Source organism: Lutra lutra, chromosome 2 (assembly GCF_902655055.1).
Source record: "Lutra lutra chromosome 2, mLutLut1.2, whole genome shotgun sequence".
NCBI lineage: Eukaryota > Metazoa > Chordata > Mammalia > Carnivora > Mustelidae > Lutra > Lutra lutra.
This window is the reverse complement of record NC_062279.1, coordinates 68,237,822-68,309,910: the sequence shown is the minus strand read 5'-3', so window position 1 is coordinate 68,309,910 and position 72,089 is coordinate 68,237,822. Positions and strand designations below refer to the sequence as shown.

The window sequence follows — 72,089 nt, the reverse complement described above, 5'->3', positions numbered from 1 at the left end:
GAAAAAAGAAATTTCAGCCCCCGAGTTCCACTCCTTTTCTTCCACTCAAGACAGCATTTATGAAGTGAGTGACAGTGGTACATGTAAACTTGCTTTAATTTATAGAAAAAACTAATCCCCTAAACTTCAGTTTATATAGAGGCACGACCTATAGCGGCTACTGAACGAACTAGTACTGCAGCTAAGAACCACTGGCTAAGAGGACCTTCTTAATTTGATGAAAGACATTAAGAGTCATAGAGAACACAATCCTATTTTTCTCCAGGTCCTCTTCTGTGATTTGAAATGGAACAGAATGCTGTCGGGGGGCAGAAGTCTAACGATGGGTATCAGTCAGGATTCTGAGTTGCAAGCAACAGAAACAGATTCTGGACACTTTGAGCAGAGAAGGAACATACTAAAGCTGTAACGTTTAACTCAGGGCTGCCAAAGCTCTGTAAGGCATGCATGCTCAGCATGGATGTCCCCAGTCATGCTGCAGAGCTGAACTCCAGGTGCTGTGGCCCCTCCCACCCACACCACCAGCACCCACACTGCCAACCCAGCAGCTCCATGGTTTTGCAAACCCTTTTGCACACCCTCCATCTTTTTGCAAACTCTTTTGCAAACCCTACATGCTGGAGGGCATGCCTCATGGTCCCTGAACCTATGAGGGAGCCCCTGGATGACTAGCCAAGTGGAAGGCCTGGGTTGGAATCCCAGAAAGGGTTTTGGAGTTGATATATTAGGAAGGAAATCAGTAGGTTATCTTCATTCTGACATTTTGCTAGGCTGTGGGCAGGGCCATCCTGGGTCTTGTTCACATATCTATTCCCAGGCCCTAGCATATTACCTGGCATGTAGAAAGGGCTCAATAAGCCTTTGTTGAAATGAATTAAAATTGAATTTCAAATTTAGAGGCACCCTTTCCAAGGGCCGACTGCCAGTCACTACTGCAAATTAGTTCTAGTAAATCAAAGTAAATTAGGAAGGCAATCAAAAATAGACTCTCCAAGCCCAGCAGTTGTGCCCACTTAACTACTATAGAATTTCCCTTAAACCTATGGGATAGTGGTTTGTTTATTTGTTTTTACACTCTCTGACAGCTTTCCTTTTTCTGGGAATAACTGTGTTTGCCTGTGTCTGTCCATCCATGTCACCATATTGACTAAAGGTGGCTTTGCTATCAAGAAATGGAACTATCATCAACCTTTATCTGGAGGCCAGAGTATTTCCAGGGCATTTGCTCCTGTTTTGTGAGAATCCTCTCTTGTTGGGGGAGGAAAGAAAGAAGGGTCTTTTCCTATAGGCAAAAAAATATTTTCAAAGGCTTATTTGCAGTGCCTGGACCATTACATGGTTCTCACATCCAGATATTTTGCCCTGTTCCTTTCTCCCTGGTCCTTTGCAGAATTCCCAAGCATGAGACTGCAAAGGAGAAAGCACTGTAGAAGATCATTCATCAAGCAGATTCAAGGCGATGGTCACTGGTAACCCACGATGATGCAATTAGTGTTGGAGCTGTGCTGTAAGATAAATATGGATTACTTCTCAAAGCATACATGCCAAAAAAAGTTTTAATTGATTCTGGATGAATCACAAGTTTTTATGCCCTGGATTCAGAAAAATGCCTCTAAAGTTGAAAGGTCTAAAATCTCATTGGGTTTTTGAAACATTGAAAAGTGCTTAAAAATCATCATGAACTAGATTCCATCTCTTTTAACTTCAGTGGTACTAAAGTATTAACATGCTCATGCTCTGACATAAAGAGTTATTTTCTTGGGGTAGGAAGGTGATTTTTTTTGGTGTGCGTGTGTGTGTGTGTGTGTGTGTGTGTGTATGTTTCTCCATATGTATTCTCTCCCTCGTTGGTGCAGAAATTATTTTTTAAAAAATGGTTTGCATTGTTCAGTTTTGAAAAATGAGACATCATGATCACAATTTTGCTTAAAAGAAGTATATGTGAAATGAAAATTATCTCTGAATGAGATAGTTATTATTGAATCTTTTTCCTTTTCCTTTTCTGTAGTTTCCAACTTTTCAATAATGAGCATGTATTGCTTTCATGATCAGAAAAAAAAAAACATATAACAAACATTTTTTTTTCTCTATTAAGACCATACTTGAATTCTTAAAATTCCCCTTCTGCAAAATCATGTACCAAAAATAACAGCTTATGGGGAAAATAGGATTGTGATAGATCACTTAAACCTATGGAAGTTTGAAGCCAGAATATTAATAAAAATCATAGTAATTCCAATAAAAATAGTGACATAAACAAATATACAGACATATGAAACCTGAAGCTCATACTTCCTCTTTTGAAATATATGTCTTGGAGGGTGTTCATTTCTTTTTTTTAAATTTTTTTATTTTTAAAGGTTTTTGTTTATTTATTTGACAGTCAGATCACAAGTAGGCAGAGAGGCAGGCAGAGAGAGAGAGGAGGCAGCAGCTCCCTGCTGAGCACAGAGCCCAATGCAGGGCTCAATCCCAGGACCCTGAGATCATGATCTGAGCCAAAGGCAGAGGCTTTAACCCACTGAGCCACCCAAATGCCCCAAGAGGGTGTTCATTTCTGATAGAGAATATTTCACGATTATTAAAACTTGGATTTGGGGTATAGTCTTCTTCATTAATTCATTGTCTTAACATAGAACATAATATCTTTGCAGCTTCTTTGTTTTCACTCTCAGTTTACCCAGAACAACTTAAGATAGTGGAAACATAGGGTCCTGGAAGCCACTAAACCATACAATACATGCACTACAGAAAAATCAAGACTATACATTTTTAGGGTTTTTTTTCCTGAAGTTTGGCAAACATTTGCAAACTTTTAATTTGCTTTGGAATTTTATGTATTTATTTATTTAATTGTGAGATAGAGTATGAGCAGGGGATGGAGCAGAGAGGGAGAGACGGAATCTCCAGCAGACTTCACACTGAGTGTGGAGCCCAACTTGGGGGTCAATCTCACAACCCTGAGATTATGACCTGAGCTGAAACCAGGAGTCAGACACTTAACCAACTGAGCCATCCAGGTGCCCCTGTAAGCCTTAATTCTAAATCTGAGAAGGCTTATCTCAGATTGCTTCAAAGTGTTAATATCCTGGTAGAAATTACATAAGAACCAGCATGACTTCTGCATTGTACCGACCTCATCCCTTACTTGCTGATCATTTATGAGCTAATGTATATTAGAGAAATATGTCACAGAGCAGACTGTATCAAAAAATGTTAGGTCCAGTAAATAGGGTACCTAGACTGTAGATAGCTGGAAAGAGAAACAAGAAGAAAAATCTGGATAGATTATTTTCTTGAACCATGGACAGCTGAGGTTGCAGAACAACCAAGAAGCCTAACATCTATGGAAAGATGGGCTATTTCTTTTTTTTTTTTTTTTAAGATTTTATTTATTTATTTGACAGACAGAGATCACAAGTAGGCAGAGAGAGAGAGAGAGAGAGAGAGAGAGAGAGAGAAGCAGGCTCTCTGCTGAGCAGGGAGCCCGATGTGGGGCTCGATCCCAGGACCCTGAGATCATGACCTGAGCCGAAGGCAGAGGCTTTAACCCACTGAGCCACCCAGGCGCCCCAAGATGGGCTATTTCTAAAAAAGAAGAGCATGAACAGGGAGTCACTTATGGCACAGCATGAGAGAAAGAGATGTTACATGCTGTACTCATGGGTAAGAAGAGTAGCTGAAATTTTTGTGAATTGTCAAAAATGAGGTGGACTGGTGTGAGAGCATAGAACCCAGGGAGCCACAAACATGAGACACTGCATCCACTTCTAAGATCTTCTCCTTGAAATTTTCTGGGTGTTCACAAGGAAGGCTGTGGGCAGGGTGGGAGACCTGAGAGAGCAGTCCTGGGGGAAGGAGCTACTGTCACCACAGGAGAGGTTCAAAGTTTGGCTGCCATAGGAAGGAGGGCTAGGATCACTGAGAAAGTCCTAAATTGAGACTCAGAACATAAAGCTGGGCTAAAACTGAGAGGGTACCAAAACAACAAAGACACCACCCCACTCACACCATGCACCCTCAGAGTAGGAAACCTGAAGTTACAAGCAACAGCTGTCTCCTGTTGGATGAAAAGGAAGAACAATGCAATAGACCCTCTTTGAGGCCCAGGCACATAAGGAAGGCTGAAACATGAGGTGCACAACACCTAAAGGATAAGGGAAAGTTCTCAACCTTATCACTATTTACATTTTGGGCCATGTAATTCTTCATTGTGAGGAGTCGTTCTGTGCATTGCAGGATGTTTAGTAACATTCCTGGCCTCCATCTTCTAAATTCCAGTATGATCCCCCTCAATCAAGTTGTGACAATCAGAAACATCTCGAGACATTGGTGTATGTCCTCTGGGGGCAAAATCACCTCTGGCTGAAAATCACTGCATTAGAGAAATTTGAAGCTAGTAGTGCACTAAAGGTGGCCATAAGAATAAAACTCAAATCCACCTTACCTTCTCACTGGACTGACTCAACTTCAACACTAAATCCTAGCAGAAGAAAAGGTCTGCCCATTTCCAGACATAAATAATATTTACCTCAGTCTCTACTCCTCTACACCTGATGTCTAGCATTAAACAAAAAATTGTGAGACCAAAAATTAAGGAAAAGAACTTCATTGTCACCAGAATCAAACTCAGAGATGAGCTGGCTGTTGTTACTACCAGGCAGAAAATAACTATGATTAATATGTAAAAGCTCTAGTGTTGGGCGCCTGGGTGGCTCATTCAGTTAAGTGTTTGACTTTCAGCTCAGGTCATGATCTCAGGGTCATGAGATCAAGACCAATGTGTTAAGTGTGGAACCTGATTAAGATTCTCTCTCTCCCTTTCCCTCTGCTCCTCCAATCCTGCTTGCACTCATTCTCTCTCTTCCTAAAATAATAATAATAATAATAATAAATAGAAGCTCTGGTGAGCTAATGGACAACATGCATGAACAGACGGAGAACCTGAGCAGTGGATGGAAACTATATAAGAATCAAATGAAAATGCCAAAAGTAAAAAAAAAACAAGGTAACAGAGATAAAGAATTCCTTTGAGAGCTCAAAAATAGAACTGACACGGCTGAGGATCAGTGAACTTGAAAACAGGTCAATAGAAATTTCCCAAACTGAAACACCAAAAAGAAAAATAAAGAGAGAAACAGAATAGAATTGTGGGGCAATATAAAATGGTGTGATGTAACTGTAATTGAAATTCAAAAGGGTAACAAAGAGAATAGAGCAGAAAAGAAAGAAAGAAACAAACAAAAAACCTGAAGAGATAATGGCAGAGTTTTTCAAAATAAAACAAAACAAAACAAAAATGACTAAAAAACCCAAACCAAACCAAAACAAAAAACACAAAAAACCAGCATCAGCTGACCGATCTAAGCAAGTCAGAGTACCCTAAGCAGGAGAAAGAAAAGAAGGAGAGGGTAGAGGAAGAGGAGTAGGAAGAAAAGGAGGAGGAGAAAATAATATACCTGATATATCATATGCAAACTCCTGAAAAACAAAGATAAAGAAAAAGATAAGAATTACAACTGATTCCTATTTCAAAACTACACAATTTAGAAGAAAATAGCATTAAAATTTTTATTTTTAAATTTTATTTATTTTTTAAAAGATTTTATTCATTTACTTCACAGGGAGAGAGAGATAGCAAGGGAAAGCGCAACCAGGGGGAGCAGCAGGCAGAAGGAGAGGAGAAGCAGGCTCCCACTGAGCAAGGAGCCCAATTCGGGGCTTGATCCCAGGACCCCGGGATCAGGACTTGAGCCAAACTCAGACGCTTAACTGTCTGAGCCACCCAGGTGCCCCAGAATTAAAACTTTTAATTAAAAATTAAAGTAATAGAATTAAACACTTAAAAACCAGGTCAACTCAGAATTCTATACCTAGTAAGATGACCTTTCAAAATGAAGATGAAATAGATCCTTATTTAGAAAAACAAAAGCTGAATTTATTACCTTACCTAAACCTTAAGAAACTATAAAAAGAAGACCAAACCTAAGATTAGCAGAAAAATAGAGGAAATAATAAAGGTAGGAGCAGAAAACAATAATATTGAAAACAGAAAAACAAGCAATGGAACAAAAAGTGGGGAAGATCAATGAAGTTGATAAGCCTCCACTCAGATAGACCAAAAAAAAATTTCAAATGCCAACATAAAGAATGAGAAAAGAAACATCACTACAAATCAGACTGACATTAAAAGGCTGGTAATGGAATATTATGAAAAACTTTATGTCTGTAAATTTAACAACTGGGATTAAAGGGCAATTTTCTTAAAATGCATATTCAAGAACCCATAGATAACCTGAATCATCCTACATCTTATTAAGGAAATTTAATGTATAGTAAAACAAAAACATAAACCAAAAAAAGAAAATAAAAACAAAAAGAACAACCAACTTGAGCCTAAAATGTTTTACTGCAAAATTGTACCAGATTATTTGGAAAAAAATAATACCAATATTACACAATTTTTTTTCAAAAAAAAAGATATTCATATCATTAATCATTATGGAAATGCAAATTAAAACCATAGTGAGATACAACTATATATCTATTAGAATGACTAAAATAAAATAAAATAAAACCTGAAAACAATAAGAAATGATATGGATATGGAACAAAAGGAAGTCTCATATATTGTTGGTGGGAATAAAATGGTACAGCTATTTTGGAAAGACTGGTGGTTTCTTCTAAAGTTAAACACCCACTTACCAGATGAGCCAACAATCTCACTCTTAGGTATTTACCAGAGAGAAATGAAAACTCCATGGTTACCAAAAAAATTACATATGAATGCTTATAGCAACTTTATCAATAATCACAAAAAAACGGAAACAATCCAAATGTCCTTCAACTGGTTAATGGATAAATGAATTGCTGGTACATCCATTCTCGGAATTGTTCTCATCCATATAAAAGAACAGGCTACAGATAGAGGCAGCGACACATATATTTCTGAATTGAATCATGTTAAGTGAAAGCAGTCCAATTATAAGGCTACGTACCATATGATTCCAACTCTAGAACATTCTGGAAAAGGCAAAACCATGAGGACAGAATCCAGATCAGTGGTTGCCAAGGAGCCGGGGCTGAGCAATCAGGATTGACGGCAATGGGGTCTGAGGAAAATGCTTTATATCTTGATTGTGACAAGAGTTACAGGACTATTTGTGCTGGTTAAAACTGATATGACAATACATTAGAAAGAGTAACTTCACCGCTTATAAATTATACCCCAATAAAATGTAAATCTGTTTCTTTCTTTTTTTTTAAAGATTTCATCCATTTATTTGACAGAGACCACAAGTAGGCAGAGAGGCAGACAGAGAGTTGGGCAGGGAGCAGGCTCCTTACTGGGCAGAACCCGATGTGGGGCTCAATCCCTGGACCGTGAGATCATGACCTGAGCCGAAGGCAGAAACTTAACCCACTGAGCCACACAAGACACCCCCTAAAATGTAAATCTGAAAAAAACTAAAATGTGCATAATAAACAGTGAAAAACCAAACTCTTCCCCCAGTGCCTCAGGTGATCTGACCTCTCCATCTGTTGAAGGGCAGAGGCTGTCTTCTGGGTGGGAAAAGATTTGGGATCCCCAGGGCTCAGGATCAGACAGTCTCTCTACAAAGCAGACACGGGATAGGCCTTTGGGGTGGGGGGCAGGCAGTTTTCTAGGCTCGGACTCTGCTTCCCCCACCAATGCCTTCAGACCAATGCCCAATGGGAGCAGAGCTCCCTGTGCACCTGTTTCTGCAGGTATCCCTGATACAGGGTCTCTGAGTGGCCTTCTAATGCACACAAGAGACACCAGTGGTGAAACGTCACTGGTCTCCACACTGGGGAGTCCAGTTCCGTTTGCCCCCATCATCGTTCCTCAAGGCAGAGGCTTTGTGCCTCTGAAAGGGTCGTGGAGCCACCAGGGGCAGGTTTCGGTGACAGCTTAAACTGTTTCTGCAGCCTGTGCTTTCAGGGACCCAGGCCAGGAGTTAAGACTCCTGTTGTTAACAGTCACTTTATCCTCTCCGCCCCCTCGGTGGAACCAGGCAGGAAGGCAGGCAGAGCGGCGGGTCAACAGATGTCCTCTGGCTGCTGAGCAGAGGCCCAGCAGGGGGGACTCGGGCCATGGAAAAGGCCCCCACTGCCCAGAACTCTGGGGTGAAGCCTCCTCCTGCTTCCTCTGCATTTTCTGAACTCTTACTCCCAGCTTCCTTGGGGTGAAGCCTTCCTTGGGGTGAAGCCTCCTCCTGCTTCCTCTGCATTTTCTGAACTCTTACTCTTGCACTCATTCCATGTAACTGCCAGGTAACTCGCTAGAACTGAAAATGGAACCTTCCATTTGAAGGCCTATACTTTGAGCAATTGCCTGTCTGCTCTGCCGAGGTTCTAGGCAGCGAGCAAGGAGGAGAGAGAGACAGGATGGAGCAGTCCCAAATTATAAGAGGGGAGTCACAGGAGAACTGCATCCAGTACGTCCCCACTCTCTAGTGTATAATCTTGGCTTCCCAGCTGCCCCCAGGCCTTGACTTGGCCAACATCATTTGGCTTTTCCCAGCCACACTTCTCAATGTTTGGCCCAGACATCTTGATCGGAGGGAAGGGAACGGGTCCTTTTTTAAGAGACCTGTGCTATAGGACCGAGGTGTACTTTCAAAGCTCCCTGAGGGGCGCTTGGGTGGCTCAGTTCATTAAACGTCTGCCTTTGGCTCAGGTCATGATCCCAGAGACATCGGATGGAGTCCCACATCAGGCTGGCTGCTCAGCAGGGAGTCTGCTTCTCCCTCACCCAGCTCTCTGGCTCCCCCTCACTCCTCTGTCTCTCAAATAAATAAATAAATAAATAAAAATCTAAAGCCCCCCGTTCTTCCATTTCCACCCCATCCGATGACAGACATCGGAAAGCTTCCCAAGCCTTCCACAGAGGAAACCTGTTGGCAAGGCCAAGATCACCTGGCCCCCGGCCAAGCGAGTGGAGATGCTGCTCAGGAGAGACAAGGCGCGGAGCATTTGTGCAGGCTCTGATACCTGGAACAAAAATATGCTAAGCCGCAAATTATGGCTTTCAGATGTCACCACTGCCATCTGACATTGCGTTTCAGCTGTTCACGTCTTCATTACCGGGTTGCAGCCTCGCCTTTAGGCTGCTGCTGTGGGTGAGACGGATTCAGTTTCGTGGGTTCCTGCAGACCCAGAGCTGCAGTGCTCGCCGAGGGGTGTCAGGCCGATGGCCAAAACCCAGAGGTGGAGAAGCTCGGCGCCTCTCGGGTGCACTGCGGGTGCCTGCATGTGTGCGCGCATGTGTGTGTGTGTGTGTGTACACGCATGCGTGTGCGTGCAGGGCTCTCCTCCAGGCCCCATCTTGTAACAGCTGAGAGGAATCGGCCTCCCCATGACAGGAACTTGTTCTCTGAGTGGTTTTCTCATCTTCCTTTGCTTCCGTAGGCCTCTCTCCTAGCCCATCCTCCAGATCCTTCCTCTCCCCCTCTCCCCTGCTCCTCTTTGAGATGGTAACTAGACCAACACGGCAATGCCCTTGTGACTCCCTTTTCAGGCTCTCAGCCTCTCTCAGATTAATGGAACAGAAACATGTGCTTGCATCTGATGCCAGTAATCATATCCTGAGTGACCACAGAGAGGAGGATTAGGCAGAGGCGCTGGCCTGGCCCCTGGGAGATCTGGTTACAGGAAGAAAGCGTTTCTTGACAGCAGCGGCTCTGGCTCTTGCTTGCCCCCTCCTCCTTGCCAGGCTCATGAAGTCCCTTGAATATTTTCCATAAGATTAATTCAGGTCTATGCAGCAATGGTCTGAATCAGCCAAGAGCTGGGTTTTGATCCACTTTTTTGATTTGCACTTGTGGCGGCAAAAGGAACCTATTTCCCTCTTTGGGACTTTGGTGTAGTCCCCATGATGTCCTACTTTGAGCCTGTATTTTCAAATTGCACTAAGTAAACAAGTAGATGGGTAGATACCCATCTAGCCCAATGACTTAATTCAACAAATATCTACCCTGAGTGAATTACTCAACTAGTAGGAGGAAACCCTTCCTCGAGGGGTCCAACCAGAGGCGATAATGCACATACACTAATGCTGTGACCTGAGGTCATATATGATGAGTGTGGGGGAAGAAACACAGTGAACTCAGGGAGCATAAGAAAGGGAAAGTGCTCCTTGCTGGGGGAATCCAAGGAGACTTCAGGGAGGAAGTGACATCTGTGATGAGTTGAAGGGGAGGTAGGATTTTGATAGGAATGAGTAAAAAGTAAAGGCATTATAAGATCCAGCTTGAGTAAAAGCCCCAAGATGGGAAGTCACAAAGTTTTCAGAGAAGAGTTTGGGAATCGGGGCTAAAATGCAGAAATTTGTACAGAAAGAAGAGACAAGAAATAGATCTGGAGAGGCTTGACTTATGAAGCATTTAATGTCAGGCTTAGGAGTTGAGGATTTATCCTCTCAGCAATGGGAGCCATTGGAAGTTTGAGAGCAGGGGAGTGACAAGATAATACCTTCTCAAATGACCTTTAAGGAGAGTGCTTTTGACGAAGCACAGAATATAGACTGTGGGGAGAGGACTGTGGGAGGAGCAGGTCAAGATGAATCAGTTAGGAGATTAGCACGAAGATCTGGGGAAGAATGGAAAAGAAGCACGTGACGGAGAGAAAGACAGTGACGTAGGTGGTGCAAAGAGAGAATTGGCAAATGGTTGAATCTGGGAGGTGAGGCAGATAGGCAAGCCAGAGATGACACTTGGATTTGGGAACGGATACTGGAAAGGTGGTGATGCCAGGAAGAGAGGGGGACACGAAAGGAGGAACGGATTTGGAACGGTGAATGCCCCCTTCGGTGTGGGATATTCGGATGAATATCCCCAAGAGGCCCCATCGTGACCTGCAGGTGCTGACAGGAGAGACAGGGTGTGAGACCATCTGCATGGAGGTTCCAGGGCAGGGCAGATGGCAAAGGAGGCGGCATAGAGAGGGAAGGGGGTTAGCGCAGAGTTGGCATGTTAAGAAGGTAGGAATCAAGGAGTTTCCTGTCACAGAAACCAAGAGTGGAGGGGATCTCCTGTCAGATGCCGAGCCTGGGAGGATGAGGGTGAGGCCGGTCTGCTGATCTGTGGCTGAGGAGGAGGTCCCTGGGGTCCTTCCTGAGGCCCCATCAGGAGCGAGGTGGGGCGGAAGCCAGATCAGAAGCCTGGGAAGAGCGAGTGGGTGGGAGGAAGTGTAGGCAGCAAGTGTATTTCCTGGAGGGCTTTTAAAAATAGGACTGAGGCCCATCATTTGGGGTCGGTTTCAGGTCCTCCTGCCTAGTATCCAGGAGACAGACTACAGAGACTGCAAGGAGCCAAAAGCTGAGATCTCTGGGAGTGTTTGTCTCCTTCCTGCTGAAGCCAGAAACCTGGTATGTCCCCTCACGGTAGCAGGAGAGGAGTTGGTTGAGTTTGTACGTCAGGAGTCACTTGTTCGTCAGAGACCAGGCCCCTCCTTCAGCAAGGGCCGGGGCAGGTGACCCCAAGGAGCTGAGACCTGACTTGGTGGCTTCTAAGTCTGGAAGTGTTGAGTCTTCTTGAGCTTGGTTTCAGGGACCACCCTCCCACCCCCCGCCGATGCCACGACTGTAAGCAAGCATCCTTCTCTAGGACCCTGATAGAGGGGAATGGAGAATCAACAAATGGATGTGTCACCTTCCAGGGTCTCTTTTCTCTTCCTCAGAAGAGAAAAGAGTCTTTTCCTTTTGAAGACAGGCTTGAGGTTAATTGATCTTTCCTCAGGAGAGGTTACCAAAGAGGAAAAAAATCCCATACATGATGTGAGAGTACCCTAGGGAGGCAGCCAATTATCCTGGCTTAGGAGGAGCTGGGACTCCACAGCTTGCCATGGATGGAAATGTGTCCCCCATTTCCTGATAGGTGACCCTGGCTAGTACAGCATCATCATCCCAGACGGCTCTACTCCGTCCCTTATGACAGCAAAGCCTCCAAGATGTGACTAGATCTGCCACGTACGGTTTCAAAACATATGCCCTGGCTTTGGCCCGGTGCTGGCCGAGAGAGAAACTTCCAGAGTCCAAACTTTAGGTGTGTGGGTAACTTACCTGTTACCAAGGGAAGTTAGTGAGTCTCTGCCACTATTTTAGGAATGAGGCCACTTTGCACAGATATATGTTGTGTCTACTTATAGAGAGTTTCTGCCTTCTGGCATCCAGTCCTTTCAGTCAGGAACAACTTTTCAGTGTGTACTATCCTAGAAGGTCCTGATGTGCTGCCTCCCCTTCTGGAAGCCAAAGCCAAGGCGAGGGAAACAGGGGGGGTCTGTGACTCAGGCTGAGTCAATCACAGGGGACTCTGAAACTTAGAAGAGAGACAGAAAGAAAGGGATGGTTTTCAAATTGCTGGCATTTATTGAAGGTCTACAGTCTGCATCGGTGTCCTGTGTAGTGACCTCTTACTGCGGTGTCCTATCCACTTCTTCCCGTACTGACCTTGAGCTGTGGTTCCAGCTCCCTGGCCTCCTTTGCTTTCTATGTTTCCTGGGCCCAGCCTGGCCCTCCAGACTTTTTGGTCTCCCAATGAATTGGCCTTTCACCCAAGTTAGTCTGACTGGGTTTTTGCTGCTTGCAACCAAGAACCTCAACACAATGGAGAATTGCTAAGCCAGGAACAGGATCCTGGAAATGGGCTTAACGAGACCTGAGGGGCAAACAATGTGTGAAAGTCACCTTCCAGCAAGAACTTAGAATGTTTCTCTTCTAGTGGGAGACACAGAGAATAAAAAAATAAACAAATATTTACACACACACACACACACATCAGATGATAATAAGAAAAACAGAAAGTGCTATAAGGGGGTAGAGAGTTGAATGGGCTCTATGTTAGATAGATGGACAAGGAAGACAGCTTGGAGGAGACAGCATTGAGCAGAGGATATAATGACAGAGCAGCTGAGGAAGACAAGGAGGAGGAGGAGGAGAAAATCCTTCCAGGTCAAGGGAACTCCAAGCACAGAGAGCTTGGGGCAAAAAAAAAAAAAAAAAAAAGTGTCCCTTCTCTATCTCTCCCGGGGCATAGCTCCCTGAGAGTGGGGATTCTGGCTGTTTCCTTCACTGCTTAATCCATCATGCCTAAAACATCCTGGGATACATACATGTTTATGAGGAATGGGAGAATGAATGAATGGCCAAGCAGCAAACAGGACTCACTCACAACATCCCTTGCAGGCCTTCCCTGTGTGCCTCCAGTGAGGGGCAGGTAGGGCTGGAAGGGACTAGTCAGGAGTAGGTTTAGGATGTGGGGCCTGGGCGGGGTGGGATAGGTTACCTTATTCATTTCCTGATGTCAGAGGATTAAATTGCTTAATATCTGTTAAGCTCTTTGCCTCAAGGGCACAAAGTACACTCTAAAAGTTGGCTATTATTAATATTAATGCTCTCCTCGATCAATAATAAACTATAAATCTATATATCTGTGCCTACTTGGGTTGGGCCCATTACTTCTTTGTATTGAATTTAAATCACCAATCAAATATTCATGTCATTTATCTGCCAAAACACAAGTACAGGCAGACTCATTCACAATACTCTTATCCTTTAGTTTATTTGGTGGGACCCTAGACCTTTGAAAATGTCTTTTCTGGATGCACAAAGGAGATGGCGGCCCCTTGGGCACTTGTTTATTTCCTTGAAGGAAAGGAAAGAGAATCCACCATGGTGCTCCCTCAGTAAGGGATCCCTGCTCCCTCCCCCAGTGTCCTTTCTCCTTGATCCTGTCTATTAAGGTTAGGGCCACAGATTGGGGGCGATAATCACCGGGGAGGAGTTTCACAGGCCCATAACCACAGCTCTGGGTTCACCCTCTACACCCTCTTCCTCCTCCTCTTCCCTCCCTCCCCCTTCTTATCTAACCCTGCTGTCCTAACTTGCCCTGGCTTCTCATTTGCGCCCCAGTCCTGCTTTGACCCTTTCTGGCTGGGCAGAACCATTCCCGAAGGAAATAACCTCACAAGGAGCCTTATGTGACCATCCACTGTTTATACGTTTGGCCTTAGGTAAATGAGGTCAAATGAAACAAAAGTCCAGCCCAGTGGCTGTCACCTCACTTCCCTTTGTCAGACACTCCTGCTGACTCTCAAATGAACCGACTCCGAAGCTTTCTTCTGTCTTGAAAACAGGTCAGTTTTCAGGGCTCAGGAGGTGTGACCTTTCATGCACTTGGGTCTCCAAGGCAGTCCTGGAGAGACTGCGTCCTCCTTCCAGAATCTTCTCCAATCCAGGCAGCTCTCACCAGGTCTCTAGAAGAAGGCAGTGCTTTTAGTAACTGCATCACAGATTAATTAACATGTTCTCCTCAGATTAGAATCTCGATATGCATTGCTTGTAGGCATTTAAACTGATATAATAGCCTTTTGGAGGGCTATTTGGCAATATATATCAAAAGCCTTGAAAATGTAGATTCTCCTGACTCGGTAATTCCACCCCTGGGAATTTATCCAGAAAAAATAATCAGAGATTCAGCCAAAAAATGTATGCATAAGAATATTTACTGCAGTGCTAGTTATAGTGTTAAAAAAAAAAATCAAAAGAATCCACAGGGATTTGGTTAAATAATTTATGGCACTTTCCTCTAAAGGAATACTAGGGAATACTAGGCAGTCTTGTTTTTTTAAAGTGTATTTAAAGCATATAAATGATATGCACCACAGATGCTCTCCTGTTGCTCTCCAGATCCTCTCTGCCTATCCAGGCTCCCTGCCCTTGACCCCTCTCTGAATCTGTGCAGTGAGAGACACAGCCAGAAGAGGGTGAGGTTAGGGTCTTGATTCCTGGCTTGATCTCTTCCTGGCGTGCTTCTCTCTAACAAGCAGCACCTCTCCTTGTCCTCCCACCCTCATGCCTCTGTCCAATAGGGGCCTGTCCCTGACCCTGTGGGCTTAGCTGGAGAAATCTCTACAGTCTGCCATTCAGCTCTTCTCCTGTTCCCTTCACCTGTCCTCGGGAGGTTGGAGGGAAACTTATTTCCCGGAGGACCTTGACTGAAAATAAAATGCTTACAATATAAAGAGAAGTGGCTGAATCGGGCTAGAAAACAGTATAATCCCAACTCTATCCTTCAATAAATATATTGGAAAAGGAAAACCTATCAATACATGAAAGTGGGGAGAGACTGGGAGGAAATATACCAAATGATTAACTGCTGTTGCCCCTGGGTTGGGAGACTGTGAACGCATTTTCTGGTCATCTTTATACAATTCTGTGTTTTGCACATTCTCAAAAGTAATTATGTATTGCCTTTACAGTGAAAAAATATTTAAATTAATCTACATTTTAAAATGCAACTGGTAAAACAGAAAAATTAACTACTCGATAACAATATAATGGTAGACCAGCCACCCACGAGCATAGCACAGATGGTAGGCTGTAGGTAAATATATAATGATGTAATCTGAAAGAAGATATAAGCATCTCAGGGTGAACTGTAATAGGTCTTGGCTGTCCCCAGTCAACCCCATCTCATGCTGACATATCTTCCCAAGACTTGGTCCCACTTTAGAAAATTCCTTGCTGGGGTTGGAATTTCTCACAGGCGCACTTGATCTGGGCCCCAGCCTAGGTCCTGCCTGGAGCTGGGCTCAGGGTAGCATAGGAAGGGGTAGGGGATTTGAAGATCAAGCTGACAGATTAGGCCTGAGCAAGTCAACACTCGGTACCCGCCCAGGTGTATCCTTAAATATGGTTCCGCACCCACTTAGTAGGGGTAGGGAAATTCTGCTAGTAAAACTCCTACGCCTCTATGCCCAAGGTAAGAATATTAACAAATACCAAACACAGCATAACATTTTGACTTACTGAAAGTGGTCTTTCTTTCACAGATTCTCCAGTGCTTGTACCCGGGGAGAACTCAGCAACTTGCCGCCTTAGGATGGGAGTAATACATAGAAGGATATGCTTACAAAGACTTGGTCACCCTCTCCAAAATTTACTTAACTTTTTTGGGTGAGGGGAGTGGAGTGGGATTTCATATGGGCCAAACGCTTCTGTGATACTTGACTTTGCTTAGATTTCTTTTGTATTTTCTAAACCAGATGGTTTCTTTAAAAACATACCAGGGATTTGAATTTCTAAGAGAGTAAAATGAATTCCTCGTATACAACAAGTGCTTCCTATGCAGGACTTTTGGAGTTTCAGGGAAGATAGGCTGCATCTTTGGGAACATTCAACTGGCTGGTCTCAGATAAACATGCAGACTCAAAAAGCACGAGGCAACTTGCCTGAGCTAGTCACAGAAATGATAAGAGATAACTAACCCTTAAATAGAGACCGCTAAGGGCGGGGCTGTGTTCTAAGCACCCCCCAGCCCGTGTTCCTATTTCATGCCCCAAACAGGCACTATTATAACCGTCATGTTACAGCTGAGAAAGCAGGAACGTAGGGAGGGAAAATATCCTGCCCAAGGTCACACATGAGCAAGCAGCAGAACCTGGATTTGAACCCGGGGGGGTTGGCACCACCAGTAGTGTATTTCAGGTCTTACTCAAGGATGGAGTATATACTTCGGCTAAAATTTATGTTTTGCCCATTATATCGGGAGTCATGCCTGGAAACCTGAGTTCGCTGGCTCTGTGTTCCTGATTTTTTTTCTCCCCCGTGATCTTTTAGCGCCTTTCATAGATTGGTAACTGGGACAGCTGCCCAGTTCTTCTGCCTCTAAATCTGGCTCTGCTGGGCATCCAAGTGTCCCTGATCATGGCGTGTCAGGGAGGAAACATCAGACATGATCTCTCAAGATCAGAGCCAAGAAAAGCTGCATCCCGCGGTCTCATGAGCTTGTAGTGCCTACGCACACTCTGCGTCCTGATTTGCTGCAAGAGAAAATAGTGTCTGAATCTTTAGGCATCCTTTGTGATGCCCAGTGCCCTCCCGATCAGGGCGAGGTTACTCCAGCAACCCAGCGCCCTCACATTCCCTGCAAATCCAGAGGTGAAGGTGTTCACTAATTACTTTCATCTGCAAAGACCGCATCTCTCTGAGCGGCGTGCCCTCAGAAGGACTTTTTTTTAAAACCTGCTGCAGGTTAAAAAGCAGACCTGCTTTTTAATTTATTAAAAGACTTGGCATTTTTTTCCCCCACTGAGCATTTTAAAATACAATTAGACAAAATGGAATAATAATCAGGCAAAAGTACTGAGGAGTTTTCACAGAGGGGGTCGTCCTTTCTCATGTTCCTTTCCACTTCTGGGCTTTTCTGCTGGGATAACATGCCGATGGAATGGACATTGATGACTCCCCCCCCACACACACACCCCATCCCTACATGCCCGCAGACCCAGGCTCTTGGGAATCAACCGCTTCTAGCCCTTGCTAGAAGACACAGGACGCGTGACCCTAGCAGCCTCATGCCATGCACTGGTCTGTCTCCTTGTTTGGGACATTTTAATCAATTTATCCTTAAGATCAGCCTGAGCATTTGTATCTTTAAATAAGTTCCCTAGGCCAAGTTCGAGAGCCTCAGTAAACTCTGAGAAGAAGATCTACACCTACTTTTCCCATCATTGTATCTCTTGTACCGACAGTCTGGACCATGCAAGAATTGGGTCAAGGTCATGGAATGAATGAACGAAATTTCAGGAGACATGTTAGAGGTTTTTAGAGAAACAAACGAGAAGAACAATCTCACCTCCCTCCCCAATGACTGGAACAAGGAAATGGACCGTGAGATATTGGAACTCTGCACCAAAGATTTTGTTCACACAGGCAGGTATGTATAGGACACTGGATTTCGTAATGTATGAAACATGCTGTGTAAAGGGAAACCCATCAAATAGTCACTACTGGCCTCTTACCAGTGGCATCACCAGAATAGAAAGACAAATGGCAGACGTGGCCTGAAAATTCAGCATTCTACTATGACACTTGCCTCTGCACTAGGTCTCCAAAGAGGTGAAGGTATGTGCATTCTTTGATAAGTAAAAGCCTTCAGATTGTATCACAGCCCACCCCCTCAATCCCCACGCTACCTGGTGCCCCTTCACGAGCCCATGGAGCAGTCCCTGTGTGCAGCCCAACACGCCCATTTATGAAAGGTGCCAATGTGCCCCGCTGGGCTGGGAGGACCTTGAGCGTAGCTTTTCTGCAACATTTGCCCTTGTGAAGCCTGGCGCCTGCTCACACCTAATAGGCCTTCTAGAAATGTTGATTGTTGAATCCCTTCGTCCACCCGTCAGTGTGGATTTCGGTATTTAAAACTGCTTTTGATGCGCTGGGATTTGTTAACAGGAGAACAATGAGTTCAAAGCACATCGTGAGCCTCAGAAGGGACGTTATTCCCATTTCATCAGCTTCCAACTATCCTCCTCTCGTCCTCAGCGCAGCCCTCTCCTTATGACTGAATGGGCAACTGATCAAATGCACCTTTGTCCTCTACAAGGACACTGGCCTGTGTGAAGAGGCTTGCACCGATTTCCTTATTCCTTCAGTGTACTTCATGACAAGAGGAGGAAATCAGACTTGGAAACAGGTCAGATCAAATTTCCATTTGAATACTTTCACTTCCCTATCCTCCCTTTTTCCTTCTGTCCCTCCATCCCTCTCCCCTCCCTTTTTCCCTCCTTCCTTCCTCCCTAGCTTCTAAACTCTTGCCTTCTACATGTGCCTGCACCTGAAGCAGGATGACATTCTCTATCATGGATAGCAGGCAGCAGATCAATCGTTCCAAGTCCAACATTTAAAATATTAAAAGAGATATAATCGCCTAGGCAGTTTGTTTGGATTGCAAACCTCTGGGGCTCGGCTGGCCCAGCACCATTTTCCACTGGAGACCCCCCAGTTCACTCTCTCTGGCCTAGGAGAAAAGTCTTGGATGTTGGGCTTGCCAACTAGACCCTCCTCCAGCTACACTGACACTGATATGTCCCTGCAGACCTGATTTTGACACAAACAAGGCCAGCTTCCCAGGCTGAGCCTCGCTCACACTCTGACTCATGGCCCTATAGGGAGTGAATCCTCTGCTTCTCCCAGCCAGGCTCGTGGCACTCAGCAGGCAGACAATTCCAACTAGCCTGGGATAAGACAGACGCTGCCCCTGGGGTTGACCTCCTGGCTTTTTTATTTCCTAACTGGAGAGAGTGGGTAGATTTCCTTTTGCGGTGACCCTTGTTCCTTCGTTGCCGGACAAAGTTTCACTGACTATTCATGGGACCACGTATGCCAGGCAGGGTACTGGGCACCCAACTTCCTGCCCAGGAGCAAGCAAAGGCAAGTCTGGGCATCCCGTCACTAATGCAGTTCTTACCAGAAAGATCACAAACTTAAGAACAATGCATAATCGGGGCGCCTGGGTGGCTCAGTGGGTTAGGCCGCTGCCTTCGGCTCAGGTCATGATCTCGGGGTCCTGGGATCGAGTCCCGCATTGGGCTCTCTGCTCAGCAGGGAGCCTGCTTCCTCCTCTCTCTCTGCCTGCCTCTCTGTCTACTTGTGATCTCTCTCTGTCAAATAAATAAATAAATAAATCTTAAAAAAAAAAAAAGAATAATACATAATCATGTGAACTCCTGAGTCCAGAAGATGGTTCTAAACTATATTTGAATGTGACAGAGTCAGTTATAGACGGCTGCCCGGGAGCCACCTTCCTTCCAGCCTTCGTCTCTTTCTTCTCTCCTGGTGCTTTGCTCACTCCCCAGGCAGGAGCCCCATAGCGTCACAGATGAGAAGGCTGCCCTCTTCAGCCTGGCTAGTGGATCCTCGCAAGTAAGAGTCTTACCCTTCTCCACAGTTGGAAAGGTGGAGGCCATTCTGGGGAGGGGCGGGGCATGACACAACGTGGCTTGTCTCTTGCTGATATTTCATGTCGCACACCTTAACCTTCATGCATTGCTGTGCCAAGGGACCATCCCCACTCCACTAAGGATAAGGGAGAGAATGGACAGGAAGGAGGAACAAGGGGGCCAGGGTAGGGTTGCTGGAAAAAAATACAGGCATCTTTTAGCCCAAATATTTGGAAAATACACTAAAAGATTATTCTTCATTCACTTGAAATTCAAATCGGATTACACACCCTAAATCTGGCAACCGTACCAGAAAGCCCATTGCTACCTTAGGAAAAAGCCTCCTCACTTCCTGTTATCACCTACAACCCCAATGCAGGTGGCGTGGCTGCTCCAGTGAGCGGGGCTGGGGGGGACGCTCTTCAAAAGACGAAGTGCCCCTTTGAAAGATGACATTTATTTGGGATCTCCACTTGGAGTAAATGTTATCTAGGCAAACCCAAGACACAAAGAATGACCTAGACTCCTTCTTCTCCACCGGTTTCTGTGGAGCATTTCGTGATAACGTGGGACCACTTTATCTTCCCTCAGTAAGCCAGGGTTTTCCTGGAGGGATTAGTTTGCTAGAGCTGTGTAACAAGTACCACAAGAGGAGAGGCTTAAACAACAGAAATTTATTATCTCACAGTCCGGAGGCTGGAAACCTGAGATCACAATGTCGGCAGGGTTGGCTCCTTCTGAGGGCTGAGAGGGAGAACCTGCCCAGGACTTTCCCCCAGTTTCTGGTGTTTGCTGGCAATCTTTGGCATTCTTTAGTTCATGGAAATTTTACTGTCATCTCTGGCTTCATGTTCCCATGGTGTTCCTGTCTGTGTGTGTCTCCGTGTGCAAATTTCCCTGTTTTATAAAGGTACCCAGTCCTATTAGATTAAGGGCCACCCTGAGGACCTCATTTTAATTTGATTACCTCTGTAAAGACCTGTTTTCCAAATAAGGTTATATTCTGGAATATCGGGAGTTAGGACTTCAACATATCCTTTTTAGGGAGGTGATACAATGCAACCCACAGAAATGCACCTTAATGGTGTGCCTATTTACGTTCGCTAGGAAGATAAGGGACCATCCTAATTGGAGTCAGTGATGTGGTTCCTTTGCTGGCTTCAGTTGATAATGATTTAAGGCCTTGGAGTAATGGAAGATAAACTGCTTGTCACTGCCCACTCTGCGTTCCAGGAGATCACGTTTCTGTGTGAGGCCAGCCCCGGCGTTGCCCTGCAAAGGGCTTTTCCATTATGTTAAGAGCTGGTGATGATAGCCACCATTAATATTCAGCCCTTTGACCTCCACCCTCTCCCATTCCTTCTACCCCACGCACGTCCTTCTGACCCTCCGGGAGGTAACATCAGGCCTGCTCTCCCCAAGAGACCTCTGCGATTGTTTGCCCGCAGCTGGGGGACTCACGATGCTTTGGGCAGCATGTGTTCATGGAGGGGAGTATAAGAGGGAGAAAGGGAGTCTTTCTTGCAGGTCTTCACCCTCCCCCTTCCAATCCAGCTAATATCAGAACAGTCTGTCTTGCTTCCCTACTCCACGCAGATGCTGGGAGAGCGAGATAAAATTCCTTGTCAGTTTGGGCCCTGAATTCTCATTTATTTATTAAGAAATGATCCCATTTTCTCCAAGGACCCATCTATCCTGTTTTCCTGGGCACTATCCATTACTGCAGAAACGAAGAAAGGGAGAGACCACTTAAGCAATGGGCTTTGGGTGGTTCTAGAGGTCTTCTTTCACCAGGGAGAATGGTTTTTGAAGCCTGTCCAGGAAATTTGGTCCTAAAAGCAGCCTGCTCATTTGAGCTTCTGCGGAGCTGACTAGTGTGATGAAGGGAGTGCCAGGGCAGTAGAAGGGGCCTGAGTGAGTCCGTTCAGGTGCCCTAACCGAGGGCCACGGGCTCAGTGAATTCAACACCAGACACTTGCTGTCTCACGGATCCTGAGTCTGGAAGTCTAAGATCAAGGTGTTGGCCGGGTAGGCTCCTTCTGAGGACTCTCTCCTTTATTCATGGCTGCCTTCTCCCTGTATCCTCACGTGGTCTTTCCCTGTGCATGACTGCGTCCTGATTGCGGCCTCATATTGGATTAAAACCACCCCAGTGACCTCCTTTAACCTTAATTACCTCCGTGAAGACCCAGTCTCCAAATACAGTCCACATTCTGAGATACTGGGAGATAGACTTCGACATATGGATTTGGGGGTGGGGCACAGTTCAGCCCATCACAGTGCCCTTGTATGGAAATTCAGTGGGGGACTTGGGTCTCAGGTTTCACTCAGCCTCTGGGTAAGTGACTTTGGGGAGTGTGTCAGCTGGAGGTTTTAGTTGTCAGTGGCAGAAACATTCCAGGCTCACTTGAGCAACATAGAATTGAATTAGGATGCTATTGAGTGCACACTGACATGATGGGAAGGCTGGGAACGAGACAGAAACTGGCTGGCACTGTGGGGGATGGGAAGCAGAAGCCCCAGGAAAGTGCACTGTGATGGAAATGCTTGGATCAGGGTGTAGGAGCTGACAAGAGTGAGCTCAAGAGTGAGGAGGGACAGCTCCCTGCTGGGTGGGGCAGGAGGTGGAAGGACCCAGAGACTTGGCCTCAGTGATGGGAGCCGGGCACCAGGGTTCATGGCTTTGTAGCCCACCTCTCATCAGGAGGAGTGATTCCATAAGAGAAAATCAGCAACTGTCAAAAGAGGAAATGGGTGTTGTGAAGCCCAAAACAATGACAAGCAACTGTCTCATGACTTATTTCCTTGCTTGAGAAAAGGGGGTTGGCCTGGGCAACCTCTAGGTCTGTCTTCATTAAACATTGACTAAAGCTCCCTACCACTTCTTTCTTGAGTTCCTCCCCTTTCTTTGTCAGGTGGGTGTTGAGACTTCCACTCCTGGATTCTTTATTGCCCACAGTGCCTCCCTGGCCTTTGATTGCTCCCCGGTGTTTCCCCCAGTGGAGGCGTTGGCCTCTGTTTGTTCAGGAAGGTCACCAGGCTTGTACTGCTATAAAAAAAGCAGAGTGAGCTTTTCTGGTATGGATCAGTTTATTAATGTCTTCTTTGTGATTTGTACTGGTAATAAATATTATATTCATTATAAACAATAATTCAACCTGCCATTCTTTCTCTGGTCCTCAGTTACCTTGTCCATAAAACAAGAAGGTTGAATTAAAGGATTATTAAGGTCTCTTTCAGCTTGAGCTCTGTTGGATTCCACGAAAATTAAACTCCTCAGGGTAGGGAGCCTGTGGGGGTGGACTGTGAGGCATCCCCCTAGAACTTGGAAATGGAAAATGTAATTTTCCTCTAAGGGAAAAATTATAAAACCAGCTGGCATCAGATCAAAGGAGATATATTCAAAGTCTCCTTAAATGGACAGGATGGATCTCAGACCAGAGAAGTCTGGATTGACAACACTAACGTGCCCAGGGGCAGAATGGCCTGTCAGAATGGGATGGAGCACCACAGACATGGAGCAAAGGGAGGCTGGGAGCTCACTGGGATTTATTCAAAATTTGCCAAGACGAGGTTAGGGCAAGGCAGTGGGCAGGGTGCCAACACATTAGAAGACTCTGGACCCTCTGTTGCCTGTGTCAGTGTAGTAGAGATGGGGAGGAGCGTTAAGCTGTCAGGACTGGGATGAGAATCCACATGGCTAACAACCCACTTGGCAGAGGTGCCCACCAAACAGGAAGGTCTTTAGCTACAGCTGGAACAAGGCCCTAGGGTCCTACCATACCCAACATTTACACATTTATCTTCTAATGGCTGGGACATCTGTGGGGTCCTTGGTGTGGGAAGAGCAGTAAGTAGGAACATATAAGAGGCTCAGGGCAGAAACTGTTTCTCAATCAGCCCAGAATTATTTTAATATTTAATAACTTACACGTTTGAATCATTCATTCTCTTTTTCTGATTCCAACTCCCCAAGCAATCCTTTGATTTGAATGTGGTTTCCCATGTTTCTACCTGTAGGGAGAGAATGGGCATGATAGGCTTACCTGATTGTAACAAGACTGTATTTTTCAAAATAAACAAACAGACTTTCTGTTTTATCAGTCTCTTGGGAGCCTGATCACATAGATCACGTGACTTCCCCCTGAGAGAGAAATTCATTCTTGGCTTACAGACAAAGTCAACTGCCCCAATTAAAAAACCAAACAAAACCAAACAAAAAGACCCAAACTTGCTGCATGGAAATGCTTCTTAGAAGTAGCCAGCCAGCTCCTCTTTCAAACTTAGAATCAGTGGTCCAAGGGTTTCTTCAGTATTTTTCCACAGGATCTCTGGCGGAATTTCCACAGCTTGTAAAAATTCAACTATAGACAGCAGCATGATACAGTGGTTTTCTCTCTCTCTCTGGTGTGTGTGTGTGTTTAACAAATTTTTACTAACACATTTTATTTTCAAACAGAATCTCACAAAGGACCTCAAGCTCCGGATAAGCATATCCATATGCTAGACATCTCTTCTTGGGGGTGTAGTAGGCACATCAGATATGAGATGTACAGATAACATTCTTCTCTTTTTTTTCTTTAAGATCGTATTCACTTATTTGAGAGAGAGAGCAGAGCAAGAGACGAGAGAAAGAGAGCACATGAGCAGAGGAAGGGCAGAGGCGGAGGGAGAAGCAGACCCCACCGAACAGACTCCCAGAGGCGGGACTGGATCTCAGGGCCCTGGGATGACGATCTGAGCTGAAGAGAGACACTTAACTGACTGAACCACCCAGGTACCCCTTAAATAGAATTCTTGATGACCTGCCTTTCTCCACACCTGCTCCTCCCTTTCAGGCCAAAAACCTAAAATCATTCTCAGGTCTTCTCTTCCCAAACTCTTGCTTCCTCATACATTATATATTTAGAACCCCATCTCTTCCAGGCCAGGCCCCCTTATTCATGAAAGCATGTTGCCAGCCACTATCCCCTCTCACCTGGGTCACTGCAATAGCCTTACAATAGGTCTCCCTGCTTCCATTTCTGCTTCTGTGTATTTCTTCTCTATGTAGTGAAGGGCTATGTTCAAAAATGTGGATTAGATCATATCTCCCTGTTCAAAGTGCTCCAACGTTTTCCATCGCACTTAGAATAAAAATCAAACTCTTGGCTGTGGTCGGCAAGGCCCTCCACCATCTGGTTTCCTGGTATGTCAGTGATTAAACCACTCTCCCCCTTATTCTCTTGGCTCCAGACACACTGGACTTATTGTTGTTCCTCAACTGTGCCAAGTTTGTTCTCTGCTTTGCATTCCCTGTTGTGCCTGCTTAGAACCACTGGTGCCCTTGACTTTGAATGGCTCACTTCCTCACGCCAGTCGCCAGTCGAGTCTTTGTCCAAAGGACACCTCAGAGAGGCCTTCCCTTACCACCTTGTTAAAAGAACCGCCCTGACTCATTTCTGCCTTCCAGCTCCTTGATTAGCTCCCTCTTCCCGTAGGGTATTTTTTAGAGGATGCTGTGGTATGCCCCCCAGCGCCCCCTTCAGGACGGAGCAGCACTCTTGGCTCTAGCTGCTGAGAGTGCTGGTTGCCATTAGTCCACACCTGAGATGCTTACCAGGCATCAGTCTTTGCCCTAAGAAGCAGCCTCACCCACATTTATACCCACCCGCTGGAGGCAGCCTGTATCCAATGGCTAGTCCCACAGGGGTACAAATGCTCAGTCCCCTGCTCTCAATGGAGACAACTCTGTTAGCCAAGCTCCAGACCTTCCTGTAGGACTGGGTGAGGCTTCTGCTCCCAGTGCTTCAGAGCTTGACTTTTTCCCTCTGCCCAGCCTGCAGAACCCTGTGCAACCCCTCACAGGTGCTGTTCCTGAGAGCGCTCCTGTAAATCTCTGTCTCAGGGTCTCCTTCCTGCGGGTCACTACCTACAATTCATTGTTTACTTATGTCCTGTCTCCCCAACGAAGACCAAAGTTCAATGAGAGCAGTAATATTGTCCGTCTTTTTCACCTCTGTATCTGACCCCAGGTGCCTCGCATGGTGCCTGGCATACAGTAGGAATTCAATAAATACCTGCTGAGTGAATGAGGGAGTGTATCTCCAGTATATACCATAAATGAAAGTGGGGGGACAGGCAAAATAGGTGAGGTACAACTTCCAGTTATAAAATAAGAAAGTCATGGGGATGTAAAGTAGCACGGGGAATGTAGTCAATAATATCATAATAATTTTGTGTTGTGACAGATGGTAACTAGACTTACCACGCTGATCCTTCATAATGTATATAAATGTTGAGACACTCTAACATAAAGGTCAACTACACTTCAACTAAAAAAAAGCTAATATATTGGACTGATAAAAAGTAAAACCTGATACATTGACTTCATCAAAATTAAAAATTTATGTATGTGATAAAGAACTTGAATCCATACCATGTAAAAAAAACCTAACAAATCAATAGTAAAAAATAACTTGGGTAGAAATGGGCAAAAGACTTGAATATGCAATTAACAAAGAAGAAGTATGAGAAGTTAATAAGCACATGAAAAGATGCCCATCATCATTAATTATCAAAAAATTTTTGAATTAAAAGCACAATAAGGTAAACTTTTATACCCACTAAAATGCTGAAACCAAAAGCTAATGACACACATGTTGGCCAGGATGTGGAGCAACTGGAATTTGAATACACTGTTGGGGAGAGTATAAAAAAACAATGTAACTATTTTGGAAGCTATTTGATAGTATCTTATAAAATTAAACATACATTTACCATATGACCTGGGAATTTCATCCTGAGAGACATTTATCCAATATAAATAAAAGCATCTACCTACCAAAAAAAGTTTGTGGAAGAATGCTCTTGTCAAGCGTATTCATACTACTGCAGACTCGAAATACCCTGAATGTCCATCGTCAGGAAAATGCAAAACAGAACTAGAGTCTATTGATACACTGAAACAGCGCTCATCAAGACAAGGAATGAGCTACCCATACACAGAACAGCTTGTTGAGTGAAAGCAGCCAAATGAAAAGTACATATTGTGGGAGCCCATGAACATGAAAAAAAAAAAAAAAAAAGACTTATCTATGTGCTCCACGTCTAAGCGGTTGCCCGGAGAGGGAAGGGTACCTTCTGGGAGAGTCTTGTGGTAAAGATGGTCTTAGGGAACAACCCTCAACTGGTCTGAGAACTCCTGCTCCGCCTCCTTTTTACCCACATTTTTGGTAACTCTGGGGCGAGGGTTGCCTAATGGACTACTGCAATACTGCCTATGTGGGGGGAGTTGTTTGAGGAGGAATATGACCTCCAGGGTATGTACACATGTATAAAATATTATCTGTGCTGGGGAAACGAATGAAGACCGACCACGGAAAAAAAAGTGAAACTGCCTTTTTTAAATTGTGGGGGTGGGGTGTGAGAAGGCAGATGGGAGGAGCTCCTCCTGTGGCCACTCCCACCACTGTTCCACTTGAGAAGTCCCTGGGGGACCTTGCAGTACCTTAGGACAGAGCTGATTCTGGAATCAGGAACTTGACTTTCACGGCCAGGCTCCATTGCAAATAAGGCATTCACAGTGCCTCCTTAAGTCAAGACTTGGCGTTACACATGCATGAGCCCACTCAGCAGGGTTGAGGAGCCCCACACTCTGCTCTGGGAAAAGAAGAGACGTGGGAAATGAAGTGGCCTGTGTCTCTGAAGTCAGTGATAAATCTTAGGGATCTAGAGAAGACCCTAGGGGATTTAGTATCTCCAGTGAGATTTGGGGTTGGAGGGATGACTTGAGACTCTGGAACCCCAAGTCAAGAGTGGTCCCAGGCAGGGAGACGACTTGGGTCCAGCCCTGGGGTCAGACCTTTATTCCAGTAGAATGTGCAGGAAGCCAAGGGCCCTGGTGACAGCTCCTTTTCTCCTGTGTCCTTATAGTAATTCTCTATTTCCAGGACTAGAATTCACTGGAATATTCAATGCGCCATCACCACAAGGAGGTGAAGGCCATTTCTGGGTCAGAGAAGGTGACATTGCCTATTTGTTCTCTCCCCATTTCTTCTCCCAATCGCTCCCGCATCTGACTGATCTTTTTTCATTCTACTCTGCATTTTTGACAGAGACAGGAAAACAAGGCTGTCTGCCAGTTTCAGATGTCCTGACTTCTTGCCTGGATGGAAACACGCTGAGTTGGAATGAGATAATGCTGGGGTATCTTTCCCCTGAAACCAGGAGGGAAATGTGACCAGGTATGTGGGGGTCAGACTCCCACCCCGGCGATTCCCCCAGAGCCACAGAGAGGCTTAGCCGACCTCTGCTCTCCCCTTCCTCACTGGGGAGACGAAGTTCCCAGGGCAGCCAGAGCCAGAACTAGCTGTTTCAGTAGCTGCAATGTGGCATTCAGCTCCTCTAGAAGGCTGCTGGAACCAAGTCCACTGCTTGGTCCCTAGGAAGGGGTTCTGGAATTATCTGGCTATTTTTTTTTTCTCCCCTGAAGCCCTTTCACAAAGCAAAAAGGAAAGTAGTCAACGCAGCAAATGTCCAACAGCCTTCCAGATAGTCTGGATATATCCATCACAGCCTGGGCCGGCTCATTACACACTGTGAGGAGACCAGTCCCGGGTCCCTAAGCAGGTTGATGCTGGCCTGTAGGCAGGAATGTTCATGAAGGACACAGAGCATGAGGAGCTGAGCTGGACTGAGTACATCAGTGTCCTGGAGACTGCCAGAGAAGACAAATCCTTTCCTCAGGACCACCGAGGCCACGCGTTGGGGGAAATGCCTCTGAGGACCTTAAGGATGCATGTCATTGGCGTAAGTACACACAGTTGCCTGATGCCAGTAATAGCCATTGATGAGCAAACATCCTCACAGAAAAGCACATAATGCCTCATCTCTGCCACGGCTAAATTGTTTTTATAAAATTCTCATCACTGTTCTAAAGAATAAAAACACCACCAGCACATCGTGTCCTCATCAGGGTTTAGGGCAGGCCTGGGCTCTGTTCCTGGCCCCAGCAATCGCTTACTCACCTTAATGATCTTGGGCAAGTCCTCCCATTTTTTTTTTAATTAAAAAAATTTTTTTTTCATTTCTAGGCTTTGAAATCTGTTTGTTAGTAATAATATGACCATTACTACCATTACTCTGGAGTGCCCACTGTGGGTTCTGCACTGTTCTAGGAGCTCGAAAAAGAGTGGCAAGTAAGCAAGCAGACAAAACGTGTCCTCTTCAAGGAGAAAGGAACCACACAGGTTATGTTGACTGGAATGATTTTATAAAAAGAATTGTGAACTCTAAGGAAGAGTTGGAATTAAGAATACACTGAAGCTTAGAGGAGGGGGCACCCCTGAGGATCTTCAGAGGGACATGTTTTCCCCATTCTGCATCTGCGGTCCCTGAGAGTTACAGAATTTAGGCTATGGCAGGCAAAGTACTTGCCACAATGTGTCTGTTGTAAAGTTGTTGCCTCTGACTTCAAGACTCACCCCCACACCCCTCCAGTTCACGCTTTGTGATGCTGGAGCGGCACTAGGTCTGCCATATTTAGTTCATCGTTGCCACCTGCCGCCTGGTAAATTCTCACCATAGGAGGCACTGAAGGGAGGCTGGGAGGCTTGGAGGCTGGACAGTGAGAGGGACTGCACCCTCCTGGGTGCTCCCGAGGGTTTCCTGGCTGCTTCTCTCGAGATGTTGCCACCCTCATCCTCGCAGTGGCAGAGGAGTTCAGTTTGCAATTCTGCCAGCAGTTGTGCAACCAGCCTCGGCACACCCCTTCTGGGACTCCAGCACCCACCGAGCAATAAGCACCCCTCCTCCAACGTTTGCACACCACCAGTACCGAGGTGCCCCTCCTCCAAGCTTCTATGTGTTCCAAATTCCAGCCCTAACTTAGAGTTAACAATTCTTATAAAATCATCCCAGTCAATATAACTGGTGTGGTTCCTTTCTCCTTACTAGACCCTGCTTTATAACCGTGGGCACTGAGAAACTGGCCTAGCTGATTCTAGGCCTTTGTTCTATCCACTGTCTCTCCCATGATGTCTGTCTGGCTGCAGGTCTCTGGGAGAGGAGGGTTCGCCCTGACCACTGAGCACCCCCAAGAAGATCTGCCTCACCTTTTGTGATAAAGAAGGAAGACAGTGCTCAGGTGGTCACTCTCCAGGGAGCGGGCACTTGGGGCTAAAAAAAAAAAAAATGAGACCAGTCTTTTGCTTGTCCACTCCCCTTCTGAGGGCAGCTGGTGGCACTCTATTCTTGCTTCTTTCCTGCGTATGGGACCTGGATTTGGGTCAGACCAGAGGTCTCTTGGTTTGGGACAAAGTAGATCCTTTCTCCAAGCCCAGGATTAGTCATAATTGGTCTAAGCCAGCCATATTTCTCTCCCTCCCTTCTGCCCATGATCGGGCATGTCACTTGGTCTTGACCAATGAGACAGAAAGAAATGCGGCAGAAATCCACAGGGGTGTTCCGTTGACGAGCAACAAGTACTACCCTACTCTTTCTTTCTAGCTGGACTTTCGGCAGCTAACTTGGGACCATGAGATGGCACTATTGGGGATGAGAAGTGAACAGGTAAGAGCAACAAAGCAAAGAACTAGCGAAGAAGAAGCAAAGCAAAGAAGAGCCAGGATTCTGGATGGCACGTCACAGTCTGGACTCCCGACTCTATGCTTCTCTTATGGGAATAAATGAATTGCTTGATGCTGCTAGTAGTAGTTGGGCATTCTGCCATTTGTGACCAAAAGCCTTCCCATTTGATAGAAAACAGCCCGTCCACCTCAACACAGCACCCCTGTCTCCTCCATTGGTGCCTGCTCAACCCTCACACCAACTGCTGCAGGCCGCACCCCAGAAAAGGCAGCCCCCATTCTGACAACCATGGCCATCAGCCTGCTCTGCAGGGGTGGCCCCCAGCGTGCCACACATGCCGCGCTTTCCTCTGCTAGGCTCTGGCGCAACCTTCAGAGCAAGAGGGCATATAAATAAAAGGCCTTATGTTTTATATGCTAGTCAATATTTATTCGACCCCACCAGAGCAGTGGACTGGAAGGAACAGAGAGACTATAAAATGTCTTCTGTACTGAAGCTTGAAATCGTGCTGGAGGAAAGGGGCTTCTCCGTGCCCTCACTGCAAAATAGTCTTCAACCCAGCAGAGCTTGGGAGCCCTTGGGAAGCAGAGCGGCTGGGGCAATCTGGTGAAGGAGGACAGAGACAGCCCAGGGCTGCAGACACATGGCAACAGCCACACTCTCCTTGCAGCTCCAACCTGCATCTTGAGTGGCTTATCTCAAATGCAGAAGGTCCTGTGTCCCCAGGGATGGCTCTTCTCTCCTCGCTTAGAGGATCTCACGGGAAAGCCCACACTTTTAAGGGCTGCAACTGAGGGATCTTTCTAAAGTCCTTTGGGGGTGTTTGTATATTTGATGGACGGCACTCCACCCACCCACCCCCAACATCTCGAGTCCCTGCTTATCCTTGCTTTTCCCTGATGCTGTGTTTCGTTGCTTTTCCCGCCCTTATGCTCCCTTATCTGCTCTGTTCGTCCCCCGTTGTTCATCTCTCTTCCCAACCCCTAGCCTTCACGCAGCATCTGTTGTTTGCTTCGGGCAGGGTAGATGATTCTGTCTCTACTCAAAACTTTCAAAGCTCCCCCTGGACTACTCACCCTGGTCCCAAATCTGTTGCCTGATATTGTAGAACCTTCCCCTTCTGCCCTCCAGTTTCAGCCTTATCTTCATCTCTCCCTTCCATGGACATTGTGAGCTCATTGGAAATGACTCTCTAAACCCACTCCAGGACCCCTTTCCTCCATGCCTTTTCTGAGGCTGCTCTTGTTCCGGAGATGACTTTCTTCTTCCCCACCAGAATCTAATCAAATCCACCAAAGCTGTGCTTAAATGCCTCCTCAGTTTCCTTCAATCTTTGCTTTTCTCTCTGGGAGAGGGTTTTTCTGCATCTGGATCACTAGCAATTCATACTCATTGCACTAGAATCAGTAGAATTTTCTGTTTTGCGTATGATTTCCCCCCCTTCTTTTACATAATAAATCAGTGGTTCTCAACCAGGAGGTGACTCCCCATCTCTACTCTGGGACACATTTGGCAATGTCTGGAGACATGCTTGGTTGTCACCCTGTGGGGGTGCCCCTGACATGGTGGGGAGAGGCCAGGGATGCTGCTATAGACATCCCACAATGCACAGGGCCCCCCCCAACCCCTGCCACAGCAAAGAACCATCCAGCGCAAGACGTCAACACTGTCAAAATTGAGAAACCCTGCATTAGATTATAAGTGTCCTGAAAGCAGAAATCACACTTCCTATTCCTTTTATTCTCCACAGTACACAGTTTTGAACCATAGTTTTGTTCAATTATTTTAAATGAATGACCATATATGTTTAACATACATTTACTTACTCTGTCTTGAACCAGTATGTAGATGCCTACTGCCCAAAGCGTGATCTGCCCTCTGCATTACCCACATAATATGCCCATTAGCCACCACATGTAATATATAGGATGGCTCACAGGGTAGCCCATCATCATTGGCATTCTCCCAGCCTCTCTCCGCATTGCTGGGTCCCATAAAGTAAAAATCCCAGCTCATATTTGCTCCGCTCCTTACAGAAATTCCTTCACCAAGCTAGCTTTAGTATATTATGTCTTCTGTCTTTATGGAGGGTCAATAAAAGTAGCACTCTGCTGAACAGTGCTTCCGTGCTGTGGAACTTGAGTTAGCCCGATTTTGTACACTCCCCACACTTGAAGGTGACTTTAAACGCAGCCCCTTCATTTTACAAATGAGGAGAGTCAGTTTCTCTGTATTATTCAGCGTCCTTTATCCAATGACCTACATGATAAATTCCTACCTAACTTCAATTCCAGGAACACGTTTTGTCTTTGTAGATGTATATGTTGTTGAGAAGACAAAAACCTAGGCACCCTAATATGCTTCTCTCTTTGGCTTAGCTGTCAGAAAAGTTAGCACCAAATTAAAAGTCTAAGTGTTAGAATCTGCTCCACTCAGATGTCTGAAAGCATCTCTTTATTTCTTTTGCTTTCTTCAGCAGGAGAGTTATCCTTAAATACCTGCTCTTGTGCTGTGTTTCAATCTTTCAGCTGCCTCAAGTCTTTGGCAGTGAGTGGGTACAAATCTTAAGTGAAACAAACAGAAACTACTTTGGCGCTATTGTGAGCCATCTTGTGTTGTTGGGGGCCAAGCGCTGGGTGCTGGGGCGGAGGCAACCTGGTTAGAATTTCAGCTCTACCACTTGACACCATCGGCGTCACCTTGGGCTTATTACCTAACCAATCTCAGAAGTGCTACCCCATAGGGCTGGCGAAAGCATCAAATGCGAGAGGACACGTCGATGAGAGCCCCTTCCTGGGTCTGCCTGGTAACAGATGAGTCACGTGCATATTTCCTGCTTTAGTGTCCAGCCTTGTTTATGAAGTCCACGGTGCTGTATTTGCTCCACCGAGGGTCTGCCTCAGCCATTTTTCAGTAATAGGAACAAAATTTTCACTTTAACAGAAATTCATCTTCTTTTAAGAGAGACATGGGAGGGGTAGAGGGAGAGAGAGAATCTTAAGCAGGCTCCATGCCCAGTGCAGAGCCTGAGGCAGGGCTCCATCCCACGACCCTGAGAACATGACCTGAGCCAAAGTCACAAGTCAGGTAGTTAACCTCCTGTGCCACCCAAGCACCCCAACATAGATTCATATAGTTATGATTTATCTCCCCATTTAAGCTAATGTAACTCATAAGTTATCATTCTCTGTTCCTATGATTTTCTTTGGTAGAGTAAGTCATGTAAACAACAGCACAACACTCTACTTTGGGTCCTTTGATTAGCTGTTCTGGTAGCTATTTTCAGAGCTTGGCACTGTCTGTGCTCCTGTCACTTAGGCTTAACAGCTGGCCTTGAGGTTTCACGTTGTAAATATAGGGAATATGGCCAAAAAAGGCTACTTATTTTTCTTCTTGCTTAAGATGGGATGAATTTAGAAACCAATGGAGAATACCAACTACTCTACATGTCTTTATCATTAAACAGCTTCCCATTTATTTGGAAGCACAGAGGCCTTGGAGAAAAAAAAAGTTAAACAGTTTAATTTCTTCGGAAAAAAAAACAAAAACAAAAAACCCCTTTAGTTTTTGGAGTAGTTCAATTCTCCCAGCTCCTGGTGAGGAACTGAAGAATGAAGGTTCAGAGAGACCTCAGGGCCTGGCCTAGTACTATTGCCATGCCCATGGAGCCAGGGGGCACATTCTTCCCATGCTCCCTACTAAAACTGAGACCCCAAACCCAGAAATACTTATATTCCTTACTGAGTTGAAAGGCGGAGATTTGGGGTTAAAGTTTGTGAACCTTAGGGTGCCTGGGTGGTTCAGTTGGTTTAGCGTCTGTCTTTGGCTCAGATCATAATCCCTGGGTCCTGGGATTGAGTCCCACATCGGACCCTCTGCTCAGCAGGGAGCCTGCTTTTCCTTCTGCCTGCTGCTTCCCCTGTTTGTGCTCTCTCTCGCTCTCTCCTTCAAAAAAATAAATACAATCTTAAAAAGAAAAAAAAAGTTTGTGAACTTTCTACCTTCCAAAGCTGTGTAATCCAAATATGGTCATCATTTGCCTCCTGTTCCCCTTTAAATTTACATTCCAGTTAATAAAAGGAAATCAAGTTAAAACCCCAGTTCCTCAGTTTCACTGGCCACATCTTCAAAAGCTCAGTAGCCACATGTGGCTAGTACTACCCACATTGAGCAGCTCAGATGTCCGACAAATTCATCGTCACAGAAAGAGTTGTTCAACAGTGCTGTTCTAGAGCCTTCTACCTAAAGGGGGGTTGTTGCCAATGAGAGGCACTGCAGCATGTATGCCATTTCTCACAGTTCTAAAACTGTTTTTTTCAGAGGAGGAGCTTGGCGACAGGCGCTGCCAGTGGTGAACCCTCCCTGGGTCTCCTTTTTTGAGGGCTTGCTGTTTGGCACCCCAGCCTCTCTAATGATTATAGAAAGCTACAGACAACAATGAGTCCGGGGGCAATTGGTGATAGTCCTTTGCTCCAAATATGTGTATACCTGAATTCAGGCGTGTGTCCCAGTCAGTGGCCAAAGGACAATCTCTAATACCTCCAAGAAATGTTGCCCTGAAAGCGTTTACTGTCCCAAGCAGAGTCCCGCTTCCAGCATTGCCCTGGTAAAAAGTCCTAGTATCCACCCCAAACGGAAAAGATGAGGGATCATCTGGTTTCTGCAAGGCCAAGGGTTGGCTTTACATTTGCTCCTTTTATATTGGTTCAGAGAAGTGTCCAAATATGGAATGGGATGCTCTGTATTCTCCAACTTCCCGGGGAGGTTTCTATTTTATATGTTTCAGTACATAAAAATATACAAACTAAATGCTATCACTATTGTCTCTCTGTGTCCCCGAATCCAGCTGACCTTCACTTTTCTGAATTCTCTGCCTCTCTGGAGGCTTTGGCACGGGGACAGATCCCTCACTGTAGTACCCGCATGGTGCCTTTGAAGCCTAAAACAATCTTTTTTCCTGGTCCCAAAATAGCACCACTGTGATTACCCCTGATGCCCCGGCTGTCTTTATCCCAGGTCTGGCTCTGCCTTCTCCTTATCTAGATAACGACTGGCACATGGAACGTTGTATCTTTTTTGCTCCCAATTTCACACTTTTCCTCACATACTTTGTTAATAAACACATGACCATCCACGGAGCTCTTCCCACATGCCCGAAACAGTGGTGAGTGCTTTCCCTGTGTTACCCGCATTTCATTTCACCCCCTGCTCAGCTACCTCCTCCTTCTGAGCCACTGTTACCTCTCACCTGGACCACTGCAGATGCTTCCTAACACATGTCCTTTCCTCTGTCCTTGTTGCCTTTGGTCTGTGCTCAGGCGAGCAGCCAGAAGGAGCCTATTCAAACGTGAGTCAGGTCATGTCCTTGCCCACGGCTCCAGCATGCTCTCTTCCGACTCAGAGCCCAGGGCAAATGGCCTAGAATACCCTAAGCGATCTGTGCCCCATGTGTGCCCTGTCACTGTCCTGACCGCATCTCCTACCACTTACCCCTCCTTATTCTGAGCCAGCCACACTGGCCTTAGGGCCTTTGCACTTGGTTTTCTCCCTGCCAGATGTCCATGTGGCTTGCTCCTTTGCCTCCTTCAAGTCTCTCTTTATTTAAGTACCGCTTTCCCGTGAGGGCTTCCCCAGCCACGCTATTTAAAATCACACACACACATACACATACACACACATATGTCATCTCCATAGCACTTAACACCATTAATCGGTCCTATATTGAGCTGACTTATTGTCAGTCTTCTCAAATGATGAATCTAAGCTCTACAAGAATAGGACTTTTGTCTATTTCATTTACTGGCATATTCCCAGCACCTGGCACATTTTAAGGTACTCAGTAAGTATTTTTGAATAAGTGAACGAACTCTCTGAGATCTGTAGTCAACTCCCATTTTGTGGGTGGGGAAACTGAAGTGTATGGTTAAGCGACTGGCCTGCCATCATGCGGCTGGTCCTTCAGACCCTAAAACTCATGTGCTTCAGCCCAACACGTGCAACAGCCCGTGACAATGACTAACATCCCATCAGTGCCCTCTGGAGGGGCCCCGCCAGCCCTCACCTTGCACCTGCTCCCCTGCCCACTCATGTGTTCAAGCAGAGGACTTCTGCAGTGTGTCAGCCTCGATGAAAGCAAGTTCAGCAAATTCCACAGATGCCAGCTATCGTCAGGCAGAACTTCCAGAAATGGCAGCATCTCTTTCCCTTTCGGTCCAGAAAAGCTCAAAAAAATGCAGATTCTCCAAAGACTCGGGTGCAAGCTCACTGTCCTCTTGGGTAGCCTGATACTAGGTAAGCTATCTATTAAACAGAGCTGGGAATAATGAGGGAAACCTTTGATTTTGACCCAGAACAGAGGGTGAGGAGTTCAGCAAATAAAGCCTGGCCTGTTAGCCAATTTCTCATTGTTGTGGTGAAGAGGTTGCATATTAAATTTAATTTTGATAAGCTATGTAGAGGAGAAGGAAATGTGTTTTAAATATTAGCTAGTGAACAGCTAGAACAAAACAAACTTTTTTAAAGAATGGATTTGGAACTATCGGTACACTTTTTTTTTTAGGTTTCTCTTTTTTTAATTGTGGTAAAAGCCACATAACATAAAATTCACCATCTTAGCCATTTTTAAGTGTACAGTTCAGTAATGGTAAGTATAGACACACTGTTGTGCAGCCAATCTCCAGAACTTTCTCATCTTGTGGATCCTAGCAGCTCTCCATTCTCCCCTCCCCCAGCCCCAATGACCACCATTCGACTCTTAGTTTCTGTGAACTCGACTACTCTAGATACCTCATAGAGCGGAATGAGGAATAGCAACAGCACGAGTCTTTTTGTGCCTTGTTGATTTCACTTAACATAATGCCTTCAAGTTTCACCCATGTGGTAGCATAGGTATGTTTTTAAAACCAACTTTTGAGCCCGCTTCCCTTGATTAGGCTGGAGGTAAAGTCTGGGGACTATTTTTAGAGATGCTTATCTTTTCATAAGCATTTTGTCTGCATTTATGATGTGTAAAAATAATGCTTTGTTTACAACCACCCTGTTCAAATGGTTGAGGCGTGCCACAGAGTGGTACTTTTCCATTTAATTTTACTTTTTCCATTAAAATAAAATCATTTATTAAAACAATCGTCCATAAATAGAGAACACTATTTAAATAAGATACACAGTGTAGGGCATGTTTTTGTGCAGTGGTTCTGACTGTCTCCAGGAATCCTGGATCCTCTGATGCATGTCAGGGCCACTGAGGAAGGGTCTGGGAGGACTGAACTTTGACCCTAGTCCCCTAGTTTTGTTCAGAGCAGCTCTAGTTGCAAATCTCATGTTGTGGGGTCCTACATGATATTTTATTTCAATAAAAAAGTTTCCATAGTGTGGTGACATCATTGTTGCCCAGCAAATATTCTGATTCTCCCTTCCCCTTCCCACCCAAGCCCAGGCACTTGGTAGAGTTGTAGTTCTTGACTTTCTGATGATTGGGTAGAGCTTTGGGACTAATTTTGGCCAGTGAGGGTATCATAACGTTTAATTCCTAATGCAAATCCCTCCAGACCACCCCACTTCTGTCTTTTCCCTTTGCCATTATGGATTTCATGTTTGCGTCCTCCCAAAATTCAGATATTGAATCCCCAATCCTCAAGGTGATGCTGTTTGGGATGGGGCCTATGGGCGATAATTGGATCATGAGAGTGGAACCTTCATGGTGGGACTGATGCTTTCATAAGAAGAGACAGGAGAGAGAGTATCTCAGCTCAGGGCCATGTGAGGGCATGGCAAGAAGACACCATCTATGAACCAGGAAGAGAGAGTTCTCCTCAGACACTGGATCTTCCAGCACCGTGATCTTGAACTCTCTGGCCTCCAGAACTGTGAGGAATAAAGATTTGTTGCTTAAGCCACTGAACTTGTGGTATTCTGTTATAGCAGCCCACACAGAGGCATAGGGTTACTGGCAATGCAGTGGCTACTACTGTATCAGCATGGGTCCCAGAATGAGTATGAGGAGGATAACACAGAGAAGAGGTTTCAGCCAGTTCAAAATATTCAGCATGAGCTAAGAATAATTATTTTTTGTCTTAAGCCACTAACATTTCCGGGTTGATTTGTTACTAACCCCGCCTATCTTGACTGATACACATAGTTTTTGAAAGTGAGAAAACCACCATTTTGGAGATATCTAAATGCTGCTGCAGAGTAAGATAGCTCTTCACTAACTTGGAAGTCTTTTTTTCCTTTTTTTTTTTTTTTAAAGATTTTATTTATTTGACAGAGATCACAAGTAGCCAGAGAGGCAGGCAGAGAGAGGAGGAAACAGGCTCCCCACTGAGCAGAGAGCCTGATGTGGGGCTCGGTCCCAGGACCCTTGGGATCATGACCTGAGCCGAAGGCAGAGGCTTTAACCTACTGAGTCACTTCCTAACTTGGAAGTCTTTTTAAACATTGCTTAATCCAGTCTTGTTTTCTGTGGTTTTAGGTTGGGCTGGGGTTTATGTTTTCTTCCTCTTAGATGCTCACGCCACACTTGACTGGTACTCAAGGAATTTTAGGAGTTTCACCAAGTAGTTAACTTTTGTAACTTTTCTGCTGCTGCAGATTTTAATTTTTTTCCAGGAAAGGAATCTTTTGATTACCACAGGTTTTCTCATTCAGCAGTGCTACTAATACTTCTTCCTAATGCTCTACTCCCACCTCAGCTGTTTACACGAAGGAAAGAATTACATATTCATTTCTCCTCCTGCCTCATAGCTGAGTCATATTGAGAGAGAGACAGGGACAGATAGAATAAGGAGGAAGATGAAGAGGAGGAAGGAGGTAAATGAAAAGGAGACAAGAAATATTTTTTCGCACCTGTTTTATGTTACTGATCTCTTTTTCTAATCATGGGCTTTTGAGCTTGTGTTTATCAAAGTGTGGTTCTCCTACATCAGAATCACATGGCGAGCTTGTCAAAAATGCAAGTTGCTGTTCAGCACCCACTGGGAATATCAGTGTAATGCCCATGTATGCTGAACTTTGACAAACTCAGTGAAAAATCATTCAAATAACCCCTGTTGGGCATATATACAGCATCAAAAGCAGTCTTTTCTTTGTAGTATTAGATGATACCATTTTTTTAGCCCAGGCTCAGTATCCAAATTAGTTTCTGTTAAAAAAGAAATGTTGTAGTCAGTAAATTCTCAGCCCACTCTAGAACTCGCTTTTTCTATTATCTAGTTAAACAGAGTATATCAATATTTTAAAATGGAAAAAGAAAGTGATAGGGTCACATTTTGTGTTATTTATATCCTTTATATTCTTTAAACTGTTGCATTCTTAATTTAAGTGCCAAACACACACACAAAACAAACAAACAAAAAGACAACCTCAACGATTAATTGTCATGAAGCCAAGGGAGCATGAGTCACCCAGGTCCTGAGCCCCAGAATTACCACAGAAGCAACACATTGGTTATTGAAATCAGTCATCAATTCCACGTCCAAGACTTGACATGTATTATCTCATGTAATCCTTACCACCCTTTGAGAGAGGAATTATTTTGTTTATTTTACATGGAGGAGAACTAGACTCAGAGAAGTAATGTAAGTTGCCCAAGGCCACATAGCTGGTGTATGGTAGAGCTCGACTTCTATAACTTATACCCCAAGGCAACTGGCTTTCAAAAATTCACATCCTCTGAACCAAGCCCTTCTCCCCTGTAAGGAGCACTGAAACAGTGGAGGGAAAAGTTCAGGCAGAAAGGGGCAACATTTCCCAGAGGGTATGCCCACCTAGACCAAATCATCCTTAATTTATAAGAATAACCACAGGTTATAGCATGAAAAATATGGAAAGACTATGGAGCAGATTAGCATCATCTGCGAAGAGAATTTGCTTGGTCAGGAAAAAAAAACACTTCAAATATGGATGGTATTTCATTTGGTCAAAGTAGGTCAGAGAGTTGGACAGAGTGATAGGTGGTTCTTTATCAAGAGCTGTGTTTGACTGAGGGAATTAAAGTAAGATGGAAAGAATATGATGATGCCACAGTGTTTGGGTTCACCTGGGTAATATCAGGAATCTCTACGGAGGCAGGGACATTTACAGTTCCATATGAAATGTCACCAAGACAGGTTGACCGACAGAGACCATCCTAGAAATAACTGCCTACAGGGGAAGAAAATTCTATATGCTGTTGCATTTCTAATTCTATTTTCACAGGACAAAGATGGGAAGAAAATACAACAGGTGTCCTCTTGTTATAGCCATCATTATCAACAGAAGGTACACATTCTGGTTCCTTCTCCCTCTACCTGCTAGAAAGCCCACTGGATTTCTCATAACCCTTGCTTGCCCCATTTACCCATACCACCAGACTTGGGCATAATTTTTCTTAATATTCCTTTATTTAGACTTTAATTTAGGTGGGGGTAGAGGTTCCCACTATGTCTCTATCCTCTTCAGCCACTCACACGCTGTGGGGATGTAATAAATGCCTATTAATAATCATGATATTTCTTTGTTGTGGGTTTTCTATCTGGATAATGAATTGTCATTGGAGGAGAAATGTTCTGCAATAGCATATGTCAACTTTTTAATGAAAACTACTCTATTGAGTGTCTGCAAAGAGCTGTTCCAACGTAAGTTATTAGAATACCGTAGCATTAATTTTTAGGAATTGATATATACTTATGTGGAGTGGCTCCTGGAGCAGGAGGAATTGCAACTTAGACATTTTGCTACTTGACATGCAGGGGGGCTTCCCCATTAGCATCAAAAGCTTCTCCTGGTGTGGTTGCTTTGCTGATTGAGTCATGTAGATCATTCCAATTCGTTGTGATGGCTTACACTTTAATCATTCTTTCACGGTAATATAATGGTAATTGGTGTCATTTAATCCACGGTGCTGTTGAATGCCCTGAGACTTCTGGGGATTTCACACAACCCATCACACATTAACCTACACTACTTATTTACTCCATGGAAGAAGTAGCTCCCTTTTCCTCAGGCCCCTCAGCTCTTAAAGAAGTTGCCTGAGGTAGAATCCGTTCAACTGGGGTGCAGCCCCACACCAGGAGAGACGTTTTCCCTCTCTGAATTCTTCAGAGCTGTATGGCTTTTGCACTTTTCCCCAGAAATTCTGTAGGTCCCTGAGTGTATTCCCTCATGGGCCTTCCGGTGCAAATTTACTCTCGCTTCCGATGCTAGTGTTAGAGGGCTAGGGGAAAGAAGCACAGAGGTGAGGCAAACTCCTCTCTAAATCAGGCACTCCCGGGACCCCACTCTGGAAAGTGCGAACAATTAAAAACACAAAACAAAAGCAATGCTGAGAAGGGTCCAAAAAAAGACCACGACAACAACGACCATGACAACACACCAGCTTGAGGAGAGGGCATGACTGAAGGAAGGAGAATAAAGTGCCTATTTCTCAACTCTGATCCGTTCCTGAGCTGGGTACCCTTGAACTCGGTCTGCCTCCCCAAACCCCCAAGACTCTTGCAGGACAAACATGTCCGTGCGGCACCTTGTGGAAGCCAATCTTCTCTGGATCACCCTCCCATGGAAATAAATGACCCTAGCGGAATGGGGGACATAAGCTCACCAAGCACATAAATCACCATTATGCGCCACTCTGCATGATGGCGAGGCATGGGATCCAGAACCTGACAACACATGAGAAAGATTTGTAACTGGTTGTGGCTGTCAAGGAGGGAACCAACAAACCACACATCTCCAGCATTTTCAGATTTATTTTATTTTTGTCAAACTGGAGTGCTTGACCTTGATCTTTGCTTTCTGTATGGAAAAGAAATCAGACTTTAGCGGGCATCCATGCCATCTGAGGTGCAGATCGGATCTTAAGGGGAATGAAATGGACTCTCGTCCCAGCAGTACTGTTGCCTTTGAAGGGATTCCCATTGGATGGGGATACGGAAGAGAAGGGGGAAGGCGCACAAATAACTTTAGCCGGACGTGGCTCTCAGCTTTTGGTGTACAGGAAAAGCAAACTGGAAACCCAGCAGCACTAGGGGTGGGAGTGGGGACAGGGCAAAGGCTGGCTCTCTCTTAGGCAAAGGTGGATTCTTACATAGGTTAAGCAGATTGTTTGCTGTTTTTCTTTTGTTCTTTCACTGCTTTTTTGGTTTCTGTGATCTGAACACCAACCAGGAACAGTCAATCTTCAGTGCACCTGATCCCATTTTTCCTACCTACAGTCGCAGCAGATCTTAAGAGTGGATCAAGGATAACCCTCTTCCCCCGAGTTCACACTTCATCCCAGAACATTTCCTCCACGTGGAAATGTTCTTTGACTGGAAGACGAAGCTGGTTTTCAGGATGGAACTTATCATCTCCCCTGAGGAAACCCCAAAGAGACTGTGTGTTTCCTAGACACAGTTTTGCTCTAGTTCACCCTAGGCTCAAAGAATATTTGTTGGGACAGGGGCACCTGGGTGGCTCAGTGGGTTAAAGCCTCTGCCTTTGGCTCAGGTCATGATCCCAGGGTCCTGGGATCGAGCCCCGCATTGGGCTCTCTGCTCAGTGGGGAGCCTGCTTCCACCTCTCTCTCTCTCTTCCTGCCTCTCTGTCTACTTGTGGTCTCTGTCTGTCAAATAAATAAACAAAATCTTTAAAAAAAAATTTGTTGGGACAATGAAGGGCCACAACTAGTGATAGAAGCAAATAATCTTGGAGGATGGAGGACAGGATTCTAAGATAATATTTTGAATTCTTGATGTGCTTGATTTTTTCTGTTCCATTCTTTATCCCACATAACAGCAAAAACAAAACTAGCTATAGTTAGAAAATAAACTGACAATCCATGTATACACTATTACTCTAAGAAACCAATGATACAAGTTTTTTAGAAATTGTATAACAGATTAGTTAATGTCCAATAAAGTAACACTTGTACTAACATTAAAGAAATAACTTGTTCTTTATAGAAAGTCTGAAAAATAGAGAAAGTAGGGGTGCCTGGGTGGTTCAGTGGGTTAAGCCTCTGCCTTCGGCTCAGGTCATGATCTCAGGGTCCTGGAATGGAGCCCCACATCGGGCTCTCTGCTCAGCAGGGAGCCTGTTTCCCCTCTCTCTCTGCCTGCTTCTCTGCCTACTTGTGATCTTTCTGTTAAATAAAGAAATAAAAAATCTTAAAAAAAATGAATAGGGAAAGTAAGTAAAAGAAATAAAAAAAAATCACAAATAGTTCCATCCTCAATAAGTACCATAGTGATTTTTACTATTTAAAATGTCTAGTGTTCTTTGGAAATAGATAAATACATCTTTAAAATTATTTCTTTCCCTTTTTCCTTCCTCCTGTCCCTCTTTCTCTATCTTCCTCCCTGCCTGTCTTCCTGCCTTTCTTTCTTTCTCTCTTCCTTCCTTCCTTCCTTTTCTTCTCTCTAGGCAAAATTAATATCATTCTATGCACAGTTTTGTAATCCACATTTTTTCACTTAAAAGTACACGCTGAGCATCTTTTCAGATAAATGTCTACAATTTAGTGCTTGGAAATGAATTTCCAGTTTTCCATCAGGATGCAATTTTCTCTTGGGGTCGAATGCTGGATAGTAACCAACATCTTTCAGAAAATGCTTTAACGTAAGGCATTTTTAAAAAGAACTATCAAATTTTCTACTCCTCTTTCCTCATCCTCCCCTCAAGTAAGGAAGAAGTTAAAAATTTCTGCTACCATTGAGATGACATTTAAATACTGAAAGATCCTTTGGAAGGAAGTTTGTGGTTGTGTGAAAAAGGGGAGGAGGGGGGCTTTCAGCAGTCCCATGAAGGAAATGAATGCTTGTTTTGCTTGGAGGCCTTTTCCAAACTGGAAAGGAGACGAGCAAAGAACAGTGTCTTTTCCTCACAGGAAGCAGCACACTTGGGATCTACCAGCCTTTCAGGATGGGGCTTGGCCCTGGATTTTAGGAAGTCCATCCCTGCCCATAGCAGGAGGGCTGAACTAGTATTACCTAGAAACCACATCAAAACTGACCCAGAGCCCTCAGAGTCTACATGTTCTGCAGCAGTGTTGACAAAACCTTACCCAGGATCAGTCTTCCTTATAGGTGGCAAGCGTCAGATCTAAAAATCTTACCCCACTTCTTCAATAAGGCAGAAAAGAGGAAACCCACAATTGGAGGATTTGGTGGAGAAAATACTTCCAAGAAATCAGAACTAATGAATGTTAATGGGCCGACTCCATCCTATGTCATCAAGCAAAACACTGGAGCCCACGGACATAGAAAACCAATAGAGGGGCCATGTCCAGGGTTCCTTCAGTTTCATGATTTCTCCTTTGAGACCTCACCAGAATGCAGACAGAGGGCCAGGAGATGTCTGTAACTCTTTGCTTGACCTGACTGTTTGATTTCACAAAGGCATCCCATCTCACACATCCACAGTTTGAGCTCTGATGCCGTTGTCTACGGGGACTGCCATACCTAACTAACCCAGCCCGTAAAGGCAGCTGCCTATCTTGCTCAAATGATTTCTGAGAAAGGAAGTTGGTGAAAGACCCCCAACCACCTTTCCAGTGGTTCATGACCTACGCCATTCATAGCCCTCAACTCTTCCACTATTGACAAATGGTCTTCTCGGCTTTGTCATCAGTGAAAGAGAACACAGTCTTTGCAAAACTCTTCCTTCTTAACCTTGGTTCAAACATCCTTGTCCTGTCAAGGGATTGCTTGATTGCTGGCCACAGAAACCTGCACAAGCTTTGGGAAGATAGGAAATAAAAGACTTGAAGATACAGGGGTACCTCACAAAATCCAATGGTAAAAAAGCAGTGGGATCTCATGAGGGCGAGGAATTTGTAACTTGTAAGTGACCAAAACAAACAAAGAGCAAAAACCCAACAAAACAAAATTGGGGCACCTAGGTGACTCAGTGGGTTAAGCCTCTGCCTTCGGCTCAGGGTTCTGATCTCAGGGTTCTAGGATTGAGCCTCACATCAGGCTCTCTGCTTGGTGGGGAGTCTGCTTCCCCCTCTTTCTTTGCCTGCTTCTCTGCTTACTTGTGATCTCTCTCTGTCAAATAAATAAATAAAAATAAACCCAACAAAACAATAACTAAAAGTAAAACCATAATGTTGGCTTAAACGATCAAAAGGCTTATTTTTCTCATGGAACAGTTTTGTAGTAGGCAGTCATTCCTGTCCTTAGGAATCCAGAGGTGGGACATTTATCCTCGTCGCTGCAAGATGGCTGCTGCCCATCCAAGCACAGCATCTGTGTCCTAGTCCAGAAGAAGAGGGAGGGGCAGAGGGGCAAAGGGCTTCTAGTAACAAGAAACCTTTTGGAAAGTTCTCCCAGAGTTTCTACCCAGTGGTAGTCACCTAAAAGAAAGGTGAAAGAAAGGTCAGCTGAAAGAAAGAGCAAAAAGGATTTTGTTTTTTGTTTTTTATGTTTTGTTTTGTTTTTTGTTTGTGTTTGTGTTTTTGTTTTGTTTTGTTTTTAAGTAGACATACTGCTACCTGAAGCACAATCTGATTTCTGCTGGTAAAGATGAGAGAGGACGGAATATTGAGTAGCAGTTTGGTGAGCAGCAAACTACCCCAAACCCAGTGACTTAAAACAACCCCACTTTGTTTCCTTGTGACTTTGTGGGTCAAGGCTCAGGATGGATGGTTTGTCTCTGTTCTACAATGTCTGGGGCTTCAGCTGGGATGGCTCAGACGTGGGCTGGCTAGGGTGGCTGCTCTCTCCCTTCTCAGGGTATCAGCTGAGGTGGCTGGACCAGGGCTGGAGGATTCAAGACAGCCTCACTCATGGGTCTAGGGCTTCCTGTGGGCTTGGGCTGGGGTCTCTCTGTTCCTCTTCACATAAACTCTCGCTGGTTCGTGGGCTTTGATCATGCAGTAACCTAGTCCAAATGTCTTCCCATGGTGATGGGGTTCCAAGAGTTTGAAACAGAAACTTAAATCCTCTAAAGACCTTTTCTGGAAGTCATACAGCATCGTTCTTGACACCTTTTACTGGTCAAAGCAAGTCAGAAGGCACACTGGACAGCAAGGGGAGAGCAGACAGACCCCACTTCATGCTGGGAAAAGCAGCATATACACACAAGATGGGGGGACTCTTCCTAGCTGGCCACAGGCACTGAGACTACTCTTTCTCCTCCCTGTCCACCTGGCACTTGCCTCTGTTTTTGTCTGCAAATCTGTTCACTCTTCCTCAGCACCCAGTTGAAAGAAATTGCCCTAGAATGGTGCCATCAGCCCAGGAGTCCCCTTACCTCTATGAGTTCTGACTCCACAGCCAAATAACTGGAGTTGCTAAATCCCTATAAATGAGCATAGGGACAGGTCAGAAATCACTGGACAATCCTTTCTCTGGACTAGAAATCCCAACCCCTCCAAGTATTTCATAAATGTTTTTCTATGGCTCCCTTGGGAACTAACCTTCAAGGAAAAGGCACAGTCTTAGAGTAGGTATTTGACAGTGTGGGTGGTTGTGGATGATGCTGAATCATGGCAGAAAACCATTTGGAGAAATTTTAAGAAGTCGTTCATGAAAATACCATTTATGTTTTTATTTTTAAAGCCCTACATCCAAAGAAAAACCAATTTCCATCAGATTTCATTGTTATCTAGTGGGTGAGAGGAGTGATTTTTTTTTTCTTTTCTCGATACCTCCCTAAATACACACAACCTATGGACTGGATCCATTCATTTATAGGTGAGGCTCCTGTTACCAGTAAAAGCACTGTTTCCCTAAAGAGCAAAGAGAAAAGCATCAACAAGGGCATTCGCCCTGCCCAAGCTGAGGGGGTTGAGTGGGTGGATAATCATTGCCTTTACCAAAATGCTGTGCAGATGTCCTCCTGGTCCAAGGACAGATGACAGAGATCTAGGTGCCACCCTAAGTTTGAAAACAACTGAAGTTAGAATTCTTAATTGGAAGTCCAAAGAATGCATGAACCCCATGAAATTATACACAAATTTTAGCATGTGTGTTCATTTTTCTGTAGCTGGAATCTTTAGCTTTCATCAGATTCCCAAAGGGGCTTATGAACAACACCCCCACCCAACATGGGCCCGGCCACCAAAAGCCAAGACCTGTTGAATGAACTCACACCCAGGAGTTGCGATGACTGAACAATGATATGGAATTTACTGGGGACAATTTCTGTCACAAACATCTGCTTATGCTGGGGTGCTAATTTCTGGCATGTAAGGGACTGATGTAAAAATGGTCACCATCAAAAAAGAGCGTAGTTGCAGAGGGATCTAGAGTCTAGTGAAACCAAGAGGCCAGGACTGATGGCTCAACATTCTTTTGCTGTTGAAACAGAGAGGAGAGGTATAGCCTTTTAAGCCCAGTGATCACAGCAAAGCATGTCTGTTTCCCTGTTTCCCTGAGGAGAGACTGAGGGGTCGACCAGGAGCCCTCCAGCCCTGCCTTATCTCAGATGTGTTTGGACCTGTCAATCAGTCTCAAGATGGACCCCACAGTCTCGCTGAGTCGTTGGGTCTTCCTACATCCCAGCATGGGGGCTCTGAGAAGCAGAGGGTTGCTGGACTGCGCCAAGGGCTTTCCTCCAATCCTAGTGATTTCGCTTCTTTCTCTGCCAAGAGTGGCTGGGACAGATGCCCTAAAGCAAGCAGAGGGGATCTGCCCTGCCAACAGTCACCACTAAGCCCTTCTGCTCAAGGTACATTCATGCTGTTCTCAGATTTCAGTTTCTCATGAGGGATCTGGGTCTCTGCTGGGTGTCCCTTGCCCTCTTTGGGAATGCTTCTGGTATTTTATGCTCTGCGTTGGGGCTTGATCTGATTTCCTGAGGTAACCAGCACAGACCCACGAAGCAAACTACTAGAAGGGATGCGCCAGGGGGGATGCAAATGACAAACGGGAAAACTCCTTCCGTGGAATTAATTTTCTTCCCCCAACCACCTGCCTCTCCATCCCTTTTGCTAAGGCTGATCTTCGAGGACTAATTTCTGCTAGGTAAATAGCAATGGGGACATCAATTTCTTGTCAGCGGAAGCAGCTTTGACAGTTCTTGTCCTTCATTCAAGCACGTGAATGCTTTGCCTAAATTGCACTTTTCTCAATTAGCGTACCTTGAAAGCCCACTCTGTCCCTGGCTCATAATCTCGAAGGCGACTGTTAATGCAAACCGTGGATGGTATCTCCACAGAAGTGTGTCAAAGTGGCGCGAAGGAGGCATTCAAGCACATTCAGCTTACTTCAGACGGAGAGGTCAGCTTCAGAAATTAGGCTTTTAAAATCTGAGGAACAAATTTACCTGAGTATGTCTTTAAAAAGTTATATTTTTTTAAGACACACAAAAAGAGTTGTGTCATTTTCCAAAGGAAAGGACCGAAAGATGGCCACATCCTCTGAGGTGAGCGTTTCAGCTCTGGGCTAGCTCTGGAATTTTCACGTGACCTCTAGGGCTACTTCTTGGCCGTACCCTGGGACTCTGAGGGAAACCTCAGCAAGTCACCTGCCTCTTTGAGGCCCACGGGACTCGATGGGTACAAACATTTCCACAGTACTTTCATATACCTTCTTATAGATCATTCTTCCAGCAACCCTATGAAGTAGATATTAAAGCTCTGTTCTTCAGATGGAGACACCAAGGCTCAAAGGACTGAGGGTATTGCCCAAAGTCACACAGCTTGGAAGGGGCAGAACCTGGCTTGTTTTCAGGCCTTTTAATTGAGTCCAGCATACAGCCCCCTCCACCCAAGGCAACCCAGCTCTCAGATACCTAAAAAATCTGGAATCCAGTCTTTCCTTAGAAGACTTGAGACGTTAAATCCTAGGACAGGAGAAATTTCTCCCACCACTGTCTTGTCCTTTGGCCTCAACCGGATGTACCTATTCTTTTGTTTCTTGGCCTGGAGAGGAAATAGACAGCTACGACAGTGTTCTGAGACTTAATTAACTAATCTCTTTAACATTCAGCTGTCTTGGGCAAAAGGGTCCAGGCTACAAGATTTCCAGAAAATTCTCTGCACAGAGAATCTAGCTTTTCAATTGCAAAACTCCTTTAATAAAAAAGAGGGTGGGGGAGGTCTTCCCCTAGGCAGGGCAGGAGGAAAGAGGGGGATCAGGGAGCAGAAAGCCTGGTCAAGGGCCAGGGGCCCTCCCTGGGAAGCGAGCTGGCAGGAGCCTGGAAGGAGTCTGAGCAAATGGCTCACAGCCCCCAGAAGCAGCTCTTGAGGCAGGCCATGGCGCCATGTGACAGATGGGTGACCTTGGTCAGGGATGCTTGTTTCTGCATTGTGCACCACGTGGCAGTGGGGGGAGTACCGTCCCCCGAGATTTGACATCTCAGCCTCTGTGATAAACAAGGCTAAACGAATTAGCCAACAAAAAAATTAATTGAATTTTATAGAGGGAATGTTTTGCTTATCTCGTCTCTGCTAACAAAACCGAGACAATCCTGGCGTTGTCATGGCTTTTCTCCCTTGTCTCTTACAAATGGTCCACAATGTGTGTGATGGGTGAGATGGGCAGTATCATGTCCTGCAGGTCACAAGGCCTCCTCGGAGCCCGCTTTTTATTTGCCACTGAAGCCCGGGGACTGCTTCCAGATGCTGCCTACGTGGCTTTACATCATTTCTCCCCAGGATCATAATCCCAGCTCATTGATTAAGAAGAGGGGAGTTGAGGGAGTGCCAGGATGTGGGGGATCCCCAGGGTCAGGTCTAGTACCCCATGTTGTCATTACAGGGCTACCCTTGGGCCCCCAAATTGCCACCTGTAATCTCAGCCTACAATAAGCCCCACTTTCAGAGTGGGGGAGAGCAAGAGGCAGCAAACCCAGGCCTGAGTTTGAGGCTGTTTCTGTGAGGCTGAAATTCCCTATAAGGAAGGTGAAATGATAAGGCTGTCTCCTCAGGCTGTGCTTGACTGCTCACCGAGAGCAGACTGTGGGCCTTGGGCCAAGAAGAGACCACTCTCAGGTAGTTACAGAAAGAGGTGACCCATCCTGTTGCAAAAGCTGAAACTGAGAGACGTGGGGGTGTGGAGAACCCAGAACAGCAGAAGTGCTTGAAATTAGGTGGCTCTGGGTAGAAACCGCCGCCCCCATCCCCATGCCCCTGACTTCCCTATAAGGGATCACGCAAGTTACAAGTGGAGACTTGGCCAAGCGCTCACTGCTGGGACAGGAGGAGCCTGGGAAAGAGGGCAGTGAGAAATGAGGCCTATGATTTCCGCTTTAGAAAAATCCAGCTCTATGGCCACTGTGATCGCTTTTATGATTTGGGCAAGTAGTCTAAGGCTACCCGATCTGTTTTCGCAAATATCAAGTTCAGGTCCCAGGGAAAGACCTCTCGTGCCTTTTCTCTTCTCATTATCAACCAGGGCTTAAGAGTGTTTGTGGCAGCATTTTCCCTTCTCCTCCATTGACCCCGCTTCTGGCAGATGGAGGATTCTCTGCTGACTGAGTTCTATGGACTCTGCTGCTGTTTTTTGACTGTAGCACGTTTTGTCTGTGACAAGTCAAAGCGAGGGGAGGTCCTGGGGAGTCCAGCTTGGAATTCTAAACCCACACATGTCAGGGTGTCCAAGGTTGAAAGTGGGAGGACAGATATATGTGCGTGTGTGTGTGTGTGTGTGTGTGTGTGTGTGTGTGTGTGTAGAGTGGGGCTCATAGGAAGCCCCTGGGCTCCCAAGCAGGGCCCAGGAGGGCTCAGCCCTGACTGTGTCTTTGTCACTGACTCAGCTTGCACAAGAAAAGACACAGGGTTCACTCTCTCTGGTCTCCATTTTCCTGTCCATCAGAAATGACTGCTAATCCTGGCCTGTCATCCTCATGAAGTCGTTTTAGATTGATTTTGTAAAGCTGGCAGGAAGGATTAGGCCGTGTCACTCAGCAGAGCTGCTAGGGGAAACTCACTAGAAATGCTAAAGACTGTTAGGGTCATAGATCAGCCTCAGCCTGTGGAATCTCAGATGTTCATGGAGCTGTGGTCTAGGGGATGTTCACGTTCTCTGGTTCTAGATGTGAAGGCAGGCTCTGCCTGTGCCTCTCGGGCTTGGACTTCTAAGCACAGTTAAAGTTAAACCTTATGGAGGGTTTTCTATGAACCAGAGACTGTTCCAGTCAATTCTCTTCAAAACTGTGTGACATACCAGCAATTATTCTACACACTTTGTAGACAAGGACATGTTGGGGCATGTTGAAGCAAAGCATCCTTCCTGTTACTCTACTGTTAATAATAGACCAAGCAGTATTCAAATCCAGGAAGCTCACTTTCAGAACGTGAGGGTTACAGGGGAAGCCCTATGGAGGCCTTGGGTGGCTGAGAGCACATTCCACTGCTGACGTCATCAAGTCACTGAGGTGTCCCCCTTCACCTCTCTGGGCCACATGTCCCTCACCTATACAATGAGGGGCTTCACAAAGGTCCCTTCCATCTTTAAAAACCTAGAAAGTTGTAGTTTACCTGTAATTGGGGACAAGGTCTTCTTGTGGAGTAGCTGGACAGCCACCACAAACAGAAACAGAAGAAATCCAGATGTGATCAGAACAACACAAGCAGGATTACTGCCACGACCACTGGCCCTTCTCAACACTTGCTAGGTACCAGACACTAAGCCCTTTGTAGTCCTGGTCTCATACCACAGACTTCTCAGGTAAGGCCTGATGCCATCCCTGTTTTGCAGGTGCAACAACTAAGGCCCAGAAAGATTAATAAACTCACTCAAGGTCACATAGAGGTCTGGGACATTTCTTCCTGCCCCCTCTGTTCACCAAGTTCATTCCCTTCCACCCCAGAAAGATGCTGCTGCACACCCAAGAGCTCCAGGGAAGGTAATGTTTGGAGTTAACATCGGAACAAACTTCCCAAATGCAATTTCTGCCAACATAAATATTGGGATAGACATTTGGCTCGTGGACATCCCTTGCATGCCACCTAGGAACTGAAGCTGGGTTTGGGAAGGACAGGTCAACTATGGGACACAATTATCACCCAGGTCACCTTCAACGGGCGGCCTTTTATTTGGCTTCTACATTTAGACATCTTGGGGAACCAGATCTTAAAAACTCGTGCTGGAGGGATCTGTCCCCACTTTCTTCCCTTTTGATTAAACATTGAATTTAAATGTCAGCAGACAGATGGAAAATAAATAGGCTTTGCATTGATGGTTCATCGCGGTCCACATTTTCCAGGCAAAATTTCACTGCAGACCAGAAAATGAGCATAGGTTCTGGGGAGCAGCATGGGGAAGGGGAAAGGGATTGGTTTCTAAGTGTTAAGAGGGAAGGCACAGAGAGTGGCAGAAGACAGTCAGCATGTACTCCTTAGGTCTCGGGACTGGCCCCTGGGAAGCTGAAAAGAGGGAGGAGAATGGAACACTGGAGGAGATATCCATGTTGGTCAGAGCCAGCGACGGTCTGTCATGACCACCACCCAAAGCTTGGTGGTAGCTTAGGCCCAAATATTATTTTTCTTTAGCATCACTGACATCATAGTCCAACGTGAGTTGGAAGCTGGGGGTGAGGGGAAGGTGGCAGGCTCTCTGCCACCTGGTCATTAGGGACCCGGACTCCTCCACCTTGTGTCTCTGGCATTACCTCCAAGGCTAGGGGCCTTTCACTCCATCATGAAGAAAGAGCGGTCTCGTGAATAAGACATCCCCGCTCTCACCACCTGACTGTACACCACATGCCCTGTCATGTTCCAGAGTGGGAACTAGTCCCATGGACCCATCTACCTGCAAGGAGACTAGACTTTAGCATACTGCTGCTGCCAGGAAAATGAGAAATGGACTTGCTGAGCCCCTAAGTGTTGTTCCTGCCACATTAAACTTCTGGGTTCCCAAAAGTTGATCCCCACGACCTTCCTCAAAAGCTAATAAAACCTAACAGGTGAAGGTCTCAAGACAGTCCCAGGGGATTTCATCGTTTTCCCTGGTATATATCTAAGAAAAGATAGAAAAGCTATTTAATGGTTTTCTTGTGGCAAACAATGCTGTAATAAAAATCTGTTCAGTCCATCTGATCACCATATTTCTATAGACAAAGACCCAGATCAATCTGCACTTTCTGAGTGTAATGGTACATTTAGTATGATCTATAGCTGATGGCTGCACGTTAGCTTTCTGAGTCTGGCTACTGCGTTATCGAAGATTATGATGGTCGTGTGTGCTCATCTGAGGACAGGTACATTCAACCAGTGATTCTCAAACATTAGTGTCTTTTAGGATCAACTGAAAAAACCCTGTTAAAATGCAGATGTTTTCCCTCCCACCACCCGAGATATTCAAATTTTATGGGTCTGAGGTGGGACCCAGAACCTCCATTTCTTTTAAAAGATTTTATTTACTTACTTGAGAGAGAGAGGGAGATGGAACACAAGAGTACAATTTGGAGAGGGAGTGGGCAGAGGCAGAGACAGAAACAGATTCCCCATTGAGCAGGGAACCCAATGCCTGACTTGATCCCAAGACCCTGGGATCATGACCTGAGCCAAAGGCAGATGCTTAACTGACTGAGCTACCAAGGCTCCCCAGAATCCACATTTTTAAGAAGCATCTGAGATAAATCAAAGCAAGGTAAAATTCTGGGGAATCCAGCTTGGAATTCTAGATCAAAGATTGTAACCACTGAATAAGAACATAGTTCAGTTCTTCTGCAGGGTGATCATTTTGGAATATACTTGAATCCAGAGTAATTGATATAGCTGATGTCACCTTAAAAAATAAACAAGCAGGGGCACCTGGGTGGCTCAGTGGGTTAAAGCCTCAGCCTTCGGCTCAGGTCATGATCTCAGGGTCCCGGGATTGAGCCCCGCATCGGGCCCTCTGCTCAGCGGGGAGCCTGCTTCCCCTTCTCTCTCTGCCTGCCTCTCTGCCTACTTGTGATCTCTCTCCCTCTGTCAAATAAATAAATAAAATAAAATAAAACTTTAAAAAATTTAAAGAAAAGCTGATGGAACATTTGGATAGCTCGGTTAAGCATCCAACTCTTGATCTCAGCTAAGGTCTTGATCCCAGGGTCCTGAGTTCAAGCCCTGCAGGGAGCCTACTTAACAAACAAACAAACAAGTAAGCAAGCAAGCAGACTTGTAACTTGACATAATACACTGCAATGAAAAGCACAGTCCGTTTTGGCCACAAGTCAGATGACATGGGACCAAGTCTTAACTGCTACTAACAAGTCAAATCATGTAAACTTAGTTCAGCAAAACACTTCTAAAACACACTTCCTGTTTCTTCTTCAGAGAACGGGAGGAACAGCAGCCCCACACTTAACCCTACAGTCATTTGGATGATCAAATACATTCAAGCTTGGTAGTGCTTTGAAAACTATAAATTTCTATAATAGCAGCAGGTAGTATCAATATTAGATAAACGGAGGGAGTTATTTACACTACAAAGGAATCATTTGCCTTACAAAGAGATTCCTTAACATTCTTTAACATTTAAATGCTTGTGTACAGAAAATTAATTGGGGAATAAGGCCAGAGGAATGCACTATGAATGCATTGTTAAAATATTAAGTTAATAAATCAGAACTAAGTTTTCTGAAATGATCATCCAAGCCAATAGGTTGATTTTAAATATTTAATTCACATCTATCCATTGCTAAAAGCAAGGTAGAGCTCTAAATCTATCTTTTTCATAATCGTTACTAATGAAAACCGAAGTTCACCTGTTATGTTTGCATATATAGTTATCTTATTTTGCCTTTCCCCCAATTCCTTTCCCATTCTGCTTCTCCAGAACAATTATTCAGAAAATAGCAGATGGGCTTATCCCCAACATTTGCCTTTGTTCCCACCGATCCTAAATCCACATCTCTGAGAAGGAGGACCACACTGTGGGGGAGAAATTAGAAACACTGCGTTAAAGATATCCAGTCTTTCCCCTCTGCCTTCTCACACTAAGGCCGAGGATGCAGAAAGTAGAATTGTAAGTTTCCAGCTCTGCCATTGCGGGCAAAGATGGTGTGAGACGTGGGCATTCTTTTTTTTTTTTTTTAAGATTTTATTTATTCATTTGACAGACAGAGATCATAAGTAGGCAGAGAAGCAGACAGAGAGAGGAGGAAGCAGGTTCCCCACTGAGCAGAGAGCCTGATGCAGGGCTCTATCCCAGGTCCTGAGATCATGACCTGAGCCGAAGGCAGAAGCTTAACCCACTGAGCCACCCAGGCACCCTGAGACATGGGCATTCTTAGGGGAGATGGCAAATTGGATATAAATGAATAGAATGGAATAGGGACAGGGAGGACTGCTGAGCTCCATCCAGTCAGGTAGTAGGGCTGTCTGGAGAGCTGTGCTAAGAAGAATTCTGAAACCTCATCTGGGCACATCAGGAGAGAAGGCCTTCACTGATTAGTGATTTCTGCCATGGGCAAGGAGTGGGAAAGAATGACACAGCGTCATTCTTAACCAAGATGATGGCCCAGGAGTGGGAAGGGCTGGAAGAAGGATGAATAAATAGATTTCTTAGGAGTTCCTGGCAGAAATGTAACTGGAGAATATATTACTTTTCTGTTAATATTTCTAAGACTTTCATCTTCCAAACCCCACTTCCCTCATCAAAACTACATCATATCACCCATGTTTATAAACTTGATTCCTTGTCCTTATCCCCCAGCTCTGATGATCTCCCTCCCACTGTCACCTTTAATCTTGTGAACCCTTGGAAAATTCCCTCTGGCCCTTGGAAGTATCTTCTTTTCTTTTCTTTCACCTCAAATTTCACAGTAGGTGATAGTAGGTATTTGTTGACTGGTTTAATTTTTATTTCATTTTATATACATTGACTAGATGTGATGTACTAGTTTTCCAGGACAGATTTGGTCATCCATGGTTAGTGAGGCCCAAGAGGGAAGAAATCTTGCTGAATGATGTTCTTTGTACAGTGCCTTGCTGTGGCTCTCTGTCCAAAACCCTGTTTCAGTGCTGAGGTACTCATTTCTCCCGATGCCGGCCATGTTGGCAGCTAAAGGGTCTCTGCTCTCAGTGAAGGGTGCTAGCTTCTCACCACACCCTTTGGCTAAAAGATGGTGGCTTGGATAAAGAGACTGACATGGATTCCAGCCCATTCTCTTGGATTCCAGCTTAAGCTCATAGGTTCCGATTTTTCCTACTACCCTACCTCACTTCCATCTTCTATTCTGACCACCTGTCCTACAGACTTCAGGCACCAGATACAGAAAGAGCAGTCGCACAGAAACAGTGTAACCAGTTCCCAGGATAGCATAAACCAGATCCCTACAATAAATGAGTAAATACCATATCATATATCTTATTTTTTTCATAATTAAATCAGCTACAAATGCTATCTATCATCCATCCCTCCATCCTTCCATCCACCCATTTATCATAAGGGTTCTCCTTCTTGATCAAATTCTGATTGATGCAGTTACCTTCTGGGAATTGCCCTCAGGTGAAGGGAGTTGCTAAGACCATGGTGACACCCTCTCTCCCACATCCAATGACTAGTTAACAGGGGGATATAAAGACACAGCCCTCTTGCTTCAAGGTGGGACAACTCCAAAGCGTCTTTCCAGCTCTTGCACTCACTGTGGGGCTGGCTGAGGTCTATCACCACTATACGACAGTTCAGCACCTCTCTCTACCCAACCTTGCTCTCTTCACTCTCTCACACACCCTCCAGCTCCCCTGCAGCGATGGATTCCTCAACATACTTTTAACAAACTGCCTGCCTGTGAACACTGCCTCAGAGTCTGATTCCTGGAGAATCCAACTGAAGACATGCTTAGTTCAGTCTCATTCCTTTTAGTTCAACCAAATTTTATTTAGTGTGTACTTAGGGCCACGTACAGTGCTACGCACTGAAAGTACAAAAATGCATTCATTGCTGCTCCAAAAGAACAATATCTAATGGCAGAGGCAGAAATAGGAGCAGATAATTTCAAGATCTAGGCATGCCCAGGAAAGCTGCAATGGTAGTGCATAGCCACTAAGGTTCAAGAAGGGCTTCCTGGTATACGTGAAATGAGTCTGGAAGGATGAGTAAAAGTGAGCCAGGCAAAGTGGGAAGTACATTCCAGACAGAGGGGACCTCAGGAACAAAGACAGGGGGTCCTACCAGAGCACAGAGTGCTATTAGAGAGTTGAGTGTGAGTGGCTGGAGGGGTATGATGGAAGAGACGTCAAGCCAAGGAACTTGGGCATCATTTTATGGGCAGTGGCGAACATTGAAAGAGTTTCAGCAGAAGAGCAATGTGGTCAGATTTACATTTCTGAGACTTCACTCTGGTGACCATCAGGAAGGTATGGCCGATGTAGCGCGCTTAGCACATTTATTCTAAACTTCTCTTGGAGAGTCTTCCTATGTTGCCCCTCTGCATTGGCTAGAAAGCTCCAACTGCCTTTGTAGGACTCCATTGCAGCTGGGATTCTGGGTCTGACTCAGGTTTTATCACACAGAAGTATTTGCCCAGGATTTGGAAGGTGGAAATGAGGCAGAGGCTGGGTCCCTGCTGGTTGGGCCGGCCAGCTCACTTGTCGAGGGGCCAGGGTTTTCGGCAGTGGTTTCCCGATCATGGCTGCTTCTAATCGTGGCTGTTTCCTAATTGCCATGGCTTCCTGATTGTGCTGGAATGCTGATTATGGCAGTGGAGGCGTGGCTCGGGGCCCGCCCTGAAGCACAGGCTTCCGTAGTTGGCACACAGCTTCCCAACTGTGAAAGAGGCAGTAGGCCCCTTGGTAGCCAGGTTTGCAATGTGGCTGTCAGAGCCACTTTTTAAATGCTCAACCCGGGGGCGCCTGGGTGGCTCAGTTGGTTAAGTGTCTGCCTTCAGCTCAGGTCATGATCCCGAGGTCCTGGGATCCAGCCCCGGTGAAGTCAGGCTCCCTGCTTGGTGTCGGCGGAGATCCTGCTTCTCCCTCTTCCTCTGCCTGCTGCTCCCCCTGTTTGTGTTCTTGTTCTCTCTGTGTCAAATAAATGAATAAAATCTTTTTTTTTTTTTAAATAAATGAATAAAATCTTAAAAAAAAAAAAAAAAGCTCAACCTATCTCTTCAGCTTTCCAACAATTCTGTAAGCCTTTTCATGCCCTTGAAGAAATCATCTTCCACCCATACTGGATGTTTTTCGCTATACCTGAATTCTGATTAGTGTCAGGATGAGACTAAACTTGTCATAGTGTTGTTGAAAGTGTCCAGGCCAATGAGAAACAGGATCATGGGGACAGTAAAGAAGGGACACATTAGAAAAACATTTGTGGGGTAAAAGTAGCAGTACTTGGGGATTAACTGGGTGTCAGGGGTGCAAAGTGAGAAAGAAGCAATTGCTAAGATGACTATTTTCTGACACGGGGGAACTGATTGGAGAGAAACAGGTGAGGACTTCCAGGGAGAAGCAAGCTTGGGCGCAAGAGGCCAAGATTGATGAGTTCAGGTGTCTGTGGGGTATCAAATAATTTCTCTCTTCTTTCATAATTAAATCAGCTATAAATGTATAATTATTTATTAATATCCTTTTCTCTCCTGAATCTGGGAAGCTATGACAGCAGGAACTACATCGTTTCATTCACATCTGGCACTGCCTGGCACAGAGTAGGTGCTTGGTAGACATTTGTTGAACATCGAATGAGTGTGCTGGATAATAAAAATCATAATGATCGTACCCAGAAGCAGCCAGATGAGCAGTCCCGGGCGCTGCGGCTATGAATAGTAATCAGACACTCAGCAGTTGATGATGATGATGATGACAACGATGTGTTTGACCAGGAGCCTCTCTATGGTTAGAAAATCAAGCCAGAGGTGCAGAATTCCATCAACATTCCTCCAAAACCCAGAAGAAGAGGCCAGAGTCTCCCACTTCAATCCAATCATGCCTCTCTTACATATTCATTAAGTGCCCATTGTGTAGTGGGCCTATCAAGAGGTTTTCCCAGGTGCTTTGCAAGTGGGAAGACTTCTGTTGATCCGTCATATATTCAGTGCGATCGCCAGCTCTTGTGAATCAAAGCCAAGTTGACTCCAGCAACCCAGGGTAAAGCGCGCCCTCAGCCAGACTGATTTCCTGCAGCTGCTCGCAGGGTACGGCAGCAACCTCATCATTATCTGCAACGTGGTAATTAAGCCGGGCTGTGATTGGGGCAGGCTTTGTCCCCGTTTAGCTCGTTCACTACAGTCCTCTGGGCTTGCTGCACGGGCCCTGCCTCCTTCTCTGCGGGTGCTTGAGAGGCCATTCTCGGATCCATCAGTCCTGATGATGCTTTTAAAAATCACTTATGAGGCCTGCTTCTCTTCCGGAAGTGAAATCCATAGATAACCCAGCCTCTATGCACACATAATTTCAAATAAATCAGGATCTTGCCTAGTGGTAATATCCAAACTTTCAGGAAAATTGTTTGATAATGGTAATGGTGATGATAATGATGTGTTTGACCAGGAATATCTCTGTGTTAGAAAGTCAACTCGGAGGTGCAGAATTTCATCAGCATCCCCCCAAACTCAGAAAATAGGCCAGACGACATAAGGAAGGTAACTCTCAATGAAATGATGTGTATCTCAACATTCAAAGGAGTACTACTAGTTCTCAGGGAAGGCACCATGCCCGCACCAGGTGAAATCTTCACGGATGCGCGGGCACGTGCTTACAGATGCAGACTGGGAACATGGGACATCTGCTACTGGAAACTATGGCTGGTATCACGGTCAGGGATGTGTTTACCGGAATAGTCAATAGCCCTCTGATAAAGTTCCAAATGAAAGAAAGAACAGTCTTTCTTTGATTTGCACAGAAATCACATTCTTTGGAAATTTACATCATACTGTACACAAAACAACCCCCTCCCAAACCCCAAAACTTTGAAGCTTTGTGGTAAGTGTCTAGGTTCATATGATTAAAAACAGGTATTTCATCCACATCATTGTCCAGTAGGACAGACAAAGTTATGTAGGACCTTAATTCTTCACCGTGACAGCAGTCCTGGGCTGTGGTCCACTCAATGCCGGGAGAGTCACTCAGTCACTGTGACCACCCAGAAAACTGCTCTCTGCTTTCCAAATGCCCAGAAGGGACAGCATTATCCCCACTGAAAACCACAATAGGCCATCATGAGCTTCCTGGTCCAATCTCTCCATTCAGCAAACTGTCCACTTGGAAAAATATGGGGCAGGAGGTGTGAGTAAAGGTTTGGGAAGATAACAGGAGCCTGAAGTGGTTGTGGATCCCACCACCCAGGCACAGGGGTGAGCATGGTTGGAACCTATTTTTCGTGCATTTTGCAGGGAGCTCACCTCTGGGAAACTCATAAACAAATAGCAGTGGAATCTCAGTTGCCATAATGTCTTCTGGCTATACACGGTTTATGTCTGGGATAGTGGTTCAGCCCGATGACTTGACGTTACTATCTGGTTAGAAATAACCAAGAAAAAAAATCATTAAAAAAAAAGACAATTACATATCAAAATCCTGTGCTGCAGGCATTTTACTAGGGATTCGGGGATAACTGCTTTGGTTCAAATCTTAGCTTTGCTGTTCACTAGTTGTGTGACCTTGGGTAAATTACTTAACATCTCTGTGCCTCAGTGATAGGAATAGTGCTCTCATTGTGTTGTTGGTTTTTTTTTTTTAATACATTATAGGGTTGTTATGAGAATTTAGTTCATATTTGTAGAGTGCTTAAAATAGGGCCTGGTATATATAGTAAATACCTCATATATGCATGTTAAAATAACTAAATACAGTTGACCCTGTCAACAGAGGTTAAGCTACACAGGTCTATTTATGAAATTTTTCCAGAGAATATAGTACAGTATCATCAATGTATTTTCCCTTTCTTAGATTTTCTAAATAATGTTTTCTTTTCTCCAACTTACTATATTGTAAGAATACAATGTTTAGTACATGTAACATACAAAATATATGTTAATTGACTATTAGTGATGTTATAATCATATATTATCTGTAAGTCTTCCAGTCAATAGTAGGTTATGAGTAGTTAAGTTTTGAGGGACTCAAAAGTTATACGTAGATTTTCTATTGTTTGGGGAGGTCAGCCCCCCTTACTCCCATGTTATTCAAGGGCCAACTGTACATATGTTTTCAAAACAATGAAAATATCTCATTTTTACAAAAAAGGTTTGAATAAATGGGGTATTATACAAGCAATAAAAAAGGTGACAGATCAATGACACAACGAACACAACAGTGGGAATGCCATAAGCCATTTCAATGAATGCAGCGGCAGTCTGGAGGAGAGATGGGTCCCACTGAGCTGCTCTCGGTGGCCAGGCTGCGCCCCCCGGACCTTCAGCGATCCCAAGAGGCCGAGAGACTAAGGCAGAGCAGCCTCCCGCCCACGGGGCCACAAGTGCATCCTGCATACTGGGCACTTAGGAGGTCCTCATTCGTGCACCCTCGCTGGCTGAGCACCTACTATGGGTGGGTACTGTGAGAGATGAATGCAGTCGTTATATGTGTGCGTGTGTGTGTGCGCATGCACATCTGTGTGTTCTGGCTCCATGGCACTTATAAGGGAGTATGAGAGATGAGATAGTCGGCCTCCAAATTATGTGAAGTAACAATTGAACGTTGCTGCCACAGAACATGGAATTGACTTTTTACCGCCTTTCATTGTTGCGGCCAGAGAAGTTATAATAAAGGTGTCCATACATCCTCCTTTTGGGGGCAAAACTCTTTGTGTCTGCCTCCACCCCAAAAAAAAAATCTCACCAGGAGAAGCCCCAAACTATGGAGGTAACATCTGAGATATATATATATGTATATATATATATATGTATATATATATATATCACACACACTAAAGGACAAGAGAATAATTCCTCACTGATCTAAATCTCTTAGTGTCCTGAAATTTTTACTGCTTTGTTATTTTTAAAGGACCAAAATTTCTCCTGGCTTAACTCTAAATAAAAACTAAATTTAAAAAATGGATGTTAACGATGTGTGGGTACTTAGAAAAGAAAGGAGGAATCACTTGCAGCCCTATTTTCATCTTGCTCCTCAACTTTTAAATAACGCATCCCACTGACAGTGGGGACAATTCAAAACTGTGACAGTGGTAATTCTGTGGCCAACAGTATTGCTCACCAAATATCCTGTAAGCTCTCCCACACTTATCAGCCCACCTTGTAGGGCCGGTGAGGTCAATGACTAGTTTCAGCCAATGGGCTAGGAGCAGAAGTGGTATCTGTTACTCTGGGTTGGAGAATTTCATGGCTGCTAGTTACCCCCTTCTCCAACTCTCTTTCCCCCAATCCCTGTAACCATGTAAACCCAAAACCTCAATCTTAGAGATATAATGGAAAAGCCTAGATCCCTGAGTCACTGAAGAGAGGAGAGCTACTTTGGACAGTCACTTGAACTTAGAGATTTTTCATGAGCAAAAAATAAACTTTTGTTGTCTTCAGCAGTGGAAATTTGGGGAATCATTTGTTACCATAACCTGTCCTAACTCATACAATTCTGTCTCCACAATGGCTCCAAACCACTCCCATTCCATTCTCCACTCTCTTGCTTTTCCCATTTTCTTGATTGTCTCTCACTTTGAATCCTCATTTTAGTTCCTCTTCACCCTGCTGCCTCAAGGCTTAGAAAACTGGGGGATTTGGCCTTGCTGTTTTGGTTGATCCAGCACACCCAGTGTGAAACTTTTGGCATCTGCTCTCTGGATGGTTGACCATGGCCAAGGCCATAACCTGAGGGATCTGGAGGCCAGGCAGGTCTTAACATCTCCTAGGAGTTAAAAGAGGTAGCTCAGACAGAAACACATAGCAACTCACTGGCCTCATCTTATTTGAGGATCAGGTTCTGTGGAAGCTAGAGTATGGATAACAGAAGAAGCAGGACCTCCTTGACTTGTGGACTTGACTATAGCTCCAGCCCCTAACATAAACTCGAGGGCATAAGCGGGTCATGATAAATATTGGAACAAGTCGATTAGTTTTATAAGGGTCATGTTTAAGCAATATGGTATGAAATTATGTATCAGTTAACTCATCCTTTACATATTCTAGAGAGCACAGAGTAGTGGAAGGAACACTTGGCTGGAAGTCAGTCAATTGTAGTAAAATCTGGCTCTGCTATAATAATTGTGTGAACCTTGGTCAAGTCACTAGGCCTTTCTAGGACTCATTTGATTCATCTGCAAAATGAGAGGATTGGAAAAAGCAAACCTCTAAGTCCTTACCAATTTTAATAGTCTTTGATTGTATAAGTCTGAAACTCACAATCAAGCTAGTACAATAAATGTGTTTGTATGTCTATGAATTCTAGTGGGGCCCATAGTCCTTTCCAACACTGGCTGTATTTTAAGAAATTGTAACTTTTTTTAAGCTTTCATACTTATTTTTTAATTGTGTTTTCTTTTTTTCAAATATACATTTGAGTTACATGAATCAAAAACAAAACCAAGGGGCACCTGGATGGCTCAGTGGGTTAAGCATCCAGCTCTTGATTTCAGCTCAGGTCATGATCTTGTGGTAGTGAGATCAAGCCCAGCATCAGGCTCTGTGTTCTGCTTGAGATTCTCTTTCTCTCTCTCTCTCTGCCTCTCAAATAAATAAACCTTTAAAAAAAAACAAAACAAAACAAAACCAGGAAGACTCACTTCTTATCATGATGAGCACTGAGTAATATATAGAATTACTGAATCACTATATTGTACACCTGTAACTAATATAATGCTATATGTTAACTATACTGGAATTTTTAAAAAATCTCACTTCCATCCCTATTTCTCTCTATTCAAATAGGTAACTATTTCTATTAGTGTCTTATCTATCCTTAAAATGTTTCTTTATGCTACCAATTAATATTTTGAATTGCCTTTTTCTTACATAAAAGGTAACATTTTATATATATTCATTCCTTGTGTTTGCTTTTCTCACTTCAGAAAACATGCCAGGATTCTTCCCATATCAAGACATAGAGATTGTCTTCATTTTTTATTGCTGCATAGTATTCCATTGTATGATGGAACATAATTTATTTGAACAGCTCCCCAACAATGAATATTCAGGTTGTTTCTAATATTTTATTATTTCATTGTTTTAATACATAACCTTACATATATGTCATGCCTATAGAAGAGATTTCTAGGAGTAGGATTGCCGAGCGAATGCACAAATAATTCTACATTGTGGTAGCTACAGACAGATGTCCCATCACAGAGTAGGGCCATGTTACCTTCCCACCAATAGTGCATGACATGTGTGCTTCCTCCAGCCTCATCAACAGAGGATGGATGGGGTCTTACTTGGACTTTGGCTAATCTGATAGGTGAGAAATGATAGTTTTATACAATTTTTCATGTGTATTTATCTTGTCTGTGAGGTTGACCATCTTTTCATATATTGCAGAACAATTTCCATTTTGTCTTCAGTGTCATTTTTCTATTGAGTTTTTTGGTCTTCTCTATTTTTAGAAACCCTTTATTTATTCTAAAGATTAATGAGCTGAAATCATTTTTTTTAAGATTTTATTTATTTATTTATTTGACAGACAGAGATCACAAGCAGGCAGAGAGGCAGGCAGAGAGAGAGGAGGAAGCAGGCTCCCTGCTGAGCAGAGAGCCCAATGCGAGGCTCGATCCCAGGACCCTGAGATCATGACCTGAGCTGAAGGCAGCGGCCCAACCCACTGAGCCACCCAGGCGCCCCAAGCTGAAATCATTTTAACACTTATGCGTTTTTATGGTTTTGAAACTATTTTAAAGAACTAATAACCATGGAGATAATTTATTTAATAAATAAAGATAATGAATTCTACTCGATGCCAGCTATTGATGGGAAAAATGAATAAGACAAAGGGGAGGCGTTCCCTTGAAAAGTCACTGGTCCAGAGGAGGAGTTTAAAATATAGTCTAGTGTAAGATGTAATAATAGTATCTGACATTGCAGTAGTTCTCTACAATTTACTGATCACTTTCACATTCATCATCTTCTTTTTTTTTTTTTTAACCTCACAGATAATTTTTAAGGTTGTATTAGTTGGAGGAGAAAAACTTAAAAATAGCAATGCCTTCACCAAAACAAAATTTCTCTGTTCCATAAAAGTCTAGATAAATAGTCCTGGACTAGTACTGGGCTCTTGGTACCAGAAACTAGGCTCTTTATGTAGCATCAATTCATGGCTCAAGACAGTGCCAAAGACACTTCTTATCTCTTAAGGACAATTCCAGTGAGCTGCTATAAGGCTGCTTCACCTATACCCCATTTCACCAGAACTTAGTCTCATCAAGTTGCAAGGGAAGCTAGAATTGTGCCAGGTTGCCTGTTAAAAATGGGGGTTCTATTACAAATAAAGGAGGATGGATTGTGGGGTTCAATCTGAAATCTGCCAAAAAATAAGTGGGAAAGGCATTATTATTCTCATTATAAAGGATTAAAAAATACAACTATCTACCTGTTCAAGATGTTGGACTGAGCACATCTTCTACCTGACACCTCTCTCTCTCTCTCTCTCTCTCTCTCTCACACACACACACACACACAAAAGGAAAAAACCCCATAAACGCATAACAGAAAAGAACATGGAAAGGGGGCACTATCTGTGGATGAGTGATTTAGCAAATTTCTTGAGCCAAAAAGTACATGCAAGAAACTTTGATGGGGTTCACAGTAGAGAATAGACTCAATTTGCCTAGAATTTGGGAGAAGCTCGATGCCTGAATTGTCAGGGAAGGCCAAGAAAGGAAAGAAGTTTACTCTCATATATGCCTGCTGAGGAGGTTACTTAAGTGCGACAACTCCAGCAAAGCTAAAGCAAAAATGTCACAAAATGGTGAGTTTTTAAATAGAAGAAATAATAGAATTTAATTAAAAAAAAATTCCTGGATACCAATTGTCAGTGACCTCACAAGCAATTAGTCCAAATTAAAAGAGTATCAATGCACTCTAAGAGAAATGTTTTCAAGAAGAACGGAAAGAATCCCCCCTACCTCCCAAGAAAGAAAAAAAGCAGGTGAGTGAGTAAAGGCTGAATATGATAAAGAAGGCGTCTGTTTCTTCTACCAACAAGAAAAAAGGACAATCAGAAACTCCAGAAAAATACAAAAAACTGTACAAATAGGAACTAAACTAAAACGTAGCATTATTTTGAGGAATTGGATGAGTGCAAGAAAGAATACTCTGTTCTTGAAACATTTTTCTTTGAGTGATGGTGGGGTCATGACACTGGAACCAGAGAAAAGAAATGCAGTCATGGCGCTCTATTTAGATTTGAAACAATATTTACATAGCCATGTTGTAAGCACTGTTTTCTGGTTTCCAATTTTTGGAATAAGCCTATAAACAAAGCAGGAGAAACTTAATTGTGGTTATAGAATAGATAGAATTTGGGAGGTAGAAGGGGGTAGGGAGGTGGAGAAAGAGACATTTGGCTTTTATCTTCATCTTACTGAGTGAGCAGTCAAAGGTATCATTGACTGTTGATGGAAAAAAAAATTAGAGGTTCGTCTATAGTTACAATAGTAACAGAGCAACTAAAATAGCTAAAACTTTTAAAACTTAACAGGGAGTGGGGAAACACAAATTAGAACCTTATCTGCCCTAAAAGGAAGTGGATAGATAATGTCTACTGAGGTTGTTGATTAAGACAGAGCAGTGTAAACATATTATTTGAAGACGCAGAAGAAACCACAAGCAGAACTAAAAACAGAAACTGGTTAAAGGCTGCGGTCTCTGAGAAGTGGAATGTGGGTGAGGAGACGTGGGTCATGGTACTGTTTCTTCACATTACAAAACCTTTTGGACCATTTGATATTTTAATCATGTGCATAAAGCACTCTGATAAAATTTGACTTTAAGTCCTGGAGACACATTTCACTGCCACATCATAAAAATACAAAAATGGATTACAAACTAAAGGAAATAGTCACAGTAAAGTGGGAGAAGGCAAAGAAACTTGGACAGGTTAAGTGATTTAGCCTGTTTCACACTGGCCCATGGCTGATAAACAGGAGAGCTGGAATTTGAACAAAAGTGACCATATGCCCACTAGGCTAGCCGCCACTGGGTGCACAAGACCAAGGTGCCATCTCTGCTATCCAGGGATTTAGGATCTAAGTGAGGTATTACCAGTCCTACAAAGACCTTCCTTTAGTACACATCTCTCCAGGTAAGCCCCCAAGCTCAGTCCTAAGCCTTACACACACCAAACTTCTTGTCTCCCTCCTCCTCCTGGAAAAGATAGACGGTCAGTCACATGTCACATTTGAATTCCTCATCCCTCCTTTGGTGGCTGTGTTTATTAAAAAAGGATCATTCCCACACTAGACCAAGCTTCTCATTGGCATTCCTTGCTTCTTGGTTAAGCAAGAAAGATTAGAATATTGAGAACTTTCACTTCCAATGGGGAGCTTGACAGAAAGCCCTAAAGACTATAATCTAGAAACATAAATCGAATATGTATTTACATAGCCATGAGGCTGTTAGAGAAGAAATACAAGTTCCTAGGAGGTAACATACAATCACCTAGTTGAGCCCTGAGAAATAAAATATAGACTGACCACGTTGGGATTTGGAGGAAGGGAGCGTCCTCCCTGAATGTTGAAAGGACTTGGTGTGGTATTTGAGTGTTGAGTTTGATGTAGATCAGACCAGTCTGGAAATAAGTAAGCTTTGCCAGGCGGTGGGGACATGGTCACATTTTGGGTCAACAGTGGATGGGTGTTGGGGGCTCTTGGTGGGAAGGAGCTGACCTGGCCTTTATTGAGTGTTGATGTGAATCCTGACGGGGAAACCATCTATTTTTCTTTAGGATCTCTCCTGAGGAGCTTTGCATATGGTCACTAGATCCAATGGTGGAGGAAGTATGAAGGGTATTCTGGTTAAGTGGCCCTCAGTCCTCTGGGAGGCTGCAGAGTTTGTAGGAGGCCAGGTGTCCATGTACACATTCACATGCACAGTAGTCATGGATTCAAACCACCTTAGACATACAAACTACCTTTTCCCACATGCATGTATATGCTGTTGTGATTAGTAAAATACAAAGAGTTTTATTTTATTTTTAAACACAAATAATTTTAAAGCATTATTCAATCGACAGCAACTTTTTACATTATGTAGTTTCACAAAGGACATTAAAAATACAATCACAGGCCTTTTCTGCACTCCCCCAGCTCCTAATTATGTTTCTATACCACCCTCTGATCTCTATGCTTTCTTTTAAAGCACTTAACACAATTTCTAATTGTCTTTTTCTTTTCATGGCCATTGATTTTATGTCAGTCTCTCCCACTAGATTATACACTTCATGAGGGCAAAGAATACATCTGTTTTTCTCACAAACTGTATTCCTTACTCTTCGCAGAATGCCGGCACATAGTAAGTGCTCAGTAAATATTTGTCATGCAAATGAATGAGGTGGCAGGGCTGGGGGAGGCTGTTCAAAACAATTATTTGTTTGATTATTTAAAAGTTTAGGAAGAAATGATCTGGTTATTGTACAACTATAACCAAGACCAGGAAGAGCCAAGAGAATTACCAAAGAGACATGTTGGTTCATTGCAAGTAAGGAGGCAATCCCAGCCCAGTGAGCTGTCCAGCATCACTGCCAATTTCTAATAGCATTTATTTTTGAGCTTGTTTGTAAGTAATGGGATGCTGGGCATGATTCAAAGCACACCAAGCAGAGGCTCAGCCTCTTTACTGATTATAATCTAAAAGAGTGTCCAGTGGAAATTTTATGTAGCATCTTTCCTGTTGACGCTTTCTCAGAAGGTTTACTATAAACCATATACTTAGTCCCTCAGGATGTAGAGGGATGTCAGTCACAAACAACGGGTCACTAAAAGGAGGGGACTCCATTTTCTGCCACCCCCTCCCCACTCCATTTGCCCCTGAGTCCCCTCCTGAACCTGAAACTTGACTGTGTTATTTATGGAATGCCAGCCGCTAGTGAGAACTATTCTAGGTGCTTTGGGGAACCACACAGAACTTACCAGGCATGGTACCTGCTTTAGAGGGGAAAACAAGCAAGTCTGCATTTATTTTCCTCTGTAGCTAGGGCTCTTTCCCTCCAAAGATCTATTTTGGGTATTCAGCAGCTGCAGAACTGACCTGCAAATAAATTCAACTACAGTCACAGTTCCTAAAAATGACTGTGACCAGTTCACTCACAGAGGTGAGAAGAAAATATTTTCAGAGAACAGAGGTACATAAGAGAAAGTTACATAAAACAAGTAGAAAAAGCTTGAGATTGCATAAATCCAACACAGACTCTTGGCTTTTTGGAGGTAGGGTCCCTCCAGTTATGAAGAAAAATCTCAACATGTGTACGACGTGGGACCCTGCCCCCATGGGGCACGTCACTCCCCTTCTCCATTTATGGCTACCTGCTGTCATTGCTTGACAAGGAAAGTAGGTGGGAATATTAAAGCCTCTCAACTCTACTCCCAATGAACTGGGACTCCCAGTTCTGGAGGTCACAGCTAGGAAACAGAGTGATCAAAACATATTTTGGGGGCACCTTGGTGGCTCAGTGGGTTAAAGCCTCTGTCTTCGGCTCAGGTCATGATCCCAGCGTCCTGGGATCGAGCCCTGCATCGGGCTCTCTGCTCAGCGGGAAGCCTGCTTCTCTTCCTCTCTCTCTCTCTGCCTGCCTCTCTGTCTACTTGTGATCTCTATCTGTCAAATAAAAAAAATCTTTAAAAAAAAACATATTTTTTCAGATAAAATTTCCTTTCATTTTGACAATTAATAGCAGTATCTAGATTTCTTTTTTTTTTTAGATTTTATTTATTTATTTGTCAGAGAGAGAGAGAGAGCGAGCACAGGCAGACAGAGTGGCAGGCAGAGGCAGAGGGAGAAGCAGGCTCCCCACAGAATGAGGAGCCCGATGTGGGACTTGATCCCAGGACGCTGGGATCATGACCTGAGCCGAAGGCAGTGGCTTAACCCACTGAGCCACCCAGGCGTCCCAGTATCTAGATTTCTAAAATATTTTTTCTTAGCTCATTTAGGTTGCTGTACCAGAGAAGGTCTCAGGACAGAGTGGTATCGATGACTAGGCTGCTTGGGATGGCAAGGGTTCTGTAGCTTGCTCGGGTTCAGGCTGCAAGATAGCATGTCTCAGCTACCTTTCATGTCCCCACCACCTAACGAAGCTGGCAAGTGACATTGTAGGGGAGGAAAAATAATTTCAAAAATAATGTTTCCTCTACCATTCTTTATCCTTGGCTGAGACTCCCTATAATAAAAAGATTAATAAGAGAAAAATGAATTCATGTTTTAAAAGACTTTATTTATTTGAGAGAGAAAGCACAAGCCAGAGTAGGGGCAGAGGGAGAGAGCAGAGAAAAGAATCTCAACCAGACTCTGCCCTGAGTGTGGAGCCCAACTTGGGGCTTGATCTCATGACCCTGAGATCATGACATGAGCTGAAACTAAGAGTCAGGTCTTAACCAACTTAGCCACCCAGATGCCCCAGAAAAATAAATATAATGACATATACACATACATCTGCTCCACAAAGATATGAGATGCCAAGACAACCTGGCACAGCTAAGATAAAGAACAGGACACGGGTGGGCCTCTCTCTTTTGGTCTTGGCTATTTGGAAGGGAAACAAAGTTCATGGGAGAGCAGCTAAGTGCCAGGAGCTGTGCTGGGCATTTTCCATGTAATAAGCCACTTACTCTACCGAACCACTCAGTGAGGGGCTTAACATTCTCTGACTCTTGCGGACATTAAGAATAAACAAGTTCGGAAACATTGCATTCCTTGCCCTAGGTCACACGGCTAGTACATAGTGGAGGCAAGGTTGGAAGCCATCATTTTTTAACACCAAGCTAAGGTTTGCTTACAGGTCGGAAGGGTGTTTATATCTACCAAGAAGCCCTCCAGACACTGTGGGCACAATCACATTGTAACAGAACATAGGGAGAAACGGGGGCATCATGAACCCCATTTTTGTCCTTGATGAGTTTCTGCTTCCTGCCTTGTGGGCCAAGAAGGCAGAGGCCTGCTTTGGTTCCTCTGCAGAAAAAAGCAAGTCTGCGACAGACACAGAAAGTTCACTCTTCAGACCTTTCTGCGAAACTACAATATGTTCTATTTCATGTTTCCTAAATTATTTGCAACAGGCAGCTGTGCTTGGTCAGAATCTCGGAGGTGCTCTGGGATTCCAGACAAGGCGGGGGCTGCCCCCTGCTCTCTCTGGCTGGGAGTAATACAATTCACAAATGTGGAGCATCTGGGGAATTTAGGGGCTAAAAAGAGAAGCTCCTGGCTGGAAGCGGCTAGATTCCTGGACCTTTGTGTTGTCGGGAAAGAGTTTCAGGGATGTTTTGCTTTTGCTGTGGCGCTAATAATAAAGCAGTCATGTTTTGACCATTACTGTGTTCCATGCACCATACGAAGGACTTTTTATAGGTACTATACGCACCCATTCCATTCATCCCGACAACATTTAATCCCCTCAAGGAGCCTGAGAGGTAGGTATCAGCCAGCATATATAACAGATGGAAAACAGAGGCTTGGAGATCATCAAGAACTTGATCAAGTTTTTTTTTTTTTTTCTTCAAGATTTTATTTATCTATTTGACAGAGAGAGAAAGAGCACAAGCAGGGGGCATGAGAGAGGGAGAAGCAGGGAGCCCGATGCGGGGCTCAATCCCCAGACCCTGGGATCATGACCCGAGTTGAAGGCAGACGCTTAACTGACAAGGCCTCCCAGGGGCCCACAAGAACTTGCTCAAGCTTCACAGCTTTAAGACCAAGCTGAGATTCAAACCCAGGCTGCTTGACCTGAATGTTTATAATTTTAACAACCACGTATTGCTGCCAATGAATTTATGGTGGAATTAACGGATATATCAGATAGGATCTCCATCTCATAGCCTACCCACCAAATGCTTGCGCAATTAAGATAGTTTGAGTTC

At 44.5% G+C, this 72,089-nt stretch overlaps 1 long non-coding RNA gene across 1 annotated transcript; it reads right to left on the bottom strand.

The window, feature by feature from the left end:
• Nucleotides 1-53,118: 53,118 nt before the first annotated feature.
• On the bottom strand, nucleotides 53,119-60,597 carry LOC125094411 (uncharacterized). The gene is made up of 3 exons (XR_007125494.1): nucleotides 60,481-60,597; nucleotides 56,876-57,060; nucleotides 53,119-53,174 (listed from the first exon to the last, which is right to left on the bottom strand). It is a non-coding gene; the product is annotated as an uncharacterized LOC125094411 (long non-coding RNA).
• Between the last annotated feature and the right edge of the window lie 11,492 nt (nucleotides 60,598-72,089).